Below are 72,089 nucleotides of genomic sequence, written 5' to 3' on the forward strand. Positions count from 1 at the left end.
AATACAATTCAAGAATGAACTATAGATTTCTCCATTTGTAGCTCAAGACATGCAAAATACAATAGATTGAATTTTAAACAACCATCAAATTAAATAATGACACATCCAAGGTTTTTACACAAGAATTACCCTAAGGTTTATCCACATCCAAACACCAAAATAAGTTAATCCCTCATGATGAGGGATACTTATACAACATATAAAGAAAAGAAAGACAATAAAGAAGCAAGAAAACTCCCTCTATGATCTTGATCTACTTGAATCGATGAAGCTTCAAATGGTGATGCAATGGTGGCTTAGAACTTCACTCCAACTCCTTCTCTTTTGCACCGCTCCCTCTTGGTGATGATATGTGCTTGTTTCCCCCAAGGATCATCACCAAAAGGTGTCTATAAAGCCTCAAGGAAGTGTGGTGGCAGTGGCCGAAAAGATCAAGAAGAAGTCCCCTTGTTTTTCCCTAGAAGTAGCCTTAAATACCCCAAAAATTTTGATCTATATAGGGGTTAATACCAGGGTCCATACTGGCTACATTGAGGCCGTATGACTTATGCCAAAATTTCTATATCAAAAATCTCCAGGTGCTATAGTCAACCTAGTTTTCTTCTTTTTGCCCTAATCATAACCTTGTGTTCTCCATGGCTTCGTCACGCCCTATAAAGCAAATAATGCATGATTAAGCATACAACGGGCATCCATCCCTAGAAAAATACATGCTAAGTGTGTAAAATATGTATAATATGAAGTATACATTTAGACACTTATCAACAACAATAAATACAACAAAAGAGTTGGGTCATGATGATCCAATGGAAGTTGCCCTGCCAACTTAAAGGCTGATGATGAATGAAATTCACAGTTACTTTTGCTAGCAAGTCGGTGCAATTTACCTTGATAACTTGAAGGTTGATGGCACCAAAGATTATCTGAATTGCTCTAGAGAATTTGCATGACTCAACAATATATTTTACTTCTACCTGATCCTTAAATGCTTGATGTTATACAAGTTTTGAGTTGTCTACCAGATAGCATAGCAGATTATACCTTTCAAATCAGAAATGAGAGCCCCAAACTCCACTTGTGTCATAACTGAATGTCGATTTTTTTCTCTTTTTATTTGACCAAGACATTCTTGTAATTGAGATTATCTCACCTGTAAACCATGATTACACTAATGCTGACTTTCATTATTACAATCTCCATTCTGATAAATTAACCTTAATTTGTTGGTCTCTATATTATCTTAAAGGTTTGATTTCTGTAGCAAACATGCTAACACTTCCGAAACCTGCATTTTCATTCATCATCTGGCAGTTTCCATTTGATTTCATGCATTAGATATTCAAGCATCCTAAAAGATGCTAATGAAAGGACACCTCCCAGCATTCTGTTCCCTACAGCCTACCTCCAATCGATAAGGATCAGTGCCACTCATTTTAGAGCTTAATACCCACTTTGTGGGTATATCTTATTCTAGACCATCTATCTATATCATTAGCTGCCACTAGCCTCTATCGTCATTCAAAATTTTGCTACTCCCAGAAGTATTTCCCATTCATGCCAAGTGCATTCATTGAATCAACAACTTCCTTTTCAGAAATCATATTCAGTGCTTGCACCCAGTAATTCAATATAACAAACACTTGTGGTGTGCCTAACTTTCTTGGAGAAAAAGGAGCAATTCATCAATTGTCACTTCAGGCTCGTAATGAAGCCATAGTATAAGCCATCCATTCAAGGCTTTAACATAGTCTTCTATGCAATCACCCAAACAAAGACATTTCCAATACACTCCATCATTTCCAATTCCGATTGCAACATTAAATCGATGAGAGCATTAGTGAGCTTTCTACTAGACACAATAGATTCTGGGCTTTTAGCTTCTGATATGACTGAATCCTGTGTCACTCTAGCATAACCTTCCATATTCTCACAAACGTGATATTTGGCGCAATCGATACTAGCTATGTGGGATATTAATAAATAAAAAAAAAACTTCATTAGAAGTAAGAAGACCTGATTCCAAAGATGATGAAAGACAGAACCGAGGCTTGTGTATCACACATGCCACCCTAAGTGTCTGCTTCCCAGGATACATTGGTTTTCAGTTGCAAGGAAGCATCACTTTACAACTCTGGTGAATTGAATTATGTATGCTCTATCATACTAAACTTAGAAATTATAATTTTTACGAGAGTAAGTAAAAAGAAGGAAGTGGGGTGTTTTTCAAAGTTGTAAAAAGAAGCCTACATATAACCTTGGAGACTAACCATTGAAATTCCAAAATTAAATTTTGGAGTATCAATAGTAATACAACTTTTCAAATTCTAACTTAGTTTTAGAATTCAAAAAGTTTCAATAGTTACAAAACATTTTTTTAAATTCTAACTTGATTTTAGAATTCAAATTATTCAATAGTTATAAAACTTTTTCAAATTCTAAAACACCGATTAACAAAGTAACAAACCTAAATCCTGTTTAGTCAAAGAATACATAGGGATTTAGAAAAAAAACAAACTAAAATTTTATTTCATTCAAAAAACCTCCCTTCATAGCCTGAAGGCTTACAATTAAATAAACCAACAAGAAAACCCTAAAAAACATAAAAAGGGAAACAAATTGAAATTTTGCCAAAACGGGAAAATTCCCAATTGACATTATAGAAATAAAAAATATAACTAAACAAAATGAATGCCAAAAACAGCACCTCAATCAGAGATTTATAGCCTAAGATATTGGCTGGACGAAATCATTCCATAAACGACAAAATTGTTGTTTTCGAGGCCCAGATGATGGAATTTGGCCGAAAACTGATATGACTCATGAGCTTGCATAGCAAGTGACTTGTGTTTGTTGACCTATTTTTCATCTAATAGGACCCTATGATCACCAAAATTAGCCATTCAGGGAAATTACCAGAATGACCCTGCTTAGGTCATGTCCCACTTGTCCATGTAGGCACATGCTAGTTCATCAATCCGGCATGCATCATTACCCCCAGGTTGAATAGAATTCGCCACCAAATTATCATCATCCGAGGAATCACCATAGTAAGGCACCAAGTATTTGACATTGAACACGTCAACGGTTCGAACATGGCCTGCTAGCCTAACTCGGTAGGCGTTGGGGTTGATCTTCTCAATTATTTCCATCGGCCCAATGTTCTTGGTGGACAACTTGTTATATTCTCCCATAGAGAATATTTGTTTGGTCAGGATAGCGCACGCATAATCACCAACTTCAAATTCCCGATGCCTACTCTTTTTATCTGCATATTTCTTGTACTTCCTCGCAGCTTGTTCTAAATTGGCTTGAACTATTTTGTGAACTTCCTGCAACCCGCCTACAAAGTCTTCCACCTTCCCATGAAGTTTGGTCATGCTTGGTACTAGAAGAAAGTCTAGGAGACCCCTGGGACAAGAAGCATACACAACCTGGAAGGGACTAAAACCCATGCTGCTGTTGACTACATGATTATGAGCAAATTCTACTTGGCATAGTTTCTGGTCCCAACTCTTCACATGCTCCCCAACTAGACATCTCAACAAATTTCATACTAATTTGTTGATGACTTCTGTTTGTCCATCTGCCTGTGGGTGATATGCACTGCTAAAATTTAACTAGGTGTTCACCATCTTCAACAAACTTTGCAAGAAATGACTCAAGAATCTAGTGTCCCTATCAAAAACAATGGAAAAATGAAGACTATACAAATGATATATCTCACGGAAGAATAGCTGAGCCATGTTCACAGCATATGTAGTCTTCTTACAAGGTATAAAATGAACCATATTAGAGAGACAGTCAACAACTACGAAGATGGAATCATTACCTCACTGTGTTTAGGGTATCCGTATTATAAAGTCCATGCTAACAACTCTGCAAGGTAGAGAAGGAATTGGAAGTGGCATGTACAACCCTGCATTGGTGGCTACACCCTTGGACACTTGGCAAATTTGACACCTCTATACAAATCGTTCTACCACCTTGTGAATAATTGGCCAGAAGTAGGATGCTTAAACCAATTGTAAGGTTATGTCTTGCCTGACATGACCCTCCCCATGGAGTTCTTTAATGATTAGGGGTCGTAAACTATAATCAGGGATGCACAACTGATTTCCTTTAAACAAGAACCCGTCATGGAGCAAGAATTTGGTCGCCTTCCCACTTTTAATTCTAACCAGAACACCAGAAAAATAGGGGTTAGATGCAAGTAAGTTACTAAAAAAGTTAATCTAGGTACCTCAACATGCAGTTTGGTTAAAAGGGCCTTCCTCCTACTCAATGCGTTGGCTACCTTATTTGTCACCCTAGATTTGTGCTTCACCACAAAAGTAAAATGCTCCAAATAAGCCATCCATGAAGCATGTTGTGCTGACACCTTATCTTGCTTGACGTAGATGCTTCAGCTCCTCGTGGTCAATGTATAAGATAAACTCCTTATGAAATAGATAGTGACACCAATGCATGACAGCCTGCACGATGACATAGAACTCCACATCATATGTGCTATATCATGTCCTTTCAAAGGGTGATGGGCTTGCTATTCTGGCTCAAGATTGCTTTAATCCCCATCTTGGAGGTATTTGAGTGTAATTTAAAGGGTTGGTGATAATCTAGTAACACGAGGATTATAATATCATCAAAATATATAACAACACATTTGCCAATAAATGGCCTCAAAACCTGGTTCATCACCCGCATGAAGGTGCTAGGCGCATTAGATAACCTGAAGGACATAACCAACCATTCATAGAGCCCTTCACATGTCTTGAACGTCATCTTCCACTCATCACCGGGCCTCACCTGAATCTAGTGGTACTTGCTCTTCAAAACCAGCTTGGTAAACATGGCTTCTCCACTGAGTTAGTTAAGCAAGACATCAAGATGGGGAATAGAGAACCTTTACCTGACGATAATCTTGTTGATGGCATGGTTGTCTATGCACATCCTCCAGGAACCATCCTTCTTTGGTGTCAGATATGCTAAAACCGTACAAGCACTTAAACTCTCCCGTATATGCCCCTTTACTAGTAGTTCTTCTACTTGTTTCCATAGTTCTTCAGCCTCTATAAGACTTATTGGATAGTGGGATTGATTTGTAAGAGCCACGCCAGGCTCTAAATCAATCTAATGCTGAATATCGCACAATGGTAGCAGCTCATCAGGTAGTTCTTCAGGAAACACATCCTTGAACTCATCCACAATTGGCTTTGAAAGCTCTGGAATCATTTCTTCAGCTACAACTCCCCTCCCTATTAGTGTGAAGAGCACATTTGACTTTAGTATTTCTTCCTCAAACCTTGCCAAGGTTAGTAGATTGGTACTGTTCTTAGTAAGGTTTGATTGGGTTGTGTTCCTACTAGGTAGTAACATAATCTTGACTCCATCCTTGGTAAAACTGTAAGTGTTGGTCCTTCCATTATGCACAATACCGCAATTATATTGCCATAGCCAACCAAACAGTAAATGACACACATCTTTAGTGACCACATCACACCAAATTGTGCCTTTGTACTTTGATCCAATAGAAAAGGAAATCAAAGCACGCTAAGACATGATAAACTCACCCCCTTTCTTTAGCCATGCAAGACTGTAATGCCTAGGATGCTCCTCAGTCACAATACCTAATTTTTGAATGGCTATTACAGACACAATATTCTTACAACTTCCTGAGTCAATCACAAAGCAGCATACCTTTCCTAAGATGGTACAAGTGGAGTGGAAGATTTTGGTTCTCAACCAATCTTCCATAGTGACCTGTGGCGTTAGGCAAGATCGCCTAACAACCAATGCAGTGCCCATATCTCCTCCAATAATCTCCTCAGCCTCCTCTTCCATGGTCACATTGTTATCCTTCTATTCTAAATCTACTCCTTTAATGAGAAGGACCTTTTTTCTAGTAGACTTCTTGCATTCAGATAGCCTATATCCAGATTCTCCAAAGCTAAAACACCAAAATGTGCTGCTGATTACCTTGTCGGACTGGATAGTTGTCCAGCCACTGCTTCCTTCAGCACGATTCACGCAACTAGGGGGATTGTTGTTACCACCACCGCTGCTATGCATCCCAGAAATACTAGGATTATGTCTCCCTTGCTTCTCCAACTATAGACCCTTCTAATATGCTGTAGACACAAAAATAGGATCAAACATGTTAATAGTATCATGAAACTACATCCTCAACCGTCCAATGTAACGCACCACCAACCTGATCCTCTGTCTCCTAGATCTTGTTTCGAGCCACAAGTTGGCAAAACTCCATGCTGTAATCGTCCACCGACTTGGTACCTTGCCTTAAATTCTGTAGCCTTTGATACATTAACCTCTGAAAGTTATAAGGAAGGAATTGTTCACGTAGATGCTTCTTCACCTTCTCCCATGTACAGATCTTTGACTTTCCTAACCGGTTCCATGCTAGCTTCAATTGCTGCCACCACATAGTTGCTCTATTCCAAAGCTTGGTGGCCACTAAAGGCACTCATTTATCTTCCACCACACTTTTGAATTCCAAGATCTCCTCCACAATCATCAACTAATTGAGAAACTCCATTAGTTGTAGGCCTCCATGGAATTCAAGAATCTTGGTGTGCATTCCCATCTCACATTGCCTCTGGTCGTACTCCATAGGACCTCTCCTATATTGAGTCACCTCCTCACCAAGACCAACATTAGTTTGGGGAACGTTTAATACCTGGTTATTCATCATTGCCACCTTCCTTTAGGTCATCACATCCATCATGCCCTCAAATCACTGATCTATTAGTTGCACCAATTTTTGCTCCAATTGATTCATCTGGTCACGTTTAGGTGCCATGTTGCCTCCAAGAACGAATGAAGCTCTGGTACCAACTAAAACCGCGGGGATAGGGTTGAAGACTTATTTAGTTTGAGAATACCCAAGTCAACAACAAAGTAAGAAACCTAATCTATTTAGTCTAAGAATGCCCATTGATTTAGAGAAAAAAAATTCTAAAATTTTATTTCATTCAAAGAACTCCCTTTATAGCCCGAAGGCTTACAATCAAATAGACCAACAAGAAAACCCTAAAAAACATAAAAAGGGAAACAAATTGAAAATTTGCCAAAAATGGAAAACTCCTAATTGACATTATAGAAATAAAGATCATAACTAAACAAAGCGAATGCCAAAAACAGCACCATAATCAGAGATTCATAGCCAAAGATATGGATGGACGAAATCTTTCCATAAATGGTAAAATTGTTGTTTTTGAGGCCCATATGATAGAATTTGGCCAACCTGTTTTCCATCTAATTGGACCCTTTGATCACCAAAATTAGCCATTCAAGGGAATTACCAGAATGACCCTACCAAGTTCATATCCCACTTGTCCATGTGGCACATGCTAGTTCATCAATCCGGCCCACATCACCTATTCTTAAAATAATAAACCAACCTTTCAATTTCCATTCAATATTAAATTTTCCAACACCTAAAACAAAATTCAATCACACAGAAGAATGTCACTATCTAAATTTTGCATATTCGCTTCTGCTAAAGAAAAATAAAAATGCAATAATATACATATTAAACATGCATAAAACTAAATTGGACAAAATAATCTAAATGTAAAGACATCAGCAAATCATATATGAAGCCAAAAATCATATCTTTATGTAAAACATATACTTTCCAAATGGTAGAATACCCGAATCAGTCCCTCTATTATAGTAAAAGTGTCTTTTTAGTTCCTCTAATATTTTTAGTCTTGTTGGGAACCTTCTATTATTATTTTTGGGAAAAAATAGTCCCTTACTCTTACGCCTATGAGCTTCTCCATCTGGTGAGCTGATGTGGCTTAAAATTGGATTAAAAATTGCTTAAAATAATGATTTAGAAACTTTTCAAATGTTTTTCTTTAAATGAGATTGTAAAACTTTTCCAATGTTTTTCCAACGTTTTTTGGATTATTTAATCCTATTTTAAGCTACATCAGCTCACCAGACAGAGAAACTCACAGATGTTAGGGTAAGGGACTGCTTTTTCACAAAAATAATAATAGAGGGACCCTAACAGGACAAAAAAATAATAGATGGATTGAAAGTGTACTTTTACTGTAATAGAGGGACTAATCCTGGTATTCTACCTTTCCAAATTTTATAATACCTATGTAGTAGAGAGAGCTAGAAATAAAATCACAATTCCAACAAAATTTGAATACGAACTGATGATGCATGTGAGGTTAAATAAAACAAATTCATAGGTTGAGACTTGAGACTAATCACTCAGCAGTTAGCTAAGAAGAGCATCTCTATGCTCAAGAAAACATCAATTTTCAATCATTCAAGATTATGAAAGACAATGCAAGTATAATTCTAAGTGTGATAGATAACTGTAATTTTATAGCTAGCAAAGAAAGATAAACCAATGTCTATCCTTTCAACTTAAGTATGATGTAAACTTGATATTTAAGAAGCAATTCAATTCAATATATGACCAACAAAATAAGTGTAATGACCAACATGAAGCTTCAAAAGTCACAAGCCATTGCAATAGAGAATGATGTTCATGGTCATGATTGATGACAAGATCACCCTTGCTTATATCCCGCAAGTGCATGGGTTTGTCGAAGTAATAATCCCGGATGAGCGGGATCGAAACCACAGGGAGTAGGGAGTAAAGACACTTAATTCGATTCTTAGCTATGTGGAGTATCAACAATGATAAGTGTGGTAATGATTCAATTCTCATAAATTAAAAGCAACAAGTAAGAGAGCAAAAGTAAGGAGGAGGCAAGGCAATCGATAAAGATGGGGTACGCGGATGATGCTTCACCTAGGATAATCACTTCAAGTGCAAGAACTCTCTATTATGCTTCCTAATCAATGCAGTGGTGAGTCGTGGAAATCCTTACATACATAGTCCCAAATCTAAGGTCAACTATGTCTAACTCTACACATGTCCCGGAGGAAAAATCGAACAATCTCAACACCTCGCACTCGCATAGAGTTGCAATGAGCTCTAGGGATTCCAAGTGATAAATCTCTTCCTAGATTTAGACCTAACCCTTTGGTCCAGGCGGAAGGTCCCTAGCCACAATTAAGCCCTAGATACTAAGATCACCTCAACGCTTAACTCCATTGCACACGCAACAAGGCCCCAGCGGAGGTTCATCCCTTAGACCATTCACTCTATTATAGCCACAAAGAACTCGAGGAACGGAGGTAGAATCTATCACGTCGGAGGGGAAAGGGGACGCTCATGTACCTCTCGACTCACCCTCTCAACCCTCTCCAACCTAGCTTTGTCTAACGCTCATGGTGTGTCACTCACTCACAAGGTTACCAACAAGAACTCTCAACCCTAGTGTCACTCTAGGGGGAATGTTCAAACAATCAAGCATTCAAGGTTGGAACTCACAATAAACATCAATTTATTGAAAGCATAATAAAGAAGTTCAAAGAAACGAATACATCCTAGGGTTCACAATCACCCAAGTACCCACTAGGGGTTTAGCTCTCCATGGAGCTAAGTACAATAAAAGAAATAGAATTTAAAAGCAATGAATCCATAAAGAAACCCCCTCGATGGTCGTGTCGATGGTCTTGTGGAAAGTCCTCTACTCGTCGTCCAAGGATTCCTTCGTCCGGTATAGGATACGCCTCGATCGAAGCTCCCCTACCAACCTTCTTCCTAATGGAATCACGATGTCAGAGCCGTACAACCTCTCCAAAACCTTGGCCAATACCCCTCGAAACCCTAGCCGAAGCCCTCTCGCAAGTTGGGGAAAAGATGGAGAAAAGAATACTGAAATAGGGGCTGAAATCGGCTTTAAATAGGGTTGGAATCGGGCGAATACACGAGCATGTATGATGTCACACGCCCCTGTGGAATTTCCACACGAGCGTGGATAATTTCCACAGGCCCGTTTGCATTCTCTGTTTCTCTGATTTCTCGGCCGGCTGTGAACAGTGCTGCTACAGTGCTTTCTCCCATTTTACTGCATCAAGCTGCTACAGTGCTCTACCAAAAATACTCCCGAATTCCATACTTTCATTGGGGTAACGCAAACGGGCACACATTTACGTCGTGAATCACTTGCTTCTTCAATGATGTACATGTTGGTGGATCTCTTGTTCTTATATGCATAAGTCGAAATGCTCGAGTGTGACTGCCTTTGTGCCCCTCCAAATGAATGTGCTCACTCGAATATGAGGAGGTTGGCACACACTCTAGCATCTCACACCTGACCTATGTCTTCGCGTTTGAACCTTAGCAAGATCTCCTCCAAAATCGGTGCATTATGATCCACATTGGCCTATTTCCTTCATACTCGGCCTCACAACCCTACCTGCATAAAAGTAACATAAAAACACACATATTAATGTAAAAACCCGAGAAAAGTAATGTTCAACATAAGGAATGAACGCTTCGCATTCATATCGCACAAGCACTTATCAATTGACAAGTTGACTTAAAAATTGTAACAAACTGTTCAAAAATTTACAAAAGCAAATTTAATTTTAACAATTGGTTGAAAGACTATAAATAGTTACCTTAGCTATATGATGAAGACAAAATACTTAAGATTGATAGATAATCATAATACGTAAGAAAGGGAACTTTTCTTTGCTATCAAACTCTTCCATGATACATTCCAAACCTTAAGGGGTCGTTTGGTTCGTGGTAATGACATATTACCATGTAACGAGATTACCATGGTAATATGAGTGGGAATGTTATATGGATGGAAATATTGCGGTAATTTAATATAACCATGTTTGGTTAGGAACTTTTATTACTTTGGTTTTCATGGTAATCAATTTGTTAAAATATAAAAAGATATAAGATTACCACGGTAATCCAAGATAGACACCAAATTTGGTAGTAATAGGATTACCACTTTCTTGGTAATATTTATAAGTTGGTAATGTGATATTACCATCCAGATTACCACCGGTGCAATGGCAAACGTGGTAATATTTTTAGATTACCACGTAACAAGTGGTAATCTTTCTACATTACCGCAAACCAAACGGCCCCTAAGGACAGTATACAATTTCTAATGGTACATCAAGCTAAAGAAGCAATAAAACACCTAAATCTCTAAAATAGTTTCTACCCATCCTTTTTCAATCTTGCCATTTCAATCACGTAGTGTGAATCATTCTCATTCTGCATAGCTGAGAACATATTACTTAATGTTAATTTGAAATGTCATCTAGAATAAACTAAAATGTCACTGAAAACAACAACTGTTAGGTTAATAAAACTGACCTTGAAAATAAGAAAAAATAAATTTTATGTCTCATGGCCCTTGAAGTAAACCACAAATAAACATGTAAACCTCAAAGTAAACAATCAGAATATGTTACATGTCTTGGCAACCAATGTTTGCCACAAATTATGGACAAAACAAAAGCCTACTATAACTATCATACTAGAATCAAAAAAACCCCTACATAAACTTCAACAAATGCCGAAATAAAAGAAGTTTCAAGGATGGTGTTTGACCTTCAAATCTCATGGAAGGCACTTAGTCTGAATAAACAAAAATGTGACTAATGGAAGAAGATAGACAGGATAAATTCGAACAAAGATAAGGAACCAACTACTTCCAAGAGTACGAGTAAGAAAACTCAAATTGAAATTGATACCACAGAAGCTTTACTTATGTTAGGGACGCAATGGCTTAGGACCATAGTCCCACATCGCTTGTGGGAGCCAATCCCTCTAGTCTTATATATACCCATACCAAACTTTCCCTATAACTCAAGTTATGAAAATGTTAGGGTGATGGATCCCTATATTAACATGGTACCAAAGATTTAGGTTTGTGATCGGCTATAGCTAGGATCTTGGGTTCCACATCTGTTGTGGGCCCAAGCAGATGTTAGGGTTGCAATGGCTCAGGTCCATAGTGCCACATCACCTGTGAGAACGAATCCCTCTATTCTTATATATCCATACTAAACTTTTTTTGTAACTCGAGTTATGGAGAAGTTAGGGTGGTGGGTCTCTATATTAACAACTTACACTTTGAATGTCATTTGTTGAGCAAAATGAAAGGATCACATAGGTTTCCTTTAAAAGTATCATAAATAATTAAGAGAGTGGTGGTTTCAGTAATCTCCAATAGTCCCATAACTGTTCTATGATTTATGAAAAAGACAAGGAAAAAAAAATAGGAGAAATCTTTGAATATTCAGTATCCATGAAATCACATTTCAAAAATCAGAAAAAAGCATCTAATGGCCGGTTCTGATATAAAAATGGAAGATATGCAAGGACCATGCAAATAGAGAATCAACACCACTAAAGTTGAGCTATGACTGTAAAATTCATGTGGATTAAGTTTAAATTGATTTTGAAACACCTATATAATAGATATTCAAAATACAGGCAGAAATGTAATTTTCAATCATTAAGAATATTATATAGTGAAGATCGAGATGAATATTTTTTAAAACGGTGTAATCGTACTGTAATCCTCAAAATGAACTTACCTCTTACCGGTTTCATCCATTGCCAACACAAGATTTAAGAGATAATATATATATATATATATATATATATATATATGATACTTTAAAAAAATGTTAAATTGGCATGAAAAGTAAGTAAAAAAAAACGTGCTAAATTTGTCACAACATTTGAGATGAAACTAATAAACAGTGTCAAATATATAATTATTTTAAAAATATTTTTTAATTTCATGACAAATACCGTGACAAATACCGTGTCAAAAACACAAATATAATAATATATTAACACCATGTCAAATACGCTGTCAAAATAAAAATATATAATATTTTAATACCGTGTCAAAATATAAATATATTAATTTGATTAACATTGTTCCCAATATCGTACAACAAATACAAATATAATAGTATATTAATACAATGCCAAATGTTATGCTAAATAGCATACCAAAAATACACCAAAGCAACCGATCTTCGAATGTTTCCTTCTCCTCCCCTCCACTAGGCCTTCTTCATCCAGCAAACTTCCAATGATCAAACTTGTCAGCATGGTGCTTCTCTGCACTGACCACTACTACACATGTGACAAGATCCCCTTGCGTATATCCCACAAGTGCACAGGTTTGTCGAAGTAATAATCCCGGGTGAGCGGGTATCGAATCCACAGGGAGTAGGGAGTAAAAACACTTAATTCGATTCTTAGCTATGTGGAATATCAATAATGATAAGTGTGACAATGATTCAATTCTCAACAATTAAAAGCAACAAGTAAGAGAGCAAAAGTAAGGAGGAGGTAAGGCAATCGATAAAGATGGGGTACTCGGATGATGCTTCACCTACGATAATCGCTTCAAGTGCAAAAACTCTCTATTATGCTTCCTAATCAAGGCAGTGGTGAGTCGTGGAAATCCTTACATACATAGTCCCAAATCTAAGGTCAACTATGCCTAACTCTATTCATGCACCGGAAGAGAGATTAAATAAACTCTCAACCTCGCACTCGAATAAAGTTGCAATGAGCTCTAGGGATTCCAGGTGATAAATCTCTTCCTAATTATAGACCAAACCCTTTGGTCTCGGCGGAAGGTCCCCAACCACAATTAAGCCATAGATACTAAGATCCCCTCAATGCTTCACTCCGTTGCACGCGCAACTAAGCCCCATCGGAGATTCATCCCTTAAACCATTCACTCTATTATAGCCGCAAAGAACTCGAGGAACGGAGGTAGAATCTATCATGTCGAAGGGGAAAGGGGACACTCATGTACCTCTCGACTCACCCTCTCAACCCTCTCCAACCTAGCTTTGTTTAACGCTCGTGGTGTGTCACTCACTCACAAGGTTACCAACAAGAACTCTCAACCCTAGTGTCACTCTAGGGAAAATGTTCATACAATCAAGCATTCAAGGTTGGAACTCACAATAAACATCAATTTATTGAAAGCATAATAAAGAAGTTCAATGAAACGAATACATCCTAGGGTTCACAATCACCCAAGTACCCACTAGGGGTTTAGCTCTCCATGGAGCTAAGTACAATCAAAGAAATTGAATGTAAAAGCAATGAATCCATAAAGAAACCCCCTCGATGGTTATGTCGATGGTCTTGTGGAGAGTCCTCTACTCGTCGCAAGGGATCCTTTGTCCGGCCTAGGATACACCTCGCCGGATCGATGCCGACGAAAGCGCTCCCAATAACCTTCTTCCAAATGACGCGCGATGTCGGAGTCATAGAACCTCTCCAAAACCCTAGCCAATACCCCTCAAAACCCTAGCCGAAGCCCTCTCTCAAGTTGGGGAAAAGATGAAGAAAAGAATAGCAAAATCGGGGCTGAATCGGCTTTAAATAGGGCTGGAATCGGGCGACTCCACGGGTGTGGGCGGTACACGCGCCCGTGCGGAATTTCCACACGGCTGTGGATAATTTCCACACGCCCGTGTGGATTCTCTGTTTCTCTGATTTCTCGGCCGGCTGTGAACAGTGCTGCTACAATGCTCTGCTACAGTCTTTGACCTGAATAACTTCCCAATTCCATATTTTCATCGGGGTAACGCAAACGGGCACACGTTTACATCGTGAATCACTTGCTTCTTCAATGATATACATGTTGGTGGAGCTCTCGTTCTTATGTGCATAAATTGGAATGCTCGAGTGTGACTGCCTTTGTGCCCCTCCAAATGGATGTGCTCACTCGAATGCGAGGAGGTTGGCACACACTCTAGCATCTCACACCTGACCTATGTCTTCGCGTTTGAACCTTAGTAAGATTTCCTCTAAAATAGGTGCATTATGATCCACATTGGCCCATTTTCTTCATACTTGACCTCACAACCCTACCTGCATAAAAGTAACACAAAAACACACATATTAGTGTAAAAACCTGAGAAAAGTAATGCTCAACATAAGGAATGAACACTTCGCATTTATATCGCACAAGCACTTTTTAACATGGTATTAAATAATATCCTGGCTTTTGCAGATTAGCTACAACTTCCGAGAAAAACCTACAATTTAGACTCACAAACCACAAGATCCAACACCACAAAACATGAAATTGCATAGAAACGATAAAAGGAGACTTATAATTGGGAGATCAGAGGCTCGAGCCTGGAGATCTAACCCTAGTACAGTTACAAACATGAAAGAAAAAGAAAGGAAAATTGGAGAGAACTTAGTTCTAATCTGCCCTAGCTCTTCATAGAAGGCTCTACTTGTAACCCTGAAGGTAATTAATGACTTTTCAACTTACTAGTAATGTAATTACTCTTTCCACTTCTCTTGTGTTACTACCTCTGCCATTCCTCACTGAACTCCAACATTTCTCCCCTACTTCAAATAATCCATGTTGCTTCTTCAGGCAGAGAATCAGACCACTAAATGAGTAACTTGACTGTAGCCTTAATAACCCTTTTCACCAGTTGCCTATCCAGAATTGCCACTAGAGTCCTTTCCACCCTATCTATCACCTTGAGACAATCAGGTCAATGAATAGTTGCTTCCTTATCCCCAACCTTCTTTTTTAGTTATGACACATGAAAAACATTGTGGATTTTCGCAGAGTCAGGCAATTGAACCCGATATGCAACCTTTCGAATTTTTTCTATCACCGGATATAGACCAAAGTACCTAGCAGAAAGTTTGAAATTCTTCCTTTGAACAACTGATAACTGCTTATAGGGTTGTAATTTGATGTAGACTGCATCTCCTACTGACAAATTCTCGGTCAGACCTATGCTTATCCACCAACTGCTTAATTATGTTCCTGGATTTGGTAAGATTCTCCTTTAGATCCTTCAAAATGGCCTCCCTAGCCAAGAAACTCCTATCGAGCAACTCAAATTTGGAATTAGCTGCTTGATATGCCAACTGCATAGGTGCTCCCCGACCATATACAATTTCATATGTGCTTGCCTTAATAGAGGAATGATGACTAGTGTTGTACCACCATTTAGCTAGAGACAACCACTTTAACCACTCCTTAGGTTTCTCCCCAGTCATGCATCATAAGTATTGTTCAAAACACCTATTGACCAAATCTTTCTGGCCATTGGACTGTGGGTGATAATTCACTTCCTTGTAGCCGTGGTTGTCAAAAAACTGGATCACGGTCACTTACTATAGACTTTGGCAGTCCATGTAACCGATAGATGTGATCAAGAAACAATTGGGCTACCTCCATTACAGTATAAGGATGTGCTAGGGCTATAAAGTGGGCATACTTTCTCTTGCGGTCAACCACAACTAATATCATGTCCTTCCCAGCAGATTTTGGTAATCCCCTAACAAAATCCATTCTAATTTCCTCCCAGATGCCTTCTGGCACAGGCAAAGGCTATAGTAATCTAGAAAGAGCTGAATTCTCACTCTTGTTATTCTGCCATATATCACATTGTTGAATAAAATTTTTAACATCATTCTTCATGCCCTGCTAATAGAAGTAGTCTCCAAGCCTCCGTTTAGTAACTTGAATCCCGGAGTGTCCCTCCATGAAGCTTGCATGAAACTCTTTTATAAGAAGTTCTCAATTGGTAGTTATTGCCCACAGCTAGCCTTCCCTTTTTCTTTAATTAATTCTGACTCCAAGTGTATCCTGATATGATGTTTGGATCCAGTTGGAGCTGAGATATTAATTTCTGTAGTGATGGGTCTTCTTGCCAGCTTGCTTGTACCTGTTGCCATATCTCTGAAGTCACTACCAATAAAGCTAATAAAATTGGCCTGCATTACAGTGCATCAGCAGCCAAATTATCACATCCCTTCTTATACAAGACCTCGAAGTCATAGCCAAGTAACTTAGCTAGTCACTTTTGCTGACTAGGTGTTGTAATTCTCTGTTCAAGCAAAAATTTCAAGATGTGGTGATCTGTTTTGATTTTAAAATGTCTTCCCAATAGATAGGGCCTCCACTTCGGTATAGCCATCACAATAGCCAAAATTTCCTTTTCATACACTGATAAAGCCTTGTGTTTCTCTGATAATGCCTTACTTAGATAAGCAATAGGTCTCCCATTTTGCATCAATATAGCTCCTATGCCCTTGTCACAAGCATCTGTCTCAACAACAAATTCTTCATTGAAGTCAGGTAGTGCTAGTAGTGGTGCTGAACACATAACTTAATTTAATTTCTGAAAGGCATCTGTACTGTCTGTGGTCCAATGGAAATTATTCTTCTTCAGTAGATTTGTTAACGGCCTTGACAACACCCCAAACCCTTTGTATAAACCTTCGGTTTTATCTAGCGAGACCCCCATAACTCCTTAAGAGATTTGGGTATAGGCCAATTTGTAATGGCTTCCACCTTTTAATGATCCATCACCACTCCCTTGCAGCTGATTATATGTCCCAGGTATTCAATGCTTCGGACAGCAAATATACATTTACTTCTCTTGGCATATAAGTGGTTGTTCTTCAATACTTCTAACACCAACTCCAATTGATTTAAATGGGTTTCCTAGCTCTTGCTGTACACCAAGATGTCATCAAAGAAAATCATCACAAATTTTCTTAAGTATGACCGAAAAACTTCATTCATAAGACCTTGAAATGTGGAGGGTGCATTTGTCAAACCAAAGGGCATAACCAGGAGTTCATAGTGCCCTTCGTGTGTTTGAAAGGCCATTTTCTCCACATCTTCTGTTCTTATTCTGATTTGATGATAACCGGATCGAAGGTCTAGCTTATTGAAATACGCAACTCCACTGAGTTCATCCAATAGTTCTTCAATCAACGGAATGGGGAACTTGTCTTTGACTGTTCTGTCATTAATTTCCCGATACACACATTCGCCATGTATTATCCTTCTTTTTTACCAATACCACTGGTACTGAAAATGGACTTGAGCTTGGTCTGATGACTCATTTGCTCAACATCTCAGTGATCAGTACTTCCATAATTGTCTTCTGAAATGTCTGGTAATAGTAGGGTCTCACACTAATCAGATCCGTACCTTCCTTCAAAGTGATGCGATGATCATGCTTCCTTTCGGGAGATAAGACATTTATCTCTTGAAAGATACTAATATACTTTATCAATAGTTCTCCAAGTCATGCTACTGTTGTGACTGTGGCCCCTCTTCGTTGCCTTCATTAATAACTTGCCAGTTATCATCTTCAGATTCCACTACCAATGAGCGTAGGTGAATGCTGCACAATTTAGTAGATAACTGCATGGCCTTTGCTAGTGATTTACCATGCATCATCTGCAACCTAGGGGCTGGAGATCCCCTAAGGACCACTTTTTTCTGCCTACTTAGAACTCCATTCTTAATATTCTAAAATCCAATAGGATTGGACCTAATAATACCAACTATTGGATTCCCGGAACCATCTGGCAACCTTGTAATGGTAACACCATAAAGTCTGCTTAAAATTCAACCCCTTGCATTCTCCATTTCATGCCCACACATGTTTTGTCACATTGGACCATATTCCCATTAGCAACCATAACTATGACTGGGGTGTTGTTCATCATTTCACAACTCAGGATCCTTATAATATAAGAGTCCAGGAAGTTATGCGTACTCTGAGTCAAAAAGGATACTGACCTTCTGTCCAGCCAAAGAGCCACTAACTCTCATTATGTTATAATTGATTAGGGAAGGAAACCCTGCTAGAGCATGTAATGAAATAATCTCGATGCAGCTCATATGTCTTCACATTCCTCCAACTCCACTAATGCAGCTCCAGTTGTTCGTGTCTCTCCTTCAATTTCTTCATCTGCACACACTTCTAACCCAAAGATCTGTTTCATTTGCAACGATGCCCGGGTAGAAACTTCTCATCGCACCAATAACATAGACCTTTATTCCTTTTCTCCTCCAAATCCTTGCTTGACTGCTACTTAGATGCTTTTGCACAAGTGTTTCGATTTCCAACTACACCCTCTTTTTCCCACGTCAGTCTATTATGTTCCTATTGCAACATCGGTGTGGGTAATAATTGAGTAGAGTTGACATTTCCGGGTATAAATTTCCCATTCTTTTTGTGCATTCTCAAAGGATAACTACCTCAATTTGGCTAAACTAACAGCCTATTGCAAGGTTTTAGGAGTGAACATACGAGCAGTATACTGAATCTCACCTTTCAGTCCTGTCAAAAAGCAACTAACGGCATACTCCTCAGGCAAGCTAAGCCTATTCAATATCTCTTCAAATTTATTCAGATACACTTGCACCGACCCTAATTGCCTCAGGTTCATCAACTCAGCCATCGGGTCATCATGCAATTCACTGCCAAACCATATATTCATTGCAGCGACATAATCTTCCCATAGCATAACCTCTCCAGTTGCTCTACATCTCAAGTAATTCCAATGCCATTGTAATGCCCTACCTTCTAGATGAATCAATGCTATTTTAATCTTCATACTGTCAGGAGTGTCATCTAAGTCAAAATACTGATCACATCTGTATACCCAGTCATAAAACCCATCCCCACTAAACCTTGGAAACTTCAGTCTTGTAACTTTAGGTTGAATGGCTTTACTGTAAGCCAGCTCCCATTCTGATCTAACAATCACCATGGTAGCACTATTTGTACTCCCCGTCCCAGCAGTAGTACTATTCACATTCCCAGTATGAACATGCTGTAAATTAAGCAATGGAGACTTTACCTCCTCCATCGCTTTATACTGCTGCTCCTTAAGCGCTTGAATGTCCCGATCATGCTTTCCAGCTTGTTTTTCTAGCTGCTCCTTGAGAAGCATCTTCAAATTCTCTTCCACCTTCTTCAATTCTTGATTCCTAGTCTCCATCTTGACAAATCAATCTCCGTTCCTTCGATCCACAACAACTACTCACTAGTCTAGCAGCAACCCCCCACCAACACCTGAGGAGCTTCAACACCCACAGATCAGACAATCGTCTTCTCTGATACCAATCTGTTGCAGATTTGCTGCAACTTCCCAAAAAAACCTGCAATTTAGAATCACAAACCACAAGATCCAACACCACAAAACATGAAATTGCATAGAAACGATGAAAGGAGACAGATGATTGGGAGATCAAAGGCTGGAGCCTGGAGATCTAACCCTAGTACAGTCACAAAACATTAGAGAAAAGGAAAGGTAAATGAGAGAGAACTCAGTTTGAATCTTCCCAGTTCTTCATAGAAGGCCCTACTTGTAACCTTAATGGTAACTAACGACTTTTCCACTCACTAGTCATGGAATTACTCTTTTGCCCCATTTCTCTTGTGTTACTACATCTGCATTCCTCACTAAACTGCAACACTGGCAGTGGCTGGCACTTCAAGGTTCCAATCGCTGTTTCTTTCCCTTTCTACTTTGCTTTTCGGTTGCTGATTTTATTTGATTAGGGTTTTGAATCCCAATTAATTGAGGTTTTTTGCAAGAATTTTTTTGGTTTGGATTAACATAATCTATTTTTATTGCTTTACCTAATTGAATGATAGGAATTTCCAGTAAGGAATGCAATGGAATTTAATTAGATCTCATATTTGGGTTGAGATTATTTGAGTTCTTGGTTGTTGGAAGGATTTTAGGGTTTTTCATTCCACCACACTACCTCATGAGCTTTGGTAATCATTGTGCTATTGTTATTATAACTGCTAAATCTCAATTCAAATTATTAATTGTTTATTATCTTAATACCTAATGCAATAGGTGAATATGAAACAGAAGAGTCTTTGCTGGGTATTGAGAATGAGATCAGCTGAAGCAATTATGTATGCCTTTTTCAAAGGAACCTTTTGCATACTATGAAGTTCTTGACATTGTAGCTCAAGAAGAATTTGTTGATTTCCTCGAATATAAAATTCTTCTGGTTTGGTGATGATGAGTCCCTATGCCTTCGCTTGAAATGGTTGATTTTTCAGAAACCTAGACTTAACATCTCTTAGAAACTTTTTCATTTTCTTGAAAAGCAAAACATGTTGAACATGAACTTCCTTCCTCATTTTTCCCATGTCTTTGCAATCTAGCAGTGAGGGATTTTTTTTTTCTTTTAATGCTTTTGATCTACTATTCAATTACGTACATCTTCCTCTTGTAGGATTTAAACTTGGCATATCAAAACTTGGCAGAATTGTACCATGAGTTCTTTAGAATTCCTCACATGTTTGTGATAGTCCAACTTATCGGATCAAGGTCATTGCCCTTGATTATTCATCCTCTTTTAGATCATATTTCAAGCAAGGTAAGTTTCATCAAATTAATTTTAGAGAATGTTAAATATTGCATGAGGATCTTTTAAGTGCAGTGCTAATCTATTGCACTAATGTAAGTTTTATTTTTAGTTTTATTCTATCATTGTTATATAGACTAACACTGATTTGTGTGTAGTTTAGGAACAAAATTTCATGTTCACCCAATTTTTAAACTAGCTGTAATAATTACATTAGTTTCTTAATCACCAATGCCATTGTGAACATCCTAAGTATGATCTTTTATCATTTCCAGATAACAACAATTGCAACAAAAATTAGTGGGCTGCAAGAAGCATTGCCAAAGGGTATTGGACTACTTCCTTTTGATGGTGGTGTAGCAGGTAAGAGTCTGTGTTATGTTTAGAATTTTGAAGAATTTAAAGAAACATTAATCATTGTTTAATTATTTTATTTTGAATGCTCTATTCTCTAATTATAATATGATGATTTTTTTTTAGCAAAATCATCTTTGATTGCTCATGAGTCATGGAAATATTCCTGCAGATTTACTTGCAAGTTCCACTTCTTGCTAAGATATTCATTACATATGAAAAAAAAAGGCCACATTGCATCCTATATTTTTAAACAGGATGCATTTCATGTTCTTTGTGTTTACATCTCCAATCAGCGTGTATTTTATCTACACATTAAAACGAAACTTGTAGCCTTTTTTTAGCTAAATAAAATTCTCAGTTACTTCGTTTGTGTTGTGAGCTTGTCTATGGAATATATACATATTTTATCTTGTGCCGATTTTCTTCATTATTCTGTTGGGACTGGTCAAAGGTCTTGTTCAAATTATTATATGCTGAAGATTATGTTTCTAGATTAGCTAATGTGGCTACACATTTCTTGTGAAATTGTATAGAATCTTTGCATGTTTTTGTTATTCAGGAAACACCTAAAGCATGTTTGGATAATTGACCAAGCCTTTCTTGACTCCAAAATGCATCAATACATGTTTTGCTCATATGATCTTCAGATGCTGGAATGTGAAGATCATATGAGAAGAACGGTAGATATTCAATCAAATTGCTTCATGTTTAACATTGAAAATAATGCCTAAGGCCGTAATATCCTTTTTGTGGTCATTCACTCAGTTGATTTGTTTTAGTTCCACAAATACAGAATATTGTAGAATCTCTGGTTGAATTGGAAGATGTTTTATAATGCTCCTATCACGGTAGATATTCAAAACATGTGTACTTCTGTCAACTTTTTTTGAGTTTTATTCCGAATAAAGAAAAATCTTAATTTGTCATTGAAGATGTTTTATAATGCCCACTTGCCGAATTTGCTGTTAGGAATGCTCTCTGGACTGCAGATTGAATTAATAAAATCCCAAATAAAGATGGGCGTTGTAATGACACTCCAGTTTGAATTTTTACATTGCATTATTGAATTTCTTTCTTCTTTTTTTGATCTATTTGCTGTTGGTTTACCATTTAACTTTTAAATATTGCAGCTCCTTGTAGACACACAACTAATCTCTGTTCTATAGATTCACCGCTTTCAAGATATGAGCATGAATGAATGGCCATCTGAAATGCAGAAATGGTCAGCTTCTAGTTTTAAGTTTCCTTCCTAGATGGCATTGTCAGATGTTTTAAACTTGAGATTTTTGTATCAAAACTTTTTTTATAAAATTTGAAGCTCCTTAAGATTATTTTTTTCAATTGATCAGATCCTTGATATGCTAGGCACTTAAAATTTTTTTCAAACTGCTAAAGATAAAAAAGAGAAGAGAAGAAAAGAAAAGGAAATTATTCAATCATGCTCCTATCACTAAGATCTTAAATTGCATGTATAGATCATCTTACTTGAAAAGATTATGTGAAGGTTCCATTGAACAAATAAAATCTGAAAGTAGCAATGTGTTTCTTGCATCTGTTTCTTTGCCTTGTCTGAAACCTTCTATGACAAATATTTATATGTTCTACATTGTTTGGATTCTCTAATTATCTTGGACTATATGCTGACATGGTGGACTTGTTCAAATGAATTTCATTTATTTACTTATGATTATATAATGTTAAAAAGTGGTTTCCATTTATAACTGTTCAGCCTGCTGCATTGTTACAGATAGCCATTTACTTGTGTCTGGCTTGTTATAGATCTACACAGTTATAGCTCTATCGTCCATTTTTCTCATCTGATGTGTGCACATTCCATTTTATTTTCCTTTTGTTTTACCTTTGTGATACTGCAAATGTTATAGTAATTTTTAGTTATGTTAGTGATGGAGATCATTTTTGGATCTCGATTTTGCTTAGTCTGTAATATTTCTTAACTGACCTCAATCACAATTTCAAATGCTTTTGCAGAGGCCTAGTTGGATATAGAAGTGTTTCGGTAGTGATACATGTGGGACTGGATTCATGCACTGGGCTTTCTTAAGTATGTATATTCTCTTTATGAAGTCCTTCAAACTTGGGAAATTCTTCAAGCAGGCTTGTCATTTCTCTATTGATTTTCGCAATTTTGAAAATTTGTATTTAATAAGATAGCTAAATAATGACTTCAAGAATATTTAGTTTTGAATACCACCTCTAGTGAAAAATGATTTACTTATATGTGAAATATTTATGTACATAATAATGTAGCTCAGCAATATAATTGTGTTTCTTTTGATGCTGATAGTAAAACCCTATCACTATATTGTCACTTAATCAAGCTTTCCAAGATGACTCTTCCTTGACCCTTTGGGTCTACATATAGAACACATAAGTATACATATACGTATATCCATACATATACATGTATATATATACAATACTATAATACATCTAACACCCCCCCTCAAACTTAAGGCGGATCATGCGTCTTGAGTTTGGATAACATGAATAGATGGTGATCACGCGTCTGGGCCTTGGTGAAGAAATCAACCACCTGGACCTCTGTAGGAAGATAGTGAAGTCACACAGTCTGGGCACGTACATGGCATCGTGTGAAGTGTGCATCCACACCAATATGTTTGGTCAGCTCATGTTTGACTGAATCTGTAGCAATCTGAAGGGCTCCAGTAATGTCATAGTGAATAGGAATGGGAGATGTGATAGGTACACCAAAGTCCTGTAGAATCGAACGCAGCCAAAGTACCTCCTGGACGGTAGAAGCCAACACACGAACCTCAGCCTCAGCACTAGACTTGGCAATAGTAGGTTGTTTCTTGGTTTTCCAAACAACAAGAGAAGAGCCAAGAAAAATACAGTAACCAGTGACAGAGACACGATCATCAGGAGAACTGGCCCAAGTAGCATCAGAATAGGCCTGCAACTGAAGAGTAGACTGACGTGAGTAGAACAGACCACAAGATACAGTGCCACAAAGATATCGTAGTACCTGAATAAGATGAGCATAATGAACAGAAGTGGGTGCCGCAACGAACTGACTAAGAATGTGAACTGCATGAGAAATGTCTGGACGGGTGACGGCTAAGTAAACCAAAATGCCAACCAGATGTCGATAGCGAGAAGGATCAGATAAGGGAATCCCATTAGAGGCACGAAGCTGCAAATGTAACTCCATCGGTGTAGCAGCAATATGGGTATCAGTCAAACCAGAGCGAGCAAGTAGGTCGTGAGTATAACGCTGCTGAGAGAGACGGTACCCATCAGGATGAGAAGTAATCTCGATACCCAAAAAGTAACGAAGCGGTCCTAAATCAGTCATCAAGAAGGTCTCACATAACTTCTGCTTCACAAAGGTAATGTGAGCAGAGTCATCACCGGTAAGGATCATATCATCGACATATAGAAGAAGAATGGTCTGTCCATGAGAGGAAGAGTGAATGAAGACTGCCGAGTCATGTATGCTCGGGGTGAAACCAGCAGCCTCAACCACTGTACTAAACCGCTCAAACCAGGCCCGTGGAGCCTGTTTGAGACCATAAAGAGCGCGACAAAGACGACAAATAGACCCCGAAGGCACCCGAAGGCCGGGGGGAGGAGTCATGTAAACCTCCTCCTTCAAGTCCCCATGAAGAAACGCGTTCTTCACATCAAGCTGATGAAGAACCCAACCACGAACAGCAACAATAGCAACCAAAGTGCGCACAGTGTGCATATGAGCTACTAGGGCAAAAGTCTCCTCATAATCATGACCATACTCCTGCTGAAAGCCACGAGCAACCAAATGCGCTTTATAGCGCTCAAGAGACCCGTCAGAATGAGTCTTCACACGGTAGATCCAACGACAGGTGATGGGAACGGCATGAGGAGGAAGAGGAACGAGATCCCACGTATGAGTCCGAGTCAAAGCATCAAGCTCCTCTGCCATGGCGCCCGCCACTCGTAATCGAATGCGCTTCCGGTAGGTACCTGGCTCAAACACATCTGAAACACTGGTGCTAGTAGAAGCATAACGGACAGGGGGATGTAAAGTAGAGCGATCACGTAAAGAATAAGTGTGAGAGTGTACCTCAGGAGCTGGATCGATAGTAGGAGATGTGTCAGAGATGACCGACTGAGATGGAGGTTCTGTAGGATTCCGACGGTGGTATGTGAAACGAATAGGTGGGTGAGCGAGAGGAAGCTAGGGAGGAGGGTAAGATACTGCAGGAGACTCAACAGATAAAGGAGGGGAAGACATAACAGGAGACTCAAAAGATAAAGGAGGAGAGGGGTCAAGAGAGGAGTGAGAAAGAAACTCGGCAGGAGGGTTGGATGATGGAGAAGAGGAAGACATAGGAGGAGTATACTTAATCGAAGGGTTAGGAAAAAGGAAAGATAGAGGAACAGAGGGAGATGGGGACTCAGTGGAAGAAGGAGAAGCATAGAAAGGTGTGGACTCATCAAACGTGACATCACGGGAGATGCGAATACGACGAGTGACGGGATCATAACAACGATAACCTTTATGCTCTAGGCTATATCCTAGAAAAACACAAGTAACAGACTGGGCAGTTAGCTTTGTTCTCTCCCGAGGTGAGAGCAAAACAAAACAGCGACAACCAAAAACACGAACATGATCATAACGAGGAGGTGTCCCATAAAGACACTCACCTAGACTACGACCATTAAGGTAAGAGGAGGGTTGTAGGTTAATGAGATAAACAGCAGTGCTGACAGCTTCTGCCCAAAAATGAGAAGGAAGAAATGCACCTAGAAGAAGAGCACGTGTCGTCTCTAAGATGTGACGATGCTTACGTTCAGCGACCCCGTTCTGAGGATGAGCCCCAGGACAAGATAACTGAGGCAATGTGCCTTCAGAAGTCAAAAAGGCACGAAAGGCGTGAGAGGTGTACTCACCGCCAGAGTCAGACCGGAAGGTCTTGATAGAGGCAGAGAACTGGGTGTGGATCATAGAAGAAAAAGAGCGATAAATAGACAGTAATTGGCTACGGTGAGGCATAAGATAAAGCCAAGTGAATCGAGTGTAGTCATCTATAAAAAGAACATAATAGTGATGACCTCCTTTAGAGACAAAGGGAGCGGGACCCCAAACATCAGAGTGAATAAGTTCGAAAGGAGTAGTAGTCTGCGACACACTCAAGGGATAAGGACGTTGGAGTTTCTTACCAAGTTTACAGCAAAGACAGACGACATCAGAAGGAGGAGACACAGCTCCTAAAATACCATGACGAACAAGGGACGACATATAAGACGGACATAAGTGACCAAGTCGATGATGCCACTCATGATGAGACTGAACGGCAGTATAACAGTGATGACCGGGTTCAGGTAAAGATGGAAGACGAAGGGAATCCAACGCATAAACCCCATTTTGACGACGGGCAGTTCCTATCACCGTCCCACTGCGATCCTGCACACGACAAGAGGTACGGTCAAAGATAACCTGACAATCATGATCAGTAAGCTGGCTAACAGATATAAGATTCATGGATAAACGAGGAACATGAGAGACTGAAGGAATTGAGAAATCACTGGAAGAGAAATGACCAGTAGAGGAAACAGGAAGAAGTGTGCCATCAGCAGTGCGAACACGGGTTACGTGAGAGGGTAAATGGGAATGGTGCAGATAAGTGGCATCAGGGGTCATGTGAAGAGAGGCACCAGAGTCAAGAAGCCAGAGAGGACAGAAACTACCTGAAGCAGATGGAGCAACCTGGGCGGAACGAGCATTACCAATAGAGGGGGAGAAATCCGTCAAATATGATTGCTGGAACTGCCAGAACATCGCCAACAACTGCTGATCAGCGGGGGATAAAGAAACAGGAGAGGTCTTGACAGAATGTGTCGGGGGAGCGGGAGGCGTAGGAAGAAGAGGTGAAGTAGCACGATTGAAATCATAAGGATTCACCATTTTTTTTTAAATATAGATATATATATTACTATATAGAATAGTGCGCTATCGATAGAATAATGCACTGATTGATACATATATTTATATTGTAGGCCCGTGATGTTGTCTTCTTTGGTTTGTAGAGATGCTTCAAGGTAGGGTGGGTCGCAGCATATCAGAACAAAGTCTTTGTGGTGGGTCCACCCGAATTGTCTCTTTGTGTTTGGAAGAAAGGTGTAAGTGGTTGTGGGTCCAGCTGATTTGGATATTTGTGTTTGGAAGAAGAATGCAAGTGTCTTGTTCTCTTGGAAAAGAGAATTCAAATTTTGAAAGAGAATATCTCAGGGAAGTAACTGTAGCGCCGGCAAAGGGAGGAGGAAGTCGGCGGACAAGTGCACGTGAAGATGAACAACGTTAGTCGGGCGTGTAGGCGGCGGCGGCAGACGCGGCACCGGCGTGACGCCGGTGCAGGTGATCGTCTGGATAAGTTTTTTTAACAAGGAAATAGAAGTGGAAAAAAAGCTTGGTTGTGAAGATAGAGATGGCCGATGGGGCGATCGCGAACCCAATGTGAAGGTCGGGCGAGGTCGGGGTGCGACGAGCGGCTCAAAGGGAGAACCAACTGGAGGTTTTTGAATGAATGAATGAAAGTGACGGTTTACGGAAAGTTGTTGGCCGGTGATGGAGAAGAAGATTGCCCAAGAAGATGGCCGGAGATTGAGAAAGGACCGGCGGTGTTGGCAATGGAAAAAGGAGGAGACCGACAAGTGAAAGAGAGAGAGCGGTGGGGCGCTCGAGAGAGAGAGAGAGAGAAGGGTGGCGGTGGTGGCTGGCGGTGTGTGACGGCGGCGGCCGGAAGAACCTAGGCATCTGATACCATGTTAGAAGAGAGTGATGAAGAATGGATCAAAGTCCTCATACCTTGAACAACTTACATGAGTGACCCTTTGGGTCTACTTATAGAACACATAAGTATACATATATGTATATCCATGAGTGACCCTTTGGGTCTACATATACATGTATATATATATACAATACTATAATACATCTAACACCTTGCACCTGTATCCTTTTCTGTGTTGTCTCACTGTGATTGCAATGCCTGAATATTATATTCAGAAGGAATATTGGAGGATGCGCAAGACGTTTGTGATGTATAGTCAAATTGTTTTTTCTTAGGTAAAATTATTATGTATCTAAATAGGAAGCTAAGCATCCCTCTGATATAAGATTTGTACCATGATCTATAAATTTTTATTTTTATTTTTATTTTTTTCTGTTTTAGGTAACAGATATTTTTTCTAACTTTTATGGTTATGGCATACATCCTCTACTGCTAGTTGGATAGCCCATAGGACAACTCATATTGTGCAAATTTTAGATAATTATATTTGAGGCTATTTGTGCACTTAGCAGACATATCTTTTCATTTTGATTCCATTGGAAGTTTTTCTGATTCATCTTGAATGGTAGAAGAGAATCATTGAAAGCTTCAAAATGATGGCAACCAAAAGTGGTTAAAAAAACTGGTTAGTTTTATTATAAAGCTGCCCGCATACAATTTGAATTAGAAGTTCTAAAACTGTCATCAATAAGGAAAATCTATTTCTTATGGTACCTTACAAATAATTACGAATGAGTCAAGTTAGAATAACAGAGCATTTTTTTTAGTAAATCCTGTTTACCTAAGTATTTCCTTGCTGTGTACAAGAAAAAGGGAAAGGAAAAGGGAATTAGAGAATATAACTAGCCGTCCACTATGATGGTGTGCAATTTATCATAAATTCTAGTTAAGTTAACTTAAATGCATTCATGTGTAACAAGAGGGGAAAAAAAATCTTATATAGTTTTGTATTGAAGTAGAAGGGCACAACATGTAAAAGCTGAGCAGGACGGTTGAGATTGTCTATGCCTTCTGAGCTGGCCCTGGACATGGATAAGTGGTTCATTTTGACTCATTATACTGAAAACTTGCTTAACATAATATTATTCTGGTGGACTTATAATATAATGAAGTGAGTATACTGAAACTTCTTCTAACAATGATTAAGACCAGTATATTAAATAGTTGTTTTTGCTCATTAAAAATTTAGAGAAGAGGATGTAGGAGGATCAAATCTAGAGACCAAGATAGAAATGCTTGGCCTAGATGCCTTTTCTGGATAGAACAGTCTAAATAATGTGATAAATCATTAATTGTTTGGCTATTGAAATTGTAAATTATCTTTTGTCAGTTGAAAATTTTCACTTTAATGTTTTATTTTTGGAGAACTATAGAATTATGATTAATGAGAATCAGGGGACTAATTTATATGTTATTCTATGGACTTGCAGAATCACCGCTTGTGTGAGTTTTACTTTGTTTTGTTTACGATGGTCTTATTATTAATCTGATTCTGTATATTGGTTGCAGTGTTTGCCAAGCATTGAGGTTCTCTTGGAAATATCAGAAAAGGTGTACTGGTATGTCATTTATCCCCTAGGTACTTGCATATCTAATAAATGGTATTAGCTTTAAATCTTTGTGCGATTGAAGAAGTTAATTTGGATATTCTTGAAGAGTCTAAAATTTCTATTTGAATGTTGTGTTTAATGGAAAAACCATGTGAGTCTGCTCTTCCACTTTTCTCTGTTGCCCCTTTCTGTAACTCTCTTGTATTATTTTGTATATTCAAAGGTATCTGATGGGTATTTTAGGATCTACCGAATTACCCATTCTGCACTTCTCTTTGGTGCTGGGCCCCTTTGTGCATTTGTCATGGTTATCCTTTCATTCCAAATGTATCTATGTAAATGATAGGTAAATGTATCATCACTTTTTTGCATATCAAGACCTTTGAAATGCTGCATCTTTCTTATTATTGGAACTGAGGCATAAATTTAATTTTCTTTTTTTTTTATTAGAAATTTGATGAACAAAATTTCGCGACAATGTTCCTGATCTATTTTAGGCAGCAACATATGGAGGTAAGAATGATCTTGAAAAATTTCAACCGTGATATCTTACGTAAATCTAACAAATAAAACACTGCTATTTTGGTATGCCATCACTGTTAGGCTTGAAAATATTGTTGAATGTCTAGGTCATAGAACTTGTAAATGTAACTGGAGACTCAAATTTAAGTTGTTGGCATGCAGACTTGCTGTTTCATTTCATAATCAAAATGTGTTTCATCGTGTGAATTATGCTAGGCATTCAGTAGAAACAACTTGGCATTTTTATTTCTTCTATGCAGACATATGATGGCATGATTGTTGGTGAACACTCTCGCAATTCTGATGATCTTGATCTAAGGGAGAAGGCCTGGGGTTATTGACATGATTATTAATTTTATGTTTTTATCTTTGTATATTCATAAATTTTCTCACTCGGTTATCTTATCTAAGTCAATCCTGTAAGATCCAAGGAAGTGACAAACATTCGTGCTCCTAGTAAAGATGAGAATGTTCGCCTATCTCCACCGCGATGGGTGTGTTTCATTAGTACATTTGCTCATCTTTTATAAAAATGCCAGATATTCAATTAGGTTGGAATGCACAAATGATAGTTCTACAAACCGTTTTTCTGCCGTCATCCTCAAATGTAGTTCTTAACAAATTTCAAATTGTAGTTCTACAAAACTCATATATATATTTCAAAAGGATATCTTATAATTAACATTCCAAAAAATATCTACCCATAACTGAGCTCTTTTTGAACATGTTGTGCAGATGTCCCTAGAAGAGGCCATTGGATATGTTGCTTCAAGTGAACTTATTGAGGTAAGTCCATATATGAAAAATCAACTTGGGGGATTTATATTGATAAACTTTAATTTAATGCCATAATAATCAAATATCCACATTTCCTCGAGGTTACCACAAAAGCTGTGAGGTTGAGAAAACCGTGCCTTGATGTTGATGTTAATAAAAGGAAGATGATGATTGATGAGATTTAGGCTTAAAGAGTAACAACTCACTGCCAGGTCAGTGAGTTTGAAACATCCTCGACTTTTTGAAAGCTTTGGAATAGCTTAACCAAAGGTTTCTTTTCACCAAAAACAATTTCATTGATTATTTTATTAAATGTGCCAATTATGTTCAATAACATAGCTAAGATTTGGACTTGTGTTATCATTTGTCCTAGGGAGTCTTGCTTTATGGCCACCAGGTATTGGGAAGACACTTCTTGCTAGAGTTGTTGCACATCACACTGATTGCACTTTCATCAGGGTTTTTGGTTCTGAACTTGCTCAGAAATACATTGGAGAAGGGTCTCTAATGGTTCTGGAATTGTTCGTGATGGTCAAGTATGTCTAGATACTTACTAATATGACCTATCAAGTGTATCAAAAACTGGCTGGGAAGGTATTTTTGCTACATGTGTGATCTGTGTTTTATTTTAGTTGCGAGAGCGCATGGACATTGCAAGTGCACCCATAATTCGTTTCATCAGTGTCAGGATTGAAACAAAAGGTAAATCTTAATCACCGATAATTCGTTTCATCTAAGGTTCTTATCGTTTGACATGAAATGGACATTGCAGGTGCACCCATACATTCAGGATTGAAAACATATTCCTGCACTTCAACTTTCATGAGGATGCATATGCAGAGTTTGATTACTGGATAAAGATAATTTTTGACAAGAGGAGCTGGGGACCCCCTAAAATTTTCAGGGGCGTGCACAAGACTCGAGTGGAGCTGGTGGGAGCGAGGCCCGTGCACACATGGGCGCTGGGACCACCCACACACAACCACCGCTCACATCTCCCAGAAATATGTTCTCAGCCGAGAATCGAACTCTCGCCACTTGGCAAGAGTCCTATCGGCAACCCATGTACCAATAGACCATGTGATCGTTGGCTATTGGATAAAGATAATTGAAGTTGATGGATTGTTCACAGATTTCACAGGAAGTTTTCATCAGTATCTAGAATGGACAACTCCAATACTGGGAAAAGATGATAAAAACTCTACTGCATTGTTGTATAAAATTGCACTCTTAATCTCATCTCAAGAGGGGGTATGATAATAGATTTTTTCCTAAAAAAAAAAATTCTTTTAGGCCCTATTTGGCTGCAAAATAAAAAAATATAGCATAATTTTATTATGTAGGAATTGTAAAGGATTATTCCAGAAATTATGGCATATTTTATTATTACAGAATGAGTGTTTGGTTAACAAAATAAAAAAATTTACGGAGGCCGGTGACCGGTTGTCGTTGGCCGACTGGACCATCGGCAGGTCGCCGAAGGTCGGCTGGACCGCCGATGGACCGGTGGCCGATGGCTAAATAAAAAAAGAAAAAGAGACTTTTTGCAATAAAAAAATATTCCACATTTAGTGGAATATTTTTTTATGCCAAAATACATATATTATGCTATAATTTTATACTGTAAAATAAGTACCCAAACAACCATTATGGCATAATTCTCAAAAAATGAAAAATTATGGCATATTGTACAGATTATGCTATAATTCTGGCCTATCCAAACATGCCCTTAGAGTTTTCTAGTTGCTATTTGTCCAATGTTAATCCAGCATATGAAAACGAGCATTATTAAATTATTAGGCCTAGATGATTGGCTGAACTTATTAAAGGTTAGATTATTTGTTAGCCTTGATGAAGAGGATATATATATAGTTGATTTTTGTTTTATTGAAGCTTTTGATAAATTTGTGATTTTAATAATATTTTTATTTATTTCGCTCATAAATTAATATAAAATATAGAATATATTTTAATAAAATTTATTTTATATAAATTAATTTTTCACAAAATAACAAAAAGCATGCTGAAAGCTATAACAAAACAGTCTTGTTAAAAATTATGCCAAATACCATGAAAATGGTAAAGTATACAAATCATATAAAACTGTGATAAAATTGTGGCAAATGTAGAACCAAAGTTATTTCCAAAAATCAATGACAATAATTGGCACAATGGTAAAAAAATTATGCCAAAATAGTGAGAAAGTTTGACGAGGCGGGGTATTCAAAAAACAATGTCAAAATATATTTGTCACTATTGCTATAGACACGGTTATTTTTCCATTTCAAATACGGTGCCAATGTCAGTTTGTCACGGTTTTTAAGCTTATTTATGTGCCAATTAGCCATTTTTCTTGTATTGGTGATCCCTCAACCCCAAAGCATATTATTTAGTTTTAAATTTTAGAGGAACTAGGAAGAGTTTTTTTTTCCAATTTCAATTTTGGTGGTATACTGGCGGCGGGGATTAGGGATATTAGAACTAGATGCTAGGTTTATATTCTTTCCGATATTTTGGGAGTGCCCCTGTTTTGTTGTTTTTTTTTATCATTGCTAGATCTGTGATGTTTTCTCTAGGTTCTTTGACTGGTCTTGTTGTTGTTCAAATTAAGGTGTCGTTGACACTTGGCACGTGTAGTTTGTTGTGATTTGATTTGTTAATTTAATTATTTCATATATTTATTGTTGGCAATTAAATTATTATTGATTAGTCAATTAATATTTCTTTACTTATTACTATTTTCATAATTATCTATAATTTTGATTAATATTATTTTTCTGAATTATCTGAATTTATTAAATATTTATTCAATTTCTGATTATTTATTATCTGAATTATCAGATACTTTATTTAATTTTCTGATAATTTATATTTTTTTGAATTGCATGAAAATTATATATACATATACACGCATTTTGATTAATTATATTTTTTAAATATCTAGATTATTCAGTTATTTGCTAAATTATCTGTTCAAGTTTAAATAATTGATTATTTTGATATTATAAAATTGGGATCATATGATTGATAGGATTTTCACTTGCCGGTTTATTTTGTATTTGCTTACTCTAGACTTTGTTAGTTATTGTTTTACAGACATGAAGTATTTTTGTCATACCAATTATAGTCTTCAATTAACTATGCACTAACCCAGTTACTGGGGGTTAAACACTGACCGTGTCGACATGTAACTATATTAAGAAATTATAGTTTCTCAACATTCCGTCGATGGAGAATAACGGCCTCTGAGAATCTGACTCCGGTGACCAAGGATAAACAAATAAATTCTGAATCTCTGACTCAAGTCGCTAAGTTTAAATAAATGTTCTCTAATATTTTGTTTTAGCGAATTGAGAGACATATATTCTGGATTATCTGACAAAATTTGTATTTTTGCTTAATTATTTTGCTTTGAATTGTATTTTGACAAGTATTGTGCTATGTTTTAGTATTTGTACTTAAAATTATGAGTTTTTAAAAATTGGTGTGATCCCAATATTTTTAGTGGTTACATAATGAGCTTTTGAGCTCATAAATGTGTTTTCACCATTTTTCTGATCAGGCATAGGGTTGTTTGAGGGATATCTTAGCAGGGGTCATTGAGCCAAGGACCACTTAGTTTCTTTTAAGTTAATAATGTTCTACCCTTCCAATAGACCTAAACACTAGTATTGAATAAATGTTGTTTTCGTTCTTGTTAGTTTGAATTTTCTTGTACCAAACTTTGTAGATTTATGCTTTAAAATTTTTACATTTGTTAGATGTAAAAGGAAGAGCGACAGAGGGGGGTCGACCGCCTCCCCATCGCCGACGAGGGCTCTATTAACCCCTGCCTGCCTCTCTTCCCCTCCGTCCTCGCTCGCCCCCCTTCCCTCACTCGCCCCCCCTTCGGCTCCTCAGCCTCCTCTCCCTCCCTTCCGCCGCCCATTTCAAAGTTTTTTTGTTTTTTTATTATTTTTTTCTTTTTTTTAGATATATATATATATATATATTATAATTTATAATTTTTTATCTTTATATATTTTTTTATATTTATATTTCATTATTTTTTATTTTTTCAGTTGAATGATTTGATTTAGTTTTTTTCTCATTTATTAGATGTTTTTGTTAAGTTTGCTATTTTTAAATATTTTGAGAAAATTTGTAAAAATATGTATAATTGATTAATGTGCATTGATTTAGGGATTGGAGAAATATTAAAGCTTTGATTTAGTAAATAAATTATTTTATTTTAAATTATGATTAATTTATATAGAAGTTTACATGAAAGTTATTATTTTTCAAAAGTATTTAAATATTATTTTATTTTGTAATTACTAAGATCTTAAATGTAAATAATTTATAAAAATTAAATTTTTAAAAAATTATTTAAATGAATTCAGATAAATGTCTTGCAAATGACAATTTTTTTAATTTAAAATATTATCTATTATCTATATTTTTATAATTATAAATTAGAACAATATCAACTCAAGGGTATGGCTAATGGAGGAATTACTTTAGGCCCTTTATTTTTTAAAACCCTTACCTTTAGATATTTTTAATAATAATTAAAAAATAAAATAAAATTTTGAAAGACTATCAATAATTACTATAATAAAAAAATATTTAAATTTAATATTTAATCAATGTAATTTAATTTGAGTTAATTTTTAGTTTTTAAAAATATTAAATATTTTACTTTAATGCTTAATCAGTCATATCTTCTTTAACTAGCTTTTCAAAATTCTATTATGATCTTTGTAATGGCTTTTCATGCATTTATTTCTGCAAAATTGATATAATATTTATTTCTTTTAATTATAAATAAAAGCTTGTACTTTTTATGAGTTTAGTAGAATGTGAAAAGATAAACAAATATCTTCAAACCTCTAGTTATCTTAAGCCGCCTCTGAGTCAGAATCATAAAGAAATCTAAGTTTTGATAAAAATATATATTTTGATATATTAATTAGTTTTAATTATTTCTCTTAGATTTTACTTATTGCTATAACAAAATTTTAAATGTATTTTATAATTTAAAAATTTTGTTAATTAATTATTTTAAAACTTGTAGTTCGGCCCCCCTCTATATAATTTCTGGCTCCGCCACTGGATGTATCTACTATATTCAGGTTCTGAGGCCTTACATGCTCACTTTGTCTTGGCCTTATAGGTATTCGGCAATTTGTCGTTGTACTAGGCTAGGTAGACTAGGTTCGGGGTGTGACAAATCTAAGTAGTATCCAAAACTTAGTAAAATTTGATCTTGGTACCCTAGATAGAACAGTCTGATTTGAAACTCTATACAATCATGTTTTGTTTTAGCTTGACATCTACTAGATCATAGTTTAAATTGTAGAATTGTTCTTTATGTAGTCTTGATTCTGATTGGGTTTACCTCGCATAATGCCACCTCGTAGAGTAGCAAGCAAGAACATGGCTGAATTACAGGGACATGCATCTACTGCCAGGGAAGTTCCTGTTGAAGAGGCTAGGGAAGTCTCAATTGAAGGGGGAATGACTGCGGCTAACAATCAGGGAATTATGTTGGATTTAATGAGGAAAGTGGTAGGGTTGGTGTGTGAGCAGAGGCAACACCAAGCACCAGCACCATCCTCACCATCACCTCCTCCTCCATCTGAATCACCAAAAGAGAAAACTATGATGGAATTCAAGAGATCTAATCCACCGTCGTTTAAGGTACTACCAATCCTGATAATGTAGAAGTTTGGGTAGAGGAAATGGAGAAGACATTCACAATGATGAAGTTCACTGGAGAAGAAAAGATTAGGTTTGGGGTGTACATGCTTGATGGTCCGGTGAACCACTTGTATAGAGGAAAGCTTCTCATTTGTCAGGGATAAGAGTTCGAATCTAGGGAGCAACTAAGAGAAACCCTCTTCTACAAATACTTCACCAGTGATAAGATGGTTCAATTTGAGAGAAAGTTTATTAATATGACTTAGGGAAGTATGACTATTGATAAGGATAAGATGTAGTTTGATAAGCTTTCCAGGTATGCTTTGAAATTTATGGACGATGACCAAAGTAGGGCTAGATGCTTTGAGGGAGGCTTACATGCACACATTCATAGTAGGTTAGCCGCTCTACACCTAACCAGCTATTCAAAAGTTGTTGAGCGTGTTAAGTCCTTGGATATTGTGTGGGGTGACACCAAGAATCAGCAGAAGAATTTTTAGAAGAAAAGAGACAGAAGCTTTGATAATCAAGGAACCCGTAAGTCTAGATATGGAGGAAAACCTAGGTTGGATGTAAGACAGTGTGTCTTAGACTGTTATTAGACTTCCAGCTCCGCGATCTTTGGGGTTCCCATCTGTTCCTCCCCATTCTAGCCAGAAGGGATGTGCCACTTGTGGAGGTGCTCATGTGATCGCAGATTGCAGGCGTACTACTGGAGCTTGCTTTAGGTATGTAATTTTGGAGCATCATATTGCAGAGTGTCCATAGTTGGCTTCTAGAGCACAGAGAATATCCAGTGTGCAGAATTCTAGGTATATGCATGCCCCAAAGCCTCAAGCTTCTGCAAGTCAGCAAGCTAGGAAAAAGGTGGTTGGTGAGCAACCATCTTTCTTAACTCATCAAAAGGCAAGAAGGTCGAAGACACAGGGGTATGTTTATGAGATAACTAAGGAGGATACATATGCCTCTATGCAGTAGTGTCAAGTACTTTGTCATTTTATTCTGCATATGCTTATGTATTATTTGATTATGGAGCTACACATTCGTTTGTCTCATTTGCATTTGTTCAAAAGCATGCTTTATCTGTTAGCATTGACTATGATCTGTGTGTTTCGACCCCGTTGGGAGTCAAGATTGTTCTTAATAGATCATGCATGAATTGCAAAATTTTTATTGCTGGTTATAAATTGCTAGCTCAACTTCATGTCATGAGTATGAAAGACTATGATGTCATTTTGGGAATGGATTTTATGTCTGCCTCCCATGCCGTAGTTGACTTCTATGCAAAGAAGTTAGTTTGCCAAATCCATGGAGCAACAAAGTTCACCTTTTATGAGAGTGATTCTGCATCACCACCTCATCTGATTTCTGCCATACAAGCTCAAAAATTACTCTTAGGTGGGTGCTCGAGATTTCTTACAATGGTAATCAATGCAAAATTAGAAGGGACAGTGTTGGATGCTATTCCCATGGTGAAGGGGTTTTTTGATGTATTTCCTAAAGACCTTCCTTGTCTACATCTAAATAAGGAAGTAGAGTTCGCTATTGATTTGGTTCTGGGAACTAACCACATCTTGAAGGCCACTCATAGAATGGGACCTACTGAGCTAGAGGAGTTGAAAAAACTTGTTGAAGATATGCTTGAGAAAGGTTTTATTCTTCCTAGTGTTTCTCTATGTGGTGCTCTAGTTTTGTTTGTGAAGAAGAAGGATGGCAGTTGAACAATGTGACAGTAAAGAATCGGCATCTACTGCCTTGAATTGACTTCATTCTAGACTCATTATAGGCATTATGAGTTTCTTGTAATGCCTTTTGGGTTAACGATTACCCTGATTATTTTCACGGATCTGATGAATAGAACCTTCAAACCTTTCCTAGATAGGTTTGCGGTGGTGTTTGACAATGATATTCTGGTGTACTCTAAAAGCCAGCAGAGCATGAGGAGCATTTAAGGATTGTGTTGGAGATATCGAGAAAGGAGGAATTGTTTGCAAAATTATACAAATGTGAGTTTTGGTTTAACAAAGTGGATTTCCTTGGTTTTGTTGATCCTCAGAAGATAGAAGCAATTGTTGAGTGAAAGAGGTCTACCAGTGTAACAGAGGTTTGCAGCTTTCTGGGGTTGAACGGTTTGTCGAAGGGTTTCTGTGATAGCAGCTCCATTAACAATAGGGATGGCAATAATACCCAAACCCTACCCGACCTGACCCGACCCGAGTTTGACTATTTTGATTTGACCGGGTCTCGGGTCTAGTTCGGGTAAAACGTGACTTATATGAAACGAGTGCGGGTGCGGGTATGGGAATTCTAATACCAGACCCGTACCCAAACCTGTACCCGACCCGAAATTAAAATTACTAAAATATTTATATAATATATATATATACTAATATGTTCTACAACTTAACAATTTAGGTTTTTTTATTTTTCCTCTTTGTTTAGTCTTGTAATTTTATAATAATTTTATTTTATTTTATAAAAATATTATAATTACTTTTAAGTTATTTTTTTATAAAAAATAATATATTTTTTATTAATTTTTTAATATGGGGCAGGGACGGGTATACCCGTGGGTACCAGATTACCCGTCGGGTACGGGTGTAGGTTGGGGTTTTTAAAATCCGTCGGGTTTGGGTTTGGGTATTTTAGCAGTGTAGAGGGTACTGGTATGGGTATGGTACCCGACCCGACCTGTTGCCATCCCTAATTAACAAGGCTCACTAGGAAAGGAGCAAAATTTCAGTGGTGTGATCAATGCTGTGAAAGTTTCCAAGAATTAAAACACAGGTTGGTATCCGCACCTATTTTTACACTTCCGTCTCCTGATGAAGGGTTTAATATTTACAACAATGCTTGTATAATTGGTCTAGGTATGTATTGATGCAGAATGGTCATGTGGTGGCTTATGCTTCTAGAGAGTTGAAGCCATTTGAGGAGAACTACCCTACTCATGACCTAGAGTTAGCTGCAATGGTTTTTGCTTTGAAAATTTGGAGGCATTACTTGTATGATGAGGCTTATGAGGTGTTTACAGATCACAAAAGTCTTAAATATATTTTCACTCAGAAGGAGTTGAGCATGAGACAAAGGAGATGGTTAGAGTTATTGAAAGATTATGATTTGACTATCATTTATCATCCTGGAAAGGCAAATGTGGTGGCGGATTCCCTTAACAAGAAGTCTTTTAGCAGTGTTGCTAAATTAATCACTTTCCACAAGCCTTTCTTGGAAGATATGAGATGAACAAAGGTATAAGTGGTGTTATAAGGTACTAGTGTGTCTTTGGCAAGTCTAGTGGTGAAGCCCACTATTTTAGAGAATTAAAGTAGCTAAGAAAAATGATAGTTATTTGTAGAATATTGGGCAAGAAGTGGAAATTTGCATCCAAGTTCAGTTCAGGGTTCATGAGGATGGCTCAATAAGGTTCAGAGATCGGATTTGTGATCTAGATAACTCAAAGTTGAAAAGAAGACCATGGAGGAAGCTCACTATACCATCTACGCAATGCATCTCGGAAGCACCAAAATGTACAAGGATTTGAGGAGTATTTTTTGGTGGAATAACATGAAGCTGGATGTTGCGCAATTTGTGGCACAGTGCTTGACCTGTAAGTAAGTCAAGGTGAAGGATCAAAGGCCAGTGGGACTTCTTCATCTGAGTGGAAGTGAGAGAATATTACTGTGGATTTTGTGTCTAGATTTCCTTAAACCAGTAAAGGTTTTGACAGTGTATGGGTGATGGTAGGCAGGCTGACTAAATTTGCTCATTTCTTGGTGATTATGGCTGGCATGTATTTAAAGAAGCTAACTAAGTTCTATATTGATCAAATTATTGAGGCTATATAGTGTTTGAAACACCCATTGCGTGTGTGTACCACAAGTGCACGGGTTGTCGAAGTAATAAACTACCCTAGTGAATGGATAGTCGTATCCACAGGGAATTTGCTTGAAAACATAAGAATTGCTATTTAACTATGGTGCAGATGAATCAATAGTGGTGTTGACAAAATAAAAATAAAGAAAATAAGAAAGAGACGCAAGAGAATAATAGGAGAGGAAATCGATAGAAAGTGGGGCACCCGAACATTACTCACCCTAGGACTATTGTTTCAACTGCAAGACCAATCATTATGTCTCCTAACTGGTGTTTAATGAGTGGTAAAAATCCTAAAACACATGGTCCCAAACCTAAGGTCAACCGTGACTAACCCCACACTATGCCTCAGTGGAAAGGAATACTCTTGACCCCTCACACTATGCTAGATTGCTTAAATTTCTAGGGACTCCAAGTGATAAACCCTATTCCTTAATATAGTTCTACCCCTTTGGTCCAAGAGAAAGATCCTTAGTCACAATTAAGCCCCAGCATTAAGGATTACTTCAACGCTAAACCGCAAAGAACTCTTTGAACATGGAAGTAAGATAAATCAAATCGGAAGAGAAAGGGGACGTTCCGCTACCTCTCGACTCACCCTCTTGACCCTCTCCAACCTTGCTTTGTCTAACCCTTCTGGTGTGTCACTCATCCACAAATATTACCAAGATAGATTCTTAACCCTAGTGGCACTCTAAGGGAAAATCAATTCAACAAACATTCAAGGTTGGAACTCAATTAAAAACATCAATTAAAGAAACATAATAAAAAGTCAATGAAACAAAATCATCCTTGGGTTTACAAGTCCAAGCACCCACTAGGGGTTTAGCTCTCTATGAAGCAAGATACAATCAATAATGATTTCGAATGTAAAAGCATGCAATCAATAATAAAACCCCCTTGTAGTCCGTATCGATGGTCTTGTGGAGTTGCCTCGTCTTCTCCAAAGGTTCCCTCGTCAAACCTAGGGCACACCTAACCAAATCGATGCAGTCGAAAGCTCCCCTAATAACTATCTTCCGAAGGAACATAGTGTCAAAGGACGTAGAATCACTCCAAAAACCTAGCCAAAGCCTCTCCATACCCTAGCCATGAGAGCCTCCATAGATGGGGGAAAAAATGAGAAAAGGCTTAGCCAAAATACTCCTGAACTCACACTTTTCATCGAGGCCACATGAATGGGCACACATCCATGCGGTAGATCGCGTCGTATCTTCAACTAAATCACATTGGCGAAGATCTTGCTAACATTGCACAAATCGGAACACATGAGTGTGACTACCTCCGTGCCCCTCCAATTTGTATGTTCGCTCTAGCGAAACGGAGGTTGGCACACACTCACATGTCTTTGAGCACAACTTGTATCTTCACATTTGTTTACTCCAAGATTTTATCAACAAATGCATCCACAATCTACTTTTGGTTTTTTTCTTCCACAATTATCTCCACAACCCTACATGCACAAAAGAACACAAATACACATGCATAAGTGATAAAATCTGAGAAAAGTAATGCTCAATGTATGAAAAAAATACTTCGTATTACTATTACACAAGCACTTATTAGTGTTCTTATCATTATTGTGTCAAATTGGTATACTCTAGTCTTGACGCACTTTTGAAGGAGTTTACACACGGCCAATGGGCAATCTGAGAGGATGATTCAGATTCTAGAGGATATTCTTCGGGCTTGTATGCTTGATTTTGGGTTTCTTGAGATCAACGCTTGCCTTTGATAGAGTTTTCTTATAATAACAGTTATCATGCAAGTATTAAGATGGGGCTACTTATGAGGCGTTGTATGGTAAGAGATGCATATCACCTATTTGTTAGGATGATGTGGATGAGCAGAGATTGTTAGGGCCAGAGATTTTGCAATTGATAGTGGAGAAAGTCCATTTGATCAGAGATCGTCTGCAAGTAGCTCAGAGCAGGCAGAGAAGTTATACAGTTAATAGAAGAAGAAGCTTGGAGTTTCATGTGGGTGATCATGTGTTTTTGAGAGTAGCTCCTACTAAAGGAGTTATCCGTTTTGGTATTAGAGGACTAAACTTTTGTTTTTTTGGGTGAGTTGTGGACCTAGCCTTTGCTATTATCTTTTTGGTTAGATTAGATCTTTATATGAGTTAGTTTTTTATTAATTTATTAATTTATTTTTATTATTTAATTTGATTCAGTGATATGTTGTGCCCCTGCCGCTATCCCCTCAACCCCATAGAGTTATTTAATTTTAAATTTTAAAGGAATTAGGAAGAGTTTTTTCCCGATTTCAATTTTTGTGGTGTACTGGCAGTGAGGATTCAGGAGTTCCGGTGAAGGTTAATCAACTAGTGGTTTGCAAGTAGGATCTTAGAGTTGGATGCTAGGTTTTATTCTTTCGTGATATTTTGGGAGTGCGCCTATTTTCTTTTCTTTTTTTTTTCATCGCTAGATCTGTGATTTTTCTCTAGCTAGGTTCTTTGACTTGTGGTGTTGTTGTTGTTCTGATTAGACTTAAGGTCTCATTGACCCTTGCCATGTGTAGTTTGTTGTGATCTAAAAGTGTAAAGTTTTAAAATTCTTGAAATGATCACGCTTGACATGTGTAAATTACAAGAGGTCACTCTACGGGATGCACATAACTCTTATTTTTCTTTTAGTGTTTTTATCGATATTTTGCTAGTTTAGGTGCTCAGTTGGAATTGTGCATAGTGGTGATTTTCTGAGCCTGTAATTAAAAGCATCTTTAGTTATGGTTCTTTCTCACCATGTTTTTTTTTTAAATGTTAGTTAATAATGTGCTTTGTATGTGTGAATTTTATAAGCTCAGTTGTGTGGGTTGATTTCTTTATTATCTGTCAACATTGAAGGAGCTGAAAAAGATTGTATTGTCATTTTTAAAATTCAGTTTAGGTTAGCCAATATAGTTGCTTTACTTAAGGATAATCATCAGTTTGCTTTGTTTGATTGCATAGGGTGATTAATTAAAGTTCTGTGTACCATTTATTACTATATATATATATATATATATATCAAACTGATGGATGGAGTGGAATTGATTTCAAGTCCTGCTATACACTTATTAATATACATATATTATATATATTAAATTGATGATTGTTAACCAATGGTTATTGTATGTAATTAAGCTTTAGAATCTAATTGTAGGTGTAATATTCATATTTTAAGGTCTTTGCCCGAATTCTGATTTTAATATGTGAGTGGGTACTATAACTTAGAGATTTTTCAATGTAAATAACCACATATAAATTATTTTATATATAATCATTTTTACACTAGCTAAATTTGTTAATTTAATTATTTTATACATTCGTTGTTGATAATTAAATTATTAACATTACTATTTCTTTAATTATTATTGTTTTCATAATTATCTTTTTAATTATCTAAAATTTTGATTACTGACATTTTTCTGAATTATTTGAATTAATTAAATAAATATTTAATTTATGATTATTTATTATCTAAATTATCATATATTTTATTTAATTTCAGATGATTTATATTTCTCTGAATTGCTTGCAAATTATATATATATACATATATATATTCATACTAATTAAAATTTTGAATTATCTAGATTATTTAGTTATTTGCTAAATTATCAGTTCAACTTTAAATAATTGATTATTTTAATATTATAAAATGTGATCAAATGATTGGTAGGATTTTTTGCTTGTTTTATTTTGCATTTGCTTAGCCTAGATTTTGTTAGTTATTGGTTTGTGGACATGAAGTATTTTGTCATAACAATTAAAGTATTAAATTAACAATCTACTAACCCTGTCACCACAGGTTAAACACTGACTATGTTGACATATATCTCTATTAAGAAACTATAGTTTCGCACCATCCTGTTAGTGGAGAATAACGACCCCTGACAATTTTACTTGGGTCATCGAGAGTAAACAAATGAATTCTGAACCTCTAACTCGGGTCACTGAGTTTAAATAAATGATTTCTGATAGTTTGTTTTAGCAATAGTGAATATGGAGGCATAGAGTTTTTATTATCCAACAAAAATTGTATTTTGATAAGTATTGTGCTATGTTATAGTATTTATACTTAAAATTATGAGTTTTTGAGAATTGCTGTGATCCCAATATTTTTAGTGACTACTTATTGGGCTTTGAAGCTCATAAATGTGTTTTCAACATTTTTCAGATCAGACTTAGGGTTGTTTAGCGAATAGCTTAAGTAGTGGGGATTGTTGAGCAAAGTGCCACCTAGTTTCTTTCAAGTTAATAATGTTCAACCCAAAAGCTAGCAAGAAGGACAGATCAACAGCTGTAACTGAAATAGAAACTGAAGCAAATCAACACAAACAAAAGCAGAAGATATTCAAGAAGAATAGAAAATTGAGTTTGGAGAGAAAGAAGATGACAAAGGAAAGAGTCCAATGGTTGAAAAAGAAAAGCAAGAGTCTGAGAAGACATCTAAAAGTAGGTGGTCAAGCAGTAAAGACGATTTTGAGAAGATTGTCAGAATAGCTATTAAAGATTTAAAGAAGACTAGAGAAACCAGAGAAAATTCAGACTATGTTACAACACTAGTTGCAACACCAAATGCAACACATGAGAGTTCACATATTTTAGGTAATATTCCTTTGCAAGCAAGAATCCAACAAATTTCTAAAGAAGAGGAAGATTGCACCAACACTCAGAAGCCCGAAGAAGATACTGTGAAAAAGCCTACAAGAAAATAATTCTCGGACCATAAATTTGAAGTTGAAAAATAATCACCTAGTCCAAGGCCAATGAAGAAGAGCAAGAAGTCAATAAAGAAAGGAGGAAAAAAGGCATCTACCCCACTCGATGGAAAGAAATTCAACCTAAGATAATTCTTATGTCAGAACATAGTGCTAATATCACAGTTCCTCTTGCAACATGGGATACAATGAGCCAAGGATAAAACAGTAACTACTATCAAGAAGATGAAGATTTCTATGAAATTGTTTTCACTTGAGAAGAGGATTGGTTTGTCAGTTGGTAGAGTGTCACCACACCTCTATTTGCAAAAGAAGATGAAAGTTTAATCCCCAACATTGAAGAAGAATATAAGAAGCTCTTGAAGGAGCATCCTCAAAGACTTCAAGGAGGCAATGATCACTTTCTGTACAATTATTCATCATTGCCAGACAAAAGCAAAAAAATTTTATCTCACCTCGAAACTCTCAAGAAGAAAACAAGCGGGAGCTGATGTCCAAGAGTTATGAAGATAGGGAGAGTTACAAAATCAATTGAAACATGACTTGCAATAACCAGTGAAGACTTTGGCATCATCTGTCACAAAAGGGAGAATGTCACACCCTGCCCCATGGGCCCATGGGACGTGACAACCGCCATGATGAGCCAAGGAGTGATGCCCCAACACTCTACCCTCGAGTCGCCGTAAGGCTAACACCAAACTTGAAATCAAGAATACTGAATTAGAATGCACTTATGCAATAAGATACACAAAACCAATGGTGTTATGCAAAAGAAGCAAAAACAACAAACCTATTGATAGAATTCAAGAAATATACTGATAATGACTACTACAAGGTTTCAACAGAAATAGTCAACTTACGAGCATACAGATAGAGTGGCAAATACACTAGTGGATCCATGTTCTTATACAAAGCTACATGTTCAATAAGAAACATACATAGGATAGGAAATAGCAAGATAAAGTAAACAAATGCCCAACACTTCACTGCACCGCCTTGCTACTGCCTGCTAAAGCCTGGAAAGGAGAGAAATAGGGGTGAGTAACCTAAGTCACTCAGTGAATAGGTTAGCATGTTTTAGTAAAATAACAAAATTAACCCAAGGATTTTCTCAAGCAACATCTCGTATTAAAACATGAATTTTGACATTTCACAAAAACTATGGGTGAACATAATATGCAAGAATCAAATCAATAACTCTCATAAAAGACACATTTTTTATCAAGACATCTTTTCAACAGTCTAGGGTCCACGAACTTACACAAAACAAGTTTCAATAATCTTTACAAGACAAATAAGTCATCAAAACATCAATCCAGAATGTAAACAAGAAAATGCTACTCAAAAGACTAATTTCATGAAAACAAAGTTTTCTCAAATATGAAAAATTCAATTCAAAAGGAATGAGCAATGGCCTAAAACCACTCTCTAACTTAGCCGCCGTCGCAACTAGGTCGAGAGCCATCAAAGTGTTCATAACTTTAACGTTGGTCCACCGAGAGCCTGTGTGGTGACTCCGAATTCTCAGTGTGTATCCATCAGGGTTCTACACGCCACCTGAACTAGACATAAGCTCGGGTCTTCATGCCACCTCAACAAGCTGGCCGTGAGGACCACCTACTATAGTAGGGCAGGGCACCACCCGGTCACCATCAAAACCTGTAGAAGCTCAATAGTACAATATATATATATATATATATAACAAGCATGCATTCCAGATCCATAACAACATCCCCAAACTGGGATGAAAACTAAATCCACATGTCTCAATGGTAAAAGCTTAATAACAAGTAAACATGCTCGCAAGAACCATTTTGATTTCCCAAAGAATAAAGTAATAAAAGCATAATACTTTTAGATTAACCAATAAGAGTTTTCCAAATACAATTCAAAGGCCAGGAAGCAATATTCAAATCGATCAACACAGCGAAAAGAATACGATAAAACCAAGACATGATTATAAATCACACAAGGATGTCATTTAAATCAAATTCTACTAAAAGGTGCATCAACATAACCCCACTCACTCTTAGGCAATTTAAACCTCCAACGCTAATTTTCTGCTGATTCCTTGCCTCTAGTCTTGATCTCACCACATAGCTGAAACATCAAGACAAATAACAAACAAGAGTTAAACCAAGCAAACCACAACCAAAGACCCTAGATTTTACTAATGACAAGAAACCCTAGATCAACACAAGGTTTGGCTCAAAACTAGGTTTCAATGTCACCAATGAAATCCTAGAGGTTGGGGCTCTACTCTAAACCAAGGAAGTCGGCAAATCAATCAACTCCTATTGGAGCTACAGTAACTCAGGAATCAAGGATGAAGACCATCCCAAGATTATCCCTAGATCGAGTCAAACAAACCAAAGGAAAAACACTTATTACAAGATCCACTAATAATAAACAAAAAGAAGAACAAGTATCAAGCTCTAACTGAATTTCACAAACCAACCCTAGCTCCATTCATCCAAAAGAAGAAGAAATGAGAGAATGGAAGCTTACCTTGAGCAAACAAAGGGAATGATCACTGAGCTCTACAAACAAGCCCCATAACTCCTCCAAAACCAGCCTTAAACTCCAAAGAAATGTGTGTGTGTGTGTGTGTGTGGGTGTGGGGGGAGAGAGAGAGAAGAAGGGGAGGAAAAGAGAGGATCTTGGGAGAAGAAAGAAATCAAAAAGGGCTTAAAAACAATAAAATCGTGTGTGTGCGGCCTGTGCAGTGCCCACACACCCTAGGCAGAAGGGTGTGCGGGCTGGTGTGCGGCCCACACACCATGCCACACACCCCTCTGCCTGGCGTGTGCGGCCCCCTATGAGGCATCGCAGGAGTCCCCACAGCTCCCAGGAAGGGCTGTGCGGCCTGTGTACAACCCATGCAAGCTTTTGTGCGGCCTGTGCACAACCCACGCACTCTAAACGGCTCTAAAAGCATCCTATAATATTCGGCAAGAACCCCCAAACTAAAAACAAAAAAAGAATTTAAGCAAGACATCAAATCGATGACCAAAGAAATACCAAACTACGCCACTCTACACAAGAAAGAAAACCCGAAATACTACAGAGAAACTTGCATAGCTCCAGACTGATTTTTTTTATTTATCTTTGTCTATTTGAGTCATTTTTTGTTTTGGACAAATTTTATTTCTTTATGCTTAATCATATTTGTCTCACTAGTTGTAGAATGTAAACTTTTTTTTAGTACTGTGTAAGCAACTAGATGATGTAATTGTGTCAGTCTTGTTTATGTGTTCCAGTTGATATTATAACTAGAGGTTGTAATAGTGTTAGTCTAGTCTGTGTCTCTATGTCCCAGTTAATGTTGTAACTAGAGGTTATAACAGGAGTCAGTCTAGGAGTAGAAGCAGTTGTGTCAAATTATGCCAAAGGAGGGATTATTAGTGCAAAAGCACTTTAATTGGCATGATTTGACACCAAGTCAAGGTGACGTGACAACCATTGTGATGTGGCATAGATAATGACACAGGAAGTATGATGACATGGCAAGGAGTCTTGGCTTGGAGGCAAAATATCTTGAATGAGCTATTTTTTGGAATGTGTTACAACTTAAGGAGTAACCATCATGAAGGCTAAATGAAGACACTTGTATTTTTAACAAGTAGATCAAGCAAGCAACAACTTGAAGGCAAGATCTTATCAAGACTATATTTAGAAGATTCTATTGAAGACTAAATATAGAAGGAGGTTAATTGAAGAAATACATATCAATGGTATGATTGGAGAGTTACTTAATTGAAGGCATACCTATTGTTGGTATGATTTTAAGGTCCATTAAAGGTATGATTTGAAGAACCTTAATAGTATGATTGAAGACTATTAAAGGTATGATTGAAGACATGTCAAGTTTAAGAGATACCTATTGTTGGTATGATTGGCATGATTGATTGAAGATCTATTCTTGAGAAGATTTGAAGACCAAACTTGGGTGAATTGAAGATCAAGTTTGGAAAAGTTTCGTAAAGACGCACAAAGTCATGCACCCCTTGCAAGGGGGCTGTATGGTGAGAAACTAAGGTAGGCTAGTTGTCGGTAATCAGGATTAGAAAATCTGGCTACATCGACTCAGACTAAGCATGACCGGGAGGTTGATGGGTCTTGAGGTCACTTCGTAATGGAACCAGAACTCAGTCAAGGCAGCAGTCAAGACCATGTTGCAAGTTCAGTTATAACAGGAGTTGCAATAACTAATTTTGGAAAGGTTTTAATGTTAGTAGCCACGGAGATTCTAAAAGAGGTATGAGCTATATTTGGGACGTTGACGCGTCTATTTAAGCTACCTTGCTCTGAGATTACGGTGTGTAACCGGAGCTAGAGAGAGTGTCCACTAGATAATCTAGAGAGGGTAGTTATCTTTATTTGTGAGGGTGAGTGATAAAGTGGTTGTACTCATGTATTTTCACCTCTTTTAGTGGGTTGTTTATCTCAGGGCAAAGCCTCGTAGATGTAGGCGAGTTGATACCGAACTAGGTTACCAATTTTGTGTCTCTTTTTCTTTGGTTTGTGTGAGATTTTTATTAGTGTTGGAGTCTTTGAGTGTTCTCTAACCCCATAAACCACACCGACAGAACTAACACATTCGTCTTTAACATTTTTCATATGGCGTAGACTTTGGAATTGATGTCTAATTTAGGTGGGTATATGTTGATATATTAAATGTCTAACCATTGGCATGTGGTGTCAATTTAGCATGATTGAGGTCATAATATTATTGAATTTTATTAATTTTCACCATGCTTGTCAAATGTGTTATTTTTTAAAGGTGTATAGTTTTTTTTATTAAAGCATGTATGACAAATGGAATATTTCAAATTAAATTACCATTAAAAAGCCCTAAACATTTCTAGGATGACTTGAAAGACTTGATACTAATACATATGTTATTAGTTATTTTACTTATATAGTTGTAGCTCACTCTTTTCTATTTTGTATCTAGGAACGGAAAGCTTAAGTATTAGGCTCAGGAAGATTGATGTCTTCAGTTTAATTCATATTATTAATTTGTATTTTATGAGAATAGGAAAAATAATTTGGATATCAATCAGGAAAAGAGTACAAGGGTATATATAGAGAAATGTTAGGGTTTTATGATATGGGCTAAATATGGCCCATTAACCAATCTAAACTCTAACACTCCCCCTCAAGCTGGAGCATATATATCAAACATACCCAGCTTCTTACATAGATTACTAAAGACTTTAACACTTAAACCCTCGGTGAAGATATCCGCCAGTTGCTCAGATGATTGGGTGTATGGCGTAAAGATAACTCCCTTTAATACCATATCATGAATATAGTGACAATCAACCTCCACACACCTGGTACGCTCATGGAATGTTGAATTGTTTGCAATGAAAATGGCGGCCTGATTATCACACAACATCTACATAGGTATTGTGACAGGGAATCCTAACTCATATAGAAGAGACTGCACCCAAACCATCTCACAAGCTATCTATGCTATTGATCTATACTCTGCTTTGGCACTCAATCTTGAAACCACATTTTGCTTTTTGCTTCGCCAAGTAACCAAATTTCCACCAACATACGTACAGAAACCAGACAAAGACTTTATGTCTCCTCTATCGCTAGTATAACCTGAGTCAAAATAGGCTGCAATATCCAAAAGACCATGATTCTTGTAGATAAGACCTTTGCCAGGAGCTCCTTTAACATATGCAAGCACCCTCATAGCACCTTGCAAGTGAACTTCTCGTGGCTCATGCATAAACTGACTCAAGAGTCCAACTGCATAAGATATATCAGGACGAGTAACTGTTAGATAAATGAGCTTACCAATCAAACGTCTGTATTGACCTGGATCTTTGAGAGATGGGGAAAAATGTCTCCCAGAAGGGTGGTGACTACTCAATAGGTGTACTCTCTGGTTTACCTAATAAACCATTCTCCTCAAGTAAGTCCAACACATAGTTTCGTTGTGAGAGCGTCATCTTTCCTTTGGCATATACAAACTCAATACCAAGGAATTATCTAAGTCGTCCCATGTCTCGTGTAACGAAATGCTTCATTAAATGCTCCTTAGTTCTCTCAATGCCCTGATAATCGCTACCCGTCAACAAGATGTCATCGACATATAACGCAAGTACAACACATCCAGATGAAGTATTCTTATAAAACACAGAGTGATTCACATTGCACCTGAGAAAACCATTTACAACTGCAATTACACTAAACTTTTCAAACCAAGCACGAGGACTCTATTTGAACCATAGATTGTTTTCTTTAGTTGGCAAACTAGATTCTCCCCCGGAGCAACATACCCCAGAGGTTACTCCATAAACACTGTCTCAACTAAGTTTCCATAGAGAAAAGCATTCTTTATACAGAGTGCCCATAATCTATTCATAACTATCAACAGTAGAATGCAAATGGAATTCAGACGAGTAACTAGTGAAAAGTCTCAGCATAATGAAAACCATAAGTCTGAGTAAAACCATGGGCCAGTAACTGTACCATCGCTTTGTGCTTGACAGAGAAGACCTATCGGCAAGTGACAATGCTTGCATCAGCAAGGCGAGGTACTAGTTCCCATGTACCATAAGATATCAAGGCTTGCATTTCCTCATCCATTACTTTCTGCCATTGTTGAAGCAGACCTGCATCCTGATAGTTCCTGGGGATCGACTCAGCAAACAAGGAAAAAGAAAAGGTGCGGAAGGACGGGTGAAGATTATCATTAGAAACAAAAAGTGAGATGGGATGTTTGGTATAAGAATGAATACCTTTACGAGAGGCAATGGGAAGATCAAGAGACAGATCTGCATCATCCGGGAAGACGATCGGAGGAGGCTGATTTGGCAATGGTACATGTTGACGGTGATGATAAACCTGCCCAAAATGGCCATCATCTGGATCTACTGGAGGAGGCTTCACACTAGGCACAAGCATAGGCGGAGTGACCAAAACAGGAATAGGGAGAACAATATCAGATGATGTAGTCAACAAATCCTGAGAACCCGAGCCAAGAAAAAAAGATTGAGACTCAAAAAACGTGACATCCATAGACATATAGTACTTCCGACTAGTCTGGTGGTACAAACGATATCCACGTTGGGTGCGGGAATATGTGACAAAGACACATTTAACTGCACTCGGGCACAACTTATCCAAACCAGGAGTTACATCCTAAACAAAACCAACACAACTGAAAACACGAGGAGACATGCGAAATAACTCAGTATCAGGTAGAAGACGACGTAAAGGGACCTCTCCCCCTAAGGGTGCAGAAGGCATACGCTTAATAAGATATACTATAGTTAAGATAGCATTAGACCACAAATACCTAGGGACATTACGCTCCACTAAGAGAGCGCGTGCAACATCTCAGATGTGACGATGCTTTCTTTCAGCAACCCCATTCTGCTGAGAGATGTATGGACAGGTAGTTTGATGAATAATCCCAAAAGGCGCACATAAAGAATTTACTGAAAGAACATACAAATTCTAAAGCATTAGCAGTACGAAGACATTTGAGAATAGTGGAAAACTGATTTTGTACTTCCAAAATAAATGTTTTAAGGACATCAACAATAGATCAATGATCTTTTAACAAATATACCCATGACACTAGGGAAAAATCATCAACAAACACAACATAATAATGATGACCGAAAATAGACATGACTCTAGAAGGTCCCCAAACATCACAATGAACTAGATCAAATGACAACCGACTAGACACTAGAGTAGAACATTTAAAAGTAGCACGATGATACTTACCCAACTGACATGACTCACATTAAAATGACTCGACCCAAATCTAAGGCAAAGCCTGCTGAAGACGAATAAGAGAAGGATGACCCAATCTACAGTGCCATATAAGTGATAACTCGGTGTCCAAAATAGAAGCTGCCAAACAACGAGGAATATCATCATGCACCAATGTATACACGCCGTCACTACAATTACGCCCTAAACCAATCCTCTTCCCAGTCCGTAGATCCTGAAAAGTGCAACGCAAAGGAAAAAAAGGTAACACTACAATTCAACTGTTTAGTGATCGTAGAAACGGATAGCAAGTTGATAGAAAATTTAGGTACAAAAAGAATATCAGTTATTATAAGCTGAGAGGAAGCCTGCATAACTCCTTCTCCAGACATTAAGCAAGACCATCCATCGGTAATTGCCACAGAATGAAAAATAGATGGAGAAAGATTTTAAAAAAAAATTTTATACCTGTCATGTGAGATGAGTCCCTGGAGTCAATAATCCAGGAACTGTCCCTGGAAGCAAGAAAGGCATTACCTGAGAAAATAGGAGAATATACTATGGCATGATAAACTGTGCCTTGTAGCTGCTGGAACTGTGCAAAGTCAGCCTGAGAGATAGTAACCAACTGTTCAGCACCAAAAGTAGGTGATGGATCGGCCAACTTTGTACTAGTGACCATTACCAGATGACCATGCTTATCCTTACAACAATTCTCAGTGTGGCCCATTTGTCGACAAAAGGTGCACACAAACCTACCCTGAGAATCACCACAGCCGGCTTTTCGACCACCACGAGAGAAGCCTTTACCACACCCATGAGACGAAAACATGACAACGAAGAGACAAATCCTTCAGCAACGAGACAAGGGCGTCACTAGTGAGGGCTGAGGAACATCACCAGGTTCCCGTAGAACAATGAGAACGGTGAGAGATGAACGATGGCTAGCGGTAAAGATAGCGGCGGCGACAGCGGAGGCGGCTAGGGTTTTGGGTGGCCACTAAGGTCTAACCCAGTGCTCTGGTACCATGTGAGAATAGGAAAAATAATTTGGATATCAATTAGGGAAAGAGTACAAGGGTATATATAGAGAAATGTTAGGGTTTTGTGATATGGGCTCAATATGGCCCATTAACCAATCTAAACTCTAACATATTTGATTTGAGAGTTGTTGGTCTTGTTAAATTACAATGTCATTTGATGAATGTTTTAGTGTTTGTCACTTATTGTTGTATGTTTAGTATATTTATATAGAAATATTATGGTCATGCAGATTAATTCTCTTTAATAGAGTTTCTAAAGTGGATCTAGGTGACCAATTCAACCCCATGAACATGTCAAGTTTAGTAATTGGTTGAAAGTCTTGTTTCTTTGACTCTTGATTTTATTGATTCAATTAATTCATTGTCAACCTTGGTAGTGTTAGGTCTTAACATATTGAAATTTAAACTTCTTTAGGTGCAAATTAAGTTTGAACAGTTTTACTTGAATGAAAGATGTGCTATTAGTTTGTTATGTGAAATGCTCATTTCTAAATTGTGTTATTATCTAAGATTAATTCTTGAGTTTTAAAAACAAATGATCATTTTATCCTCAGTTTTTATATTTTATAATTAATTGGGAATTTATTTCAAGTCATTTGAAATACCTAAATATTTGTTTTTTTTCCAATATAACCTTCCTTTTTTTTATATTATCAAAATGACCCCATGTGAAATTTATTCACCATTATGGGTTTAAAACATTACATCATGACATGTGATCACCTAGGTGGTGAGTTGGCTTTTTAGAAATATGAAGATATTGGTTATTTTTTAATTCATACCCTTCTCTTTTAAAAAATCACAAATATAAGATTTTTTTTATTTTTAAACTGTTCTTAAGTTATTATTATTTTTTTAAAAAAATTATATTTTATTTTTTCAACAACATTTATTTTGGAAAAAATATGTTATTATTATTTTTGTTGTTATTATTATTATTAAAATACTAATTATGTTGCATGCTTTTTAATATTTTCCATGCATGTCATTTCTTGTCATGAGATGCATGCACACACCTACTCTATAGGGAAAAGTGGGTTTTCCTCCTACATCTGAAGCATACTTAGCGTGAAATCAATGCATGTCATTTCCTCTCATGGAAGTATGCACACTACTGCTCTATAAAGCGAAACAGATTCTTCCTACACTTGAAACAAACTTGCTGTGTCATGCAACCATTTTTAATTAAAACCCAAAATTTAAAATAAGACATGTACAATTAAATTTATAGATTTGAAATCTACAATGAATAAATCTATCTATTCTCTATACAATGTTAAAAATAAAATAAAATAAAATAAAATAAAATAATAATAATAATAATAATAAAAATAAACACATCAAAATATATTTTATAAAAACAAAAAAATAAAAAAATAGTTTTTAAACAATTTAAAACCACAAATAGGTTTTTAAGAAACATGAAAAAATAATTCGTATTTTAATAACAACAACAACAGTAATTACAACATAATTTTCAAAAATGAATATGGTTGAAAAAAATATATATAATTTTAAAAAAATAATAATAACTTAAAAATTGTTTGAAAAATAAAAATAAATATTTTATTTATGTGATTTTCTTAAAAGAAAAGTGTGAACCCCCTTTATGAAATTTATTCACCAAAGCATGGGTGAATAATTGGGAATTTATTTCGTGTCATTTGAAATACCTAAATATTTGTTTTCCAATATAACCTTCCTTTTTTTTATATTATCAAAATGACCCCATGTGAAATTTATTCACCAGCATGGGTTTAAAACATTACATCATGACATGTGATCACCTAGGTGGTGAGTTGGCTTTTTAGAAATATGAATATATTGGTTATTTTTTAATTCATACCCTTCTCTTTTAAAAAATCACAAATATAAGATTTTTTTTATTTTTAAACTGTTCTTAAGTTATTATTATTTTTTTAAAAAAATTATATTTTATTTTTTCAACAGCATTTATTTTGGAAAAAATATGTTATTATTATTTTTGTTGTTATTATTATTATTAAAATACTAATTATGTTGCATGCTTTTTAATATTTTCCATGCATGTCATTTCTTGTCATGAGATGCATGCACACACCTACTCTATAGGGAAAATTGGGTTTTCCTCCTACATTTGAAACATACTTGGCGTGAAATATGTCATTTCCTCTCATGGAAGTCTGCACACTACTGCTCTATAAAGCGAAACAGATTCTTCCTACACTTGAGAACAAACTTGCTGTGTCATGCAACCATTTTTAATTAAAACCAAAAATTTAAAATAAAACATGTACAATTAAATTTATAGATTTGAAATCTACAATGAATAAATCTATCTATTCTCTATACAATGTTAAAATAAAATAAAATAAAATAAAATAAAATAATAATAATAATAAAAATAAACACATCGAAATATATTTTATAAAAACAAAAAAATAAAAAAATAGTTTTAAACAATTTAAACCACAAATAGGTTTTAAGAAACATGAAAAAATAATTCGTATTTTAATAACAACAACAACAGTAATTACAACATAATTTTCCAAAATGAATATGGTTGAAAAAAATATATATAACTTTAAAAAAATAATAATAACTTAAAAACTGTTTGAAAATAAAATAAATATTTTATTTATGTGATTTTCTTAAAAAGAAAAAGGGTGTGAACCCTCCCCAGTGAAATTTATTCACCAAAGATGGGTGAATAATTGGGAATTTATTTCGAGTCATTTGAAATACGTAAATATTTGTTTTTTTCCAATATAACCTTCCTTTTTTTTATATTATCAAAATGACCCCATGTGAAATTTATTCACCGAAAGATGGGTTTAAAACATTACATCATGACATGTGATCACCTAGGTGGTGAGTTGGCTTTTTTTAGAAATATGAATATATTGGTTATTTTTTTAATTCATAGCCCTTCTCTTTTTAAAAATCACAAATATAAGATTTTTATTTTTTTAAAACTCGTTCTTAAATTATTATTATTTTTAAAAAATTATATTTTATTTTTTTCCAACAAAGATTTATTTTTGGAAAAAAATATGTTATTATTATTTTTGTTGTTATTATTATTATTAAAATACTAATTATGTTGCATGCTTTTTAATATTTTCCATGCATGTCATTTCTTGTCATGAGATGCATGCACACACCTACTCTATAGGGAAAATTGGGTTTTCCTCTTACATCTGAAACATACTTGGCGTGAAATCAATGCATGTCATTTCCTCTCATGGAAGTATGCACACTACTGCTCTATAAAACGAAACAGATTCTTCCTACACTTGAAACAAACTTGTTGTGTCATGCAACCATTTTTAATTAAAACCCAAAATTTAAAATAAAACATGTACAATTAAATTTATAGATTTGAAATCTACAATGAATAAATCTATCTATTCTCTATACAATGTTAAAATAAAATAAAATAAAATAAAATAAAATAAAATAATAATAATAATAATAATAATAATAATAATAAACACATCGAAATATATTTTATAAAAACAAAAAAATAAAAAAATAGTTTTAAACAATTTAAACCACAAATAGGTTTTAAGAAACATGAAAAAATAATTCGTATTTTAATAACAACAACAACAGTAATTACAACATAATTTTCCAAAATGAATATGGTTGAAAAAAATATATATAACTTTAAAAAAATAATAATAACTTAAAAACTGTTTGAAAATAAAATAAATATTTTATTTATGTGATTTTCTTAAAAGAAAAGGGTGTGAACACCCCCCCCCCTGTGAAATTTATTCACCAGCATGGGTGAATAATTGGGAATTTATTTCAGGTCATTTGAAATACCTAAATATTTGTTTTTTTCCAATATAACCTTCCTTTTTTTTATATTATCAACATGACCCCATGTGAAATTTATTCACCAGCATGGGTTTAAAACATTACATCATGACATGTGATCACCTATGTGGTGAGTTGGCTTTTTAGAAATATGAATATATTGGTTATTTTTTAATTCATACCCTTCTCTTTTAAAAAATCACAAATATAAGATTTTTTTTATTTTTAAACTGTTCTTAAATTATTATTATTTTTTTAAAAAAATTATATTTTATTTTTCCAACAGCATTTATTTTGGAAAAAATATGTTATTATTATTTTTGTTGTTATTATTATTATTAAAATACTAATTATGTTGCATGCTTTTTAATATTTTCCATGCATGTCATTTCTTGTCATGAGATGCATGCACACACCTACTCTATAGGGAAAATTGGGTTTTCCTCCTACATCTGAAACATACTTGGCGTGAAATCAATGCATGTCATTTCCTCTCATGGAAGTATGCACACTACTGCTCTATAAAGCGAAACAGATTCTTCCTACACTTGAAACAAACTTGCTGTGTCATGCAACCATTTTTAATTAAAACCCAAAATTTAAAATAAAACATGTACAATTAAATTTATAGATTTGAAATCTACAATGAATAAATCTATCTATTCTCTATATAATGTTAAAATAAAATAAAATAAAATAAAATAATAATAATAATAAAAATAAAAACATCGAAATATATTTTATAAAAACAAAAAAATAAAAAAATAGTTTTAAACAATTTAAACCACAAATAGGTTTTAAGAAACATGAAAAAATAATTCGTATTTTAATAATAACAACAACAGTAATTACAACATAATTTTCTAAAATGAATATGGTTGAAAAAAATATATATAACTTTAAAAAAATAATAATAACTTAAAAACTGTTTGAAAATAAAATAAATATCTTATTTATATGATTTTCTTAAAAGAAAACCCCCTCCTCTTCTTCATATATATATATATATATATATATATATATATATCATTTTAATTTCCCCCCTCGTATTTATATCCTTTTACTTTAAAAAAAAAATCAAATTTTTTTTACAAATTAATATCCATAGTCTAAAAAACAATTTTTTTTTTAAATATTTATAAAAATTATTCTTTGGTCTTGATATTTTACAAATTAATTTAAAAAAATATGAATTTGGAAAAATGATAAAAAAAGTGTCATAATAATTTTGTGCTAGTTAAACGAATTTTTATTTTCAACTTTTTAAATTACACAAAAGTTTAGTGTATCCAAACATGTTTTTGTTTTCAAAAAATTGACAACAAAAACAAAACAAAATAAAAACAAAACAAAAGCGAAACAAAAACAAAAAATAAAAAAACAAAAACGATGCCAAACAACAATATTTCTAAAAGATCGACTCGTCACCTAGGTGATTAAATGGCATGATGTAATGTTTTGAAACCCGATGTTAGTGAATAAATTTCACTTGGGGTCATTTTGATAATTAAAAACAAAAGAATGTTATTTAAAAAAAAGAAAAAAAAACTAAACAAGCTCCAACATATTTAGCTTGTTCGATAAGGCTCAATATGTCTATGCACTCTCAAACAAACATGATTTTGTAAGGTTTATTAGATTTATATAAATATTTCATCTTTATAATAATTTCTCAAAAATTACTCAAGTGGTATCTCATTAAAATGGTGAATGGACAGCCTAAAGATCGAAAACCCTTGGCCTTTTGGCCTTTGGTGCCATGAAGTTTTTCCAAAACACTATATAATAGTATAAAAATACTATAAAATATTATTTATTCACTGTTTATTGGTTCTCCTATGTGAGGAGTCATATTCTCCACCCCTTCAGATAGTGGTGGGACTAGATATAAAATTTAAGAGAGTACTGAGTTCAAATTTTAAAAAATTTATACATTAAACAATTCTATTAATTCAAATTAGATATTAGAATAATGAATACTTCCAAAATATATATACATCTATCTAGAAATTTTGTTTTAGGAGTAGAAAAACCGATTATATCTACATAATTAGCAATTAATACAACTAACAGTTAAGCACTAAATTTACAAATAATACAATTTAAAAATAATTTAACATAAATTCATGAGCTAATTCAATTATTAAATGTAACAATTATTCAACAAATATTAAATATTTTTACAGAACAAATAATCATACAAAAAAGTAAACAAATTAAATTATATATAAAACAAATAGGCAAAAAGGATAAATCCTGATGAAAAATAAAATATATTGGAAGAGATTGAGAAAAAGAGAAAACTCACCGATCAACATAACATGCAATGATTTTTTTTTTCTAGAGATTTTGAGAGAGCAACTGCTATTTTTTTAGGATTTTATTTTTATGTTTATTTATTACTACTATTTTTACATTAATAAACTAAAATAATGATAATTATGTATTGATAAATTCACTAAAAAATATATGTATATATAAAATTTTAAAAATATATATATATATTTGAAGATCCATGTTTGGCTAGGGATATTACTTATTGTTATCCCTCAACATCAATTTTATTTAACATAGTAATTTTATTGTTTTATTTAATTTATTTTAAACAGTTTGGGTAAATTTTAAAAAAATAAATAAATAAAGGGTATCAATTTCCATATATGAATTATAATTATTTACATTTTAACAATATATATATACAAATATATTCATATATATATATATATAACATTTTCATGTGCAAGGAGGCGCTCAAGCACTCCCTTGTTTCCCCTAGTTTAGCCTATGCTTCCAATTCACTATAAGAAACTGCTGAATTAGAAACAGAAATTTAGCAACGGAATTATTCTGTTACTAATTAGCAACGAATCAACAACGGATTACTTATACGTTTCAGTTTTAGAAACAAACTTTACATCCATTTCAAAGTTTGAAAGTAAATTTTGTCCATTGCTAATTCGTTACTAATTTACAAACGGATTTGTAATCCATTTGTAAATTAGTAACGGATTACAAATCTATTTCTAATATTAGCAACGAAATATAATTCTATTGGTAAATTAGAAACGGAAATAAATTCTGTTGCTAAATTTGTATTTTTATTAAAAAAATATTTTTTTTCTTTAAGATGATTTAGATAAAATGATAAATAACTTTTATGTACATGTATATGTATAATATGTGTTTTAAAATTTTATTGTAGAGATACTTATTTATAGGATTAGTATTTAATGAATATTAATATTAGACCAATATTTTCAAATTTTGATTATATTTTTTTTAAAAAAATTATTACTTGGAATCAATTAGCCACACCCAATTGGAAACTAGTTGAGTGGCATATCATTGAAGTACACAAAGGCATAACAAGTTTTGGATAGAAAAGCACATATAGCAATAGCCAAGACTACCGCAAAACACACACAACTATCAAGCAATACTCCAAGCAAGACAACTGTTTATAAAACAAGCCTTAGATTCCAATTAACGTCTCTAGCATCGCCTTCTCTGATTCCTTAGATCAACTACCACACCATATTGAAGAACCACATGAGCGTTATCATAGGTTGTCACCATCTCTCCTGTTACCCCGTACCTCTGATTCCTTAGTTGCGGCATGTACTGTGGTTCTATGTGGTATTGTTCCATATATATATATATATATATCTTGCAACTCAAATGCAATGATCGTGCTGAAGTCTCTTGGTCTCATGGTGACCACCAGGTGTGTCTGCGGCACTAATACAAGAGTCTAAACTTGCTCTTGGTTGACCGATTCCATGTTAAGTTGGTCCATTAGTGTTAGGCTTGACGTTTCTTAGGGCACCCCAGGAACTTCTCTTTGCTCATCCGTAGCAGCAATAGTAGTGGCTTGAGCTTCTTCTTCTTTTCCTCAATTGATCCTCCATGAGATAACTCTCCACTCTTAGTCTATCATACCTTTGAGGAGGTGATCCTCATTGGCGTCTGGGTGGCATGTTAGCTAGCTATCCAAGTAAGTTGATCTCAATTGAAAAATCTCCAATCTTGCCTCTATTTAAAGGCAAGTTCTAGTAGTGTAGGTCATGAAGTCTATAGCGCAATTCCATGGGTAGGCAATCCAAACTATGTTATGACGCGTCACACCACCACAATCCTAAACACTCCTCTTTCAAGCACATATCCCAAGTGTTGGTGTAGTCGCATCGAACAAACTAAAGATAACTCTACAAGTCACATCACTCTGCACTTTTTCCTGCCACTCAGCTCAAGATTTGGTGTTATCACACCAAATACACAAATCAGGACAGGGTTTTACACACTGGTTATCGGTTCAAAAACGGTTCAAATTTATAATATTCATTGCTACTTACATAAAATTTATTTTTAAAAATTTTTCTATCTTAAAAGTTAATATATTTATAAAATTTAATATTTGACTTTTTTTTAAATTGTTATTCATATTTATATATTTAATTGAGAAACAATTATTATTACCATTTATAAGTTATTATTGTAAATTTATAAGAAAGTTAATTTTATTGAGAAACAATTATTATTAGCATTAATTTATTTAAGTTATTAATTTATATTATACATATCTTAACTTTTTTTAAAAATTATTATACATATTTATTTATGTAAGTCATTTAAAATCAAAATAATAATTGTTTGTAAATTAGTAACGGATTACAAATCAGTTTCTAAAATTAACAACGGAACATAATTCCATTTGTAAATAAGAAACAAAAAGAAATTCTGTTGCTAAATTTATATTTTTATTAATTTAAGTAATTATCAATTTTGTTAATTGTACTCATGAAATATTAATTTTCAATTATTAATTAAAATTATAAAATGTATAATTTTTATAGATATATTAAATCTTATTAGATATAATTTTTTATAGATTATTATCTTCTTTTATAAATATATCTTTTTAGGATAAAAATTATTTGAGAGTTTTTAAATGACTTAGATATATAAGATAGATGAATAATTTTCCTTAATAGAATTAATATATATAATTCAAATAAATACAATAAGAACTTACAATATAGAAATTTTCTAAATATACTAACTATTTCTAAGTAAAATGAATTTTAAAAATAAAAAAATATATAATTGAAAAATAAAATTGTGAACAGATCCAAGGATCTATTGGAAATTTTACAAACGGATTCGGGGATCTGTTTGTAATTTTTACCAACGACGGATTCATCATTCATTGGTAATTTTACAAATGAATCCCTGTTTGTTTCTAAAATTACAAACTAATCTTTGAATCCGTTTGTAAAATTACCAATGGATGAAGAATTTGTTTGTAAAATTTTTTTTTAGGAATAAATTTTGTTACTTATATAAATCATAAAATATTAATTTTTAATTATTAACAATAAATTAATAAAGTTATTATTACTGAAAAACAATTAATTTGAAATATTAATTGATAAAAAATTATTATTACCATTTATGAAAAAGTTATTATTGTAAATTCATAAGAAAGTTAATTTTAGTGAGAAAAAATTATTATTATCATTTACTTATTTATGTTATTATTTTATCTATCTTGATTTTATAAATATATTAACCTTTTTAAAAATTATTATACATATTTATATATGTAAGTTATTTAAAAAATTTCCAAATAATTTTAAGAACAGATCTATTCTTAAAATTACCAAGAACAGATCCTCGCATCCATTTGTAAAATTACCAACGGATCACTAGATCCGTTAATAAATTTACAAATGAATACTTGTTTGTAAATTTACAAACATCTCAAAAACCCTAGGTTTTAAACATCTCGCTTCCATCGCATCCCTCCGCCCCCGCGCCGTCATCCTTTGAATAGGCCCTCTTTCTCTTCATCTTCCAAACACCCCCTCCTTGGCATTTTCCAAACTCCGATTCTTTCCTTGAGGTCGATGAGCAGAATGGAATCACTGTCCTTGGCATTTGCTATAGTATGCAGCTCCTTGTGTAGAAACTTGGAAATGAGGTTGCTGTTGGGGGAGAAGCAAGAGTTTGGGAAGATGGAGATTGATGTTTTTCTAGAGAGTGGGCTTTTTGGTGCTGAGATGGTGGGGAAGCACAAGACGGTGTGGATGAGCCATGGGGATGAGGCCACGAGGTTGCCGGAGGGGTTTGAAGTTGTGGCGTGGAGCGTGCAAGGTTGGTGGTTGCGATTGAGAACCCATCAAAGAGGTTGTATGGTCTTCAGTACCATCCGGAATTAGTGACTCAAAACTTGTTCATCTCCCTATATATATATCTTAAAATTTTCATTATTACTTTTATTTTAGAGAGAGATCATAAACATTTCCATTATTAAAGCAGATGTCACTATAAATTTGATTTTAACGTAATATTGATTTGTAATTTCCACCTAAGAACATCATTTTGTATAAATTTTTATTAATAATGTATTAGCAAATAATCTAATTATAAAAATAATTTTAACAAAAGTCTTCATAGAATTTTTATTTCAAAAGTAAAAGGCAGGTGGGAAAACATCATGCGAAATAGAATTTTGCCCAAAATTTCTAATTTTTAAAAAGGCACTATTGAGGTGATTTTTGTCCAAATTACTAACCTCATAAGGGCGAAGTAACATGAGGGAGAGAATAGCACATGCTTTATGAGCAAGGAGGACTATGTGGCTAATGAGGAAGAGTTTTCAAATAAACTAGTGGCTTTACTGCACAAACTTCAAACTAACAATAATTCTGACTTTTTTACGTCTTCCATTTTGTAATATAATTTGATATTCGTTGTAGTAGCCAATCTAAGAAATACTATGCATGGTGGAATAAGGAAGTGAGCTTCTTGGTCCAACCCTTATGATCAACTAAGAAAAAACCTCCTTGAACTCTTCCAATGAAGGTAAATTTCCTAACCTTTCTCTTTCTTTTCTTAGAATTATATATAGCTTCAGAAATTCTACTTGCCATGTGGAAAAGAATTGGTCAATGACTAGAACCAAAAATCTAAATATCTAAATGTTATTCATTCTCTTGAAGCGGCATGAATTTGGAACCCTTGAATATGAGACCTTGATCTTTGAGTTTTGGAGTTTTGAATCCTCTTTGAAGCCTTGCTTAAGTATAAAACCATTCTATATAAATACATGAATTTTTAGTTGGTGCGCTATCATTTCCACTGTCACTGCTAGTATAAGGTCCTCTTTAGTCTTATATTCTATCTTTTGTATCTAGCCAATCTTTCAAAGCATATACATCTTTATTTATCCAGCTCATTTCATCATCCATCACTCTATCTATTTCCTGCCCTAACTCCATGCTACTGTAGATATTAGTGAAGTTAGTACATCGCATGTCAGGGAAGCTAGCATAGGATAATTATGTTATTGTGCTTTCCATCATAACAAAGAATTAAAAGTATTAATTTTATCTGAAATAAGAAAATCATTCAAATTATTAGTTAAATAAAGATTTAATTGAGGTAAAAACTAGAATGGAACTAGTAAAGTAAAAGAAGAAGAAGTGGCAATTTTTTTTTCTATTCATATTTACAACATGGGTTGAAAGACTTAAAATTTTATGAATGGAGAAGTATTTTCAATCATTTCATAAAATTAGATCGATGCTTGTTCATTACCATTCATGCTATTATATTCATTATATATTGCATAAAACAATTAATGATAATTATCTTTATAACAAGAAAGATCAAGTCCCATGTTTTCACTATAAAAATCAATTAAATAAAAAGTGTCATCAATTTTAAAATATGGGACAAAAATCAACAATGGAAGGACGTTCAATTTTTCCAAAATATTTTTTAAGTTTTAGTTCCATTGGAGCAAACAGGAGCAAAATTCAGATCATGTTTATATTTTGCAAAATTTGCACTAATATATATAATTGATTAATTGTCATAAAAATAGTGGGATAATAAACACTTGAAAAAATCAGTTACATTAAGGAAATTTTCAAAAACTCTTGTATCATATTACTAACTTCCTAATCATAACTATTAATTGAACTTCTGAAAAATGTTGGTTGAAAAATATTAAGATAACATCTCTATAATTATAGGAGCAATATAGTATTGCATAAGTTGAATTCTACCTATTCTCAACCCCACCTATTCTCAACATCAATAATAAATTTTTAAGAACTTGTACCTTTTTTAATATATAACTTTTTAAATTCTAGTGTTCTTTTTCTAATATTTCATACAAATAAAATACAGTCTAAATTTTTTTTTCTAGATGAAGATTAATTAGTTTTGAACCATCTTTGAAACATAAATTTAAAATATATCATGAAAAACACATATAATATAGACTTTTATTGCATTTTTAAAATGTCAACAACACAATTATTTACGGAGGTATTATAAAAAATAATTGAAAATATAATATTTAAAATTTTATACTCATTATCAGTGCACATAATTAAGCCCACAATTTAACCTATTGTATGTTGGTGATCTAATTTAATATAACTTAAAATTTATTTTTGTAAACTCTAAGTGTTATCAATGAAATGACATGTAATACAAAAATAACTAATTTTAAGTTTAGAAGTCTAAATATTTGAAGTGCAAGTAATTTTGAAAGAAATATTACATGTTTTAGAAATTAATTTTCCTTTATGCTGAATATGAATAGAAAGACAAAATTTTTATATTATATGAAAAGTTCGATTGAAAACTCAAAGATGCACTTTCAAGATTTTGGTGAAGTAAAAATTAAAATACATATCCCACAACAGTAGTTAACCTTTAGTTATATATTTCATCACTACATTATTTTAAAAAGCTTGAAATTTAATTAGTTTAAAATATCATTTTCTCAAATATTTTTGTTAGTAATATAAATATATGGTTAATATTATCTTATTACTACAATTTTAAAATGTAAGAAGGCATATAGATAGGTAAATATAGATGTGTATATATATATATATATATATATATATATATGTAACAAGCTAGTGTGAAATTTAATATTTGTTTGCAACAATTGTGGGTTTCTTGTTTGTAATTAAATTTCCAAATATGATACTCAAATCCATATAAAATGTGCTCTTCATATTTGAATTGATAAAATTTCTCATATGATAAATGTTTTCTTCTGCCTCTATCAGTTATTTAATGTATATTTTTCATATCCTCACTTAAATATACTAAATTAATACCTATCATTTAAAACATATTAATTTTTTGTTTTAAATTTACAAAATTTTATTATTTGATCTATTGATATTTTATAAATTACTTTACATAGGGTATTATTTTCAAAAATATCTTTTCTTTAATTTTTGATTTTTTACAAATTAATCTATACAATTTATAAAATTATATTTTTAGCACAGTTTTTGTAAAAAATTATTGTTTGGCCTATGATTTTTATAAACTAAACTATAAATTAACATATAAATGAATTTAAGAAAATTATGAAAATTTTATTAATTGATTTTTTTTTTCACCCCTTACTCTATCATTTCTAGCTCCTTCCCTGAGTTTAAATCATGCATCATCTCTTTTATCATTAAACGAGGGATTCTCCAAGGTGGGTGATGGAGTTGGTTGGACAACAAGGCTTTCATTTTTAATATTTTCATTGTATTGTAGTTCGTTGGATAACAAGACTATTTTTATTTTTTTAACATTTGATTGTATTATGAGTGTGTTCATAATTAGCTCTTTTGTAATTTTGCTTCATAGGTTTTTTTTAAATTTTTTTAATAGAATAGTTCTTTTATTAAAAAAATAAAAATAATAAAACTGGAGCTATTAGTTTAAGTTTTATTTTGAATTAACTTTGTGATGATATTAATCCAACCTGAATTCAAACTGCATAAAGTGGTACATGATTTTATCTAATAAGAGTCCTAAGTTAACCCTAATTGGCACTTTGGATAATGATCTACTTAAGTTTTAAGTGGAGTTAATCCTTTGATGGTAAGGATTATATATAGGACAACACTAGGGGTTTCCCAATCTATCGCTCTTGCAAATACCTAGCTCCATCTTTGGGAAAGGACGGGATAGATTGGAAGAGTCCCTGGTTTCTTCAAGCATGGACTTAAAGGCTCTTGTTGTCTTCAACAATTTGCTATGGCTGGAGGTAAGTGATCCTGCTTCCACATATAATATACGACATAGATGTATTAATTAAGTTTGATGAAAATCTAACAGTTGGCATCCGAGCCAGGTTTTATACCTCTGCCTAGCATGATTAAACTCTAACATGTATGTGTTTTTTTAGAAATTACATATTGTTTGAATTTAATGCATTATTTCATATTAATTATAATAAACATGCATGAATTAGAGTTTGTACGAATTAAATCCCTTGATGTATACGCATGTTTTATAATGAAATAAATTATGCTAATTTAGGGTTTGAAAGAATTGGGTATAAGGCCCAAAACTGAACCAATATAGACAAGGTGTGCAAACATCCTTATCAGACTGCGGATGGGCCTCGCACACGAAGGCTGAGCTGGGCCACGCTTATGACACACATACGCAGGACATGCCCTCTCTTGCACTAGGTTGGTGCAGGCTGCAGCGCCACAGCTCGGCGCGCTTTCGACCGCCATGGCCCCGGCTTGGCCGTGCAGACCTAACGCATGCTGTCGGGCACTAATCTGGGCGCGCACGGAGGCGACCCCTAGACGGCCAAGAGCAATAGCCCCAGCCAGTGGTTGCTAGCATCGGCGGCTGTCCGATGGGGAAGAAGGCTTAAAAACCCTAGATTTTAGATTTTGTAATTATTTAATTTATTTTATTCTTGTTATATTATTCATTAGTTTGAATGATCTTTTGAATAAAATAGATTAATGGGTGTTTTTGCAAAATTGTTTTAGTTGAGTGTGTTTTTGCATGTAGAACCCTATTTAGTTATTTATTTAAATTTCAGGGTTTGTTTGTATGAATTTTTAATGCATTAAGTGGATTAATTATAATTTGTATAATTAATTATTAACATTGAATTTGTTCATGTATATGGTTGGTATGTCATGTGATTGAATGAGTTTTTGTTAAATTATGGAGTGGCCACAATGTTCACGATTTTATTTTTAAAATTATAAATTACACATTTTGAGTGTGATGGATCACATCTAGCTTAAACGACATAAATTGTAATTAATTATGATTAGTATAATAATTTTGCTCCACATGGATTTTGTTATATTTCTCATAATTAATTAGGATAAAATAATAAATAATTTTTATTACTTAAGTTGCCCACAGGTATTAAGTAGTTTTAATTATTTATTAGTTTTATTAGGTGGCAAGTTGTGATTAATTATGTTTGATATAATGATTTGCCCCATAGGGATTTTGTTATATTTACGTAATTAATCAGGATGAAATAATGGTTAATTTTTATTTCTAAAGTTGCCCACAGGAATTAAGGAATTTTAATTATCTATTAGTTTTATCGGTGGTTATGAATATATTTTGTATTTATATCTTGGCCCACAGGAAGATTGTGATAACAAATTCATTCATGTTTTACTTTTCTGTATGGCTTGCATTGGTAAGCATACCAACTTTTTTTATTGCCTAGAATATTAAGAATGATATGTATGTTATTTTATTTATTGTAGCTATGCAATCATATGGTTTTAATGAAAAATGTCATGTTCCTATGTTAAGGGGTGATAATTATAAAAATTGGAAGGAGTTGATTCTCCTCCAATTGGGATGCATAGATTTTGACTATGCTATAAGGAAGGATGAACCATTTGTGCCGACAAACAATAGCACTCAAGTGTAATTGCCTTGTATGAACTGTGTGAGCGATCTAATCGCTTGAGCATGATGTACATTAAGACACGTATATCTGCAAATATCCGTAATTTAATCCCACATTGTGCACATGCAAGAGATTTGATGAAGGCAATTGATGATCAATTTGAATCTTCAGATAAGGCTCTTCCTAGCACTCTCATGACCAAATTATAATACATGAAGCTCATAAGTGTTAAAGGTGTGCGAAAGCGCATCATGAGGATAAGAGACTTAGCAACTTAACTTAAGGCTTTAGAGCAGATTGATTTTTCAGATACTTACCTTGTGCATTTTATCTTGCACTCTTTTCCACATCAGTATAACACTTTCAAAATCTCATATAACACACATATAGATAAATGATCTATTAATGAGCTTTTTGACCATGTGTGTTCAAGAGGAGGAAAGGTTGTTATTAGAAAAGAGTGAAAGTGCACATATGGCTACTAAAGGTAAGAAAAGATGATGAACTAACCTGAAAAAGGATAAAGACAAACTACCTGTTCAGATAGAGAAGGTGTCCAAGTGCTTCTTTTGTAAGAAGAAAGGGCACATGAAGAAGGATTGTCTTAAACTCAAGATTCATCTTGAGAAGAAAGGTATTGAATTTTCTTTCGTTTGTTATGAATCTAATATGGTTGATGTTTGTCATAACACTTGGTGGATTAATTCTGGTACTACAATCTATATTTCTAATACCTTGCAAGGCTTCTTAAGCCGAAGGATACCGACAAAGAATGAACAGTTTATTTATTTAGGGAATAAGATTCGTTCACATGTAGAGGCAGTCGGGACATGCAAATTATTTTTAGATTCAGGCTTTGTTCTAGATTTGGAAAAGACCTTTTATATTCCTAGTAATTCTAAAAATTTAATTTCAGTTTCACAACTTGTACCATTAGTATATTCCTTTAAGTTTTATGAAACATATTTTCATTTTTTTTATAATTCTTCTGTTGTAGGGAATGGTGCATTGTGTGATGGTCTTTTTCAAATTTATTTACAAAGTAATGTTTCTTATAATGTGTTGCATGATCAAGTAAATGTTGGTATTAAACGTAGTGTTTTGAATGATAAATCTTCTATGTTATGGCACCGGAGATTGGGACATATCTCCATAAAGAGAATTGAGAAGTTTGTGAATGATATAATTCTTGACTCTCTTGATTTTACCGACTTTCAAATTTGTGTAGATTGCATAAAGGGCAAGCAAACAAACAAATCTAAGAAAGATGCTAGGAAGAGTTCATGCTTATTAGAGATCATACATACAGACATTTGTAGTCTAGAGATGGACTCGTATGGTCAGAGATACTTTTAAAAAATTAAAAAAAATTCAAAATTTAATTATAAAATAAATTAATATAAAAAAAATACATGTTTTCTTTGGATTTCAAATACATGATGGTACAAAATTAAAATAAATTTATATAAAAAAACACATGTTTTTTTAAAATTTGAACTTAAGGCCTAACTCTATTTGGAAAACCTTACTTGAAAAAACACCTAACCATTTGAACTATGAAACTATAAAAGGTTACTAATATAAAAGTTTAAAAAATAATATTTATTATTTATAAACCTAAGTTTTTTATGCATGTGCCGATCCAACACTTGTTTTCTTAATAATTAAAATATTAAAAAGCAAAACAAAAAAAAAAGTGAATTTAGATGAAATTTAGTATCCTGCACCTTTCTTACACGTAAGTAAATTTTTGTAAAACCTATCAAAGATAAAGATGGCAATTTGTACCCTACCATATGAGTATACACGTACCCGTATCTAGTCAAAGAGAGTAATACCCTCTTTGACCTGGTATGGGTACGAGTAAGAGTATTACCCTTTATTTTTTTAGCGGGTACTGGTCAGGTAAGGGTATGTCTCTACCCATATCCGTACCCTTGCCCTCATATATATATATATATATATATATATATAATTTTTTCTTAAGCTAAATATTTACCCACAATTTACCCAAGATACATTTTCACTGTGATTAGTTTGAAAATAATACTTTAAATTTTCTCTTAATATATTATTTTGAATTTTATTTAATTTTTATATTTATATTTGATGCAGTATAATATTTTTTTTTTGATATAAATATTAAGAATCAGAGTTAAATTAAAAAGTTAAACATTATAAAACAAATATAAAAAATAATGTTATAATAATTTATTTTATAAATTATAAAAATATCCTAAAATAAGATACTAATAAAAAATCAATTAGTTATGATAATTAATTATAATATTTTTATATTCGAAATCTCACTAGACATTTATAAAATTTGAAACTATATAAAATATAAATAGTATATATATGAAAAAATTTAAAACAAAAACCAAGATAGTTAAATATAAACAAAA

At 34.7% G+C, this 72,089-nt stretch overlaps 1 pseudogene; it reads left to right on the top strand.

Annotated features, from left to right (window-relative positions):
* The first annotated feature begins 29,635 nt into the window (after nucleotides 1-29,635).
* Nucleotides 29,636-31,292, top strand: LOC120272411 (annotated as a pseudogene).
* Nucleotides 31,293-72,089: the final 40,797 nt, after the last annotated feature.

This window comes from Dioscorea cayenensis, chromosome 2, assembly GCF_009730915.1.
Source record: "Dioscorea cayenensis subsp. rotundata cultivar TDr96_F1 chromosome 2, TDr96_F1_v2_PseudoChromosome.rev07_lg8_w22 25.fasta, whole genome shotgun sequence".
NCBI lineage: Eukaryota > Viridiplantae > Streptophyta > Magnoliopsida > Dioscoreales > Dioscoreaceae > Dioscorea > Dioscorea cayenensis.